Genomic DNA, 72089 nt, shown 5'->3' with positions numbered 1-72089 from the left:
GATTAAGAAACAGCACTTTGTACTGAAGAATTGTAACAGAAAACAGATGGAATCAGTCTTCAGTGAAGTAAGAATATGCTGTACAGGCAAGATGCAACTGGATTGAGTCACATGACATTATTCTAACACCCACAATCCTTTTTTATGAGGCTTCAGCTGAATGATATAATTTTGGAGTTTCAGAGCAAATAAAATAAAAATATCCAGAAGATATACAACATTAATGAGTGCTCATTAATGGTGTATATCTTCTGGATATTTTTAAGTTCAGTGTTGTTGAATACTTTGTCTTTCTACATCACGGCCTTAGTTTCTGTGATACTGTAATTTTCTATAATAACTTTATAGCAGTACAGGAATTCTGAATTTCTACAGTGCATTCTGAGACATCATTTTCTCCTAGCACTAGGTTCAAATAGAACAATTTACTCTGTAAACCGCATAGTCAGTAACAACAAAATCCTGCCTATATCCAGCCCATAAAACAGAAATTAAAGATTATGAGCCATTTGTACAAAGAACATTTATTATACAGTTCTTCTTGCAAATGGAAAAGTTAAGTAAAATGAACCAGCAGGTCTTGCTCAACAAGACCTTTCAGCAGATGTCTAATTTAAAGCATCTGAGAAATTCCAAAATCAAAGCACCTCATTGTACACATAAGTATTTTGATGAATCTTCTGCAGTAGTGGGTATGAAGTAAATGAAGAATGCCATGGCAACAGTAACTCAGAAAACTTTCTGAGGAAGGGGGAATTCACAGCACTTTTCCACATTTAATGCAGATCTTCATATTCATTCTGCAAGAAATTGACTAAGTATTTTAATTAGGATATTCATGCATAGTGTTCCCCAACAGTCCTGAAGTCTTACTGTGAAAACAGCAGGTCATAATCATTCCATGGACTTCATGCATTAGATATAAAGCAAGAGAATAAAGACATTGATTTTTCTAAGTAAGTACACAGGGTACATCAGCTGACCAGTAGCTGTCATATTAATAGATTTTTAAGCCTCAAGCTTGCCGTCAGTTATAAGAAGTAATAACATGGACTGTTAATTGGAAATTTGCAAAATCTGTGAAGGCAAGATGCGCAGTGTATCTCTTAATGGTGGCTAAAAGAGCACTGTGCTCTTGTATCATTGCTATAATTTTGTGTATGTGTGTGTGGGAATAGAAAGATACTTAGCTCCTACATTTGTTCACTACAACATTCTTACTACTCTTGAAGTCAGTAACAGGTACATTTACTTTGCTGTCCTTCAGTACAAGCCCAGAAGAATAAAAAGCTTTTCTTTGATATGTATTGCTGGTGATCCACTGCACGTAAATAATCTAAAGAGTTATAATATTCCCTCTGTAATAAGTGGAGATGGATGAGAAAAGTCAGTCTATCTCTATATAAGTCACATTGTTGCCAAGAGGTCAGGTTTGGAATGGACTTCTAGGAGCAGGCTCACCTACAGTAAATCGCACAAGATCATGTCTAGATGGGTTTTGAACGTCTCCAGAGAAGGAGACTACACTCTCTGGGTAGCCTGTTCCAGTGCTCTGTTACCTTTACAGTAAGTAATTTTTTCCTTACGTTTAAATTAAACCTCCTATACTCCAGCTTCTGCCTATTGTCCCTTGTCCTTTCATATAAGTGCCTCATGTCTTCCATCTGTTCCTGTACACTGACTTTTGAAGACTAGATGACTACCTAAAAATAAATAAATAAATTTTAGGCCTACGCAAAACATGCAGACATCATATTTGGGCATTGCTTTGGTCATTGCTCAGCTTTCATAATGGTATTGTCATGCCTGTGCAGACTACATCCTTGGATGACACAGGGATTTTTGTGCCCAAATTAAAGTTCACAAATAAGTATAAAGTTTATAGAGATTTGTGGCAGTTTCTTATTTGGTAACAGTATTTTTGTTGGTATTTATTTCATATATATGCAAGTAGATTTGTGCTCAGATGAGCTATTGGTTAGACAAATCTGATTGAAACAAACATGAATGCATTAAAAAATACACAATAAGGACCATGATGTATAATTTTGTCTTTACTAACAAATAAACCTGTATGAAACGAGATGCTATTTATCTGTCACAATGTCTTTACTTTTTGGGCTTCTTTCACTTCATCCAATGCGTTTTTTTTCAAGATCTTTATATTTTCTCTTGCAGCAATTGCTCACACAATTTTATAAGAAATACAGGTGAAAAGGTGTTAATTTGCTAACAACGAAATGTGGAGTTCAAATCAGAATTACATCAGAATTACATTCTGGTGAAATTAACACTGAAATAGTAGACAATATTATGAAATTAACATATATATTAAAAAAAAAAAGGAAGAAAGGAAGGAAGGAAGGAAGGAAGGAAGGAAGGAAGGAAGGAAGGAAGGAAGGAAGGAAGGAAGGAAGGAAGGAAGGAAGGAAGGAAGGAAGGAAGGAAGGAAGGAAGGAAGGAAGGAAGGAAGGAAGGAGAAGAAAGAAAGAAAGAAAGAAAGAAAGAAAGAAAGAAAGAAAGAAAGAAAGAAAGAAAGAAAGAAAGAAAGAAAGAAAGAAAGAAAGAAAGAAAGAAAGAAAGAAAGAAAGAAAGAAAGAAAGAAAGAAAGAAAGAAAGAAAGAAAGAAAGAAAGAAAGGAAAGAAAGAAAGAAAGAAAGAAAGTAACATTTAGTTCAACTAAACCCAGACCTGCAGAGATCTGTACACCTGGTTCCTTTCTGACATATGGGAATCCTTTGACTATCCATGTGAGTTGAGTATGAATATGAGTAGCTATTTATTGCCTCAGAGCCTTAAAGAGTGCCTTTGTTCAATACTTACAAGTGCTGTTCACCCCTCAGTGGGTCTGGCACCACTTAAATCTTCAAAATATGTCTCAAATGCTGTATAGAGCTAGGCAGTATTTTACAAGAGAAGAGCTGAAATTTGGCTTTTTTCTTGCATTTCCAGACAGAATTATTTACCCCATATTCCATAAAACAGGTCTTTCCATGCCATTTCCATTTTCACTGGGGCTGGATTTTCATCTGAAGTCCCCTCCACCAGCTCCTGGTACAAAAGCTAATTTCTCTATAGTATTGAGACTGCACTAGATAGATCTTTTAAAAATGAAATACAGACATTCAATTAGTCAAATGTTGCCCCTCACCATAAAACAGGTAGGTGACTTGGAAAAATGCCTGCTTGTATGTATTACCATGGGTCTTGTCTTGAAAAATATGGGGATTTTTTATTTATTTTAAGAACTGTACCAGTGATCAGCATTTCTCTTTTCACAAAGTGCTTTCACCAGGTACCAAGATGTGGGACATTTGTCTCTCTTAGGCAAAAGCTCTCCTTGCCAAAAAATGTTTGACAGTACTTATATAAATGTTTAACATAGTCTGCATTCTAAGACAGGAGACATGAATTGTAATTAATTTGTATCAGGGATTAAGTTTACAAACACAGGCAGATCTGTTAATCACACTTCTGGCTACTGTGTTACTGTCTGGCTGCAGTAACAACATCATTCAATAGAGAAACAGATATACAAGGCAAAGTTGTCCCAAATCACAGAAGTCAGACACATGTATGTTTTGATCATAATATGAAAATAACTCTTTTTGGCAAGTGTCTCTCCAAATGTATATTCCTGAAATTTTACATATGCAGATGGTCTCCCCAAAAGTCACACCAAGTGATAACTGAGTCTGATGGAACTTCTGGAATCCAGTCAGACACTGCTTAAACTAGATTTGCTGTTGCATAAAGGACACATGATTTGTGTTTGCAGAACTGGCATCTCTGTAGGGACATAACTGTTATTTTTAAATAAAGTTTATTTTCTCCATGGAATCTTAATTTGGAAACACTCACTAAAGTTACAGCTCCTGTGTGGAACCCAGTAAACTATATTTAAGTCTTAAAACAACACAGAAAATTGAGAATGTGCCTGATCCAGCAAAACATATTTTTGAGGACTGGATAATTGCAGTCTGTTTCCACTGAGGAGAATATGGTTAAGAGCTCTCCACTAGGTCTAATAGGAATCTCTACCCAATTCATTGCAGGTCTGAGCTGCAGCACCAGCTTGACCCTATCAAGCTTCCAGAACCCAAATGAGGCACCTAAACCCAAAGCATATTGTCCATAATGCTTGTCTATCCAAAGAAGATAACCATCCAATTTTATGTATGCTGATATTCCCCCTCCATTCACTTTACAATGACTATATCAGTATCTTAGGCACATCAATTAGATGTGTAGAGTTGTATAGGATGAAAAAGTGTGTATGTAAATAATTTCATGCAAAGCACTCTTACATATTTGCTCTTCCTTTTCTGATTCCTCCTTCTCCACCATGTATTTCAAAATGCCAAAAATGTGCTTTAATGACGGATAAGTTAAATCTTAAATCTGATATTAGAATTATCACACTAACAAAAAACGATACGACTGTTCCACAAGTTTTGTGATATTTATTTCACATGCTTCAGTGAGCATATTAAAATCTTCTCTGTATACCAGTCTGGAGAGAACAAAAAAATTGCTTCTGAAAAAGACAAAAAAAGGAGACTGTAATCAGTGTCTTAAAAATTCCTTTCTGCAAACCTGGCTTTACAATCTCACATCAACAAAGAATGGAAAAAAATACAGGCATCATTTTAAAATCTGCTGCTTAATTTGGGTGTGGATCACCACTCATGCTAACAGCTAGGCTGATAAGAGTAAATACATGAGAATTGCCTATTCAACATTTGTATGCTGCAAACATGAAATATAGCATATATTTGAATGATGCATTATTCTATCCTTCAGGTTAATTTATCTCTACAAAAACAGCAAAGTAAAATTAATAAGACATCCAGACCCAATCCTGCAAATATTATTTTCATGGCATTTAACTGAACTCATACAATTTAATCAAGACATGAAAACAGAAGTACTTGACAAACAAGTGATACTAAGAACAGGTATATGTAAGTCTGAAAACTGAAACACTGTGTGTTGGCAAAGTCAAGCATGGTACTTTCACTAAGTACATTTGTGAGTATATGCCAGATTACATCACAAAAGCACATAGATTTTCCAGTCTGAACACTATTAAAAACAACAAAAATATCCGTGATAGGTGATATATGATAGTTAATGAGCTCCATTCTCAAAGCACAAATGAAAGAGTATCAAAATAAAAAGCAATCAATCTTCTAGACATCCAGCAAATGCAATGACTTTTAAAAATGTGACTTCATTCTTATTTTTGTTCATATCTCATTGGTACTGTATATAAAACTAGAAAGCTAGTTTCCAAAATAATTTACATAGACCGTGGTTCATTTGCTGAAGTAAAGACTGATATATTCTCTAAGGGATATATTAAGGATCTCTGGAAACACTGGAGCTGTTGGTTAGCACTTCAGCATTGAACTACAACTTAAGCACTCATGCAACTATTCATACCTAGTCACTTACTTTTATACATTATGTAAGCTAAGTAGACATATTTTCAATGCATCAGCTTCAGAAAAGAACAAGTTCTACAGCTGATGCATTGTTATTTTCTCTGTCAAGCAGATGTCATTCCATAAGCCTATCCTAATCCTCTAGTCAGGCAAGAAATGGATTTTTCTTTTTTAAAACAGCCTTAGACATTGTAGCTTAAGGGTAAAAGTGTCAGAATTATATTATTTTCAATATATTCTCAAGCATTTCAGAACAGGTATGAAATAAGTTACAGTTCCCTAAAGGTAAGGATGTACATCAAGAATGTTTACTAAATAATGGCCCAAAACTATACTATGAAACATCCAAAAATACACTCTCAGCTGGTATAAATTTTGTAAATCATATATTAAAAAAGGACTGAAGTCTTTCTTGCTCAGGAAAAAAAAAAAAAAAAAAGCATAGTAGTAAGTCACAAAATGCTGCACTAGTTGGCTGTTGATATTGAATCATAAAATGGTTTGGGTCTGGAGAGACCTTAAAGATCATCTAGTTTCAACCCCCCTGCATGAGCAGGGACACCTCCCCCTAACCAGGTTGCTCAAAGCCCCATCCAACTGGGCCTTCAACACTTCCAGGAAGGGGGCATCCACAACTTCCCTGGGCAACCTGTGCCAGTGTCTCACCACCCTCACAGTAAAGAATTTCATCCTAATGTCTAACCTAAATCTACCCTCTTCCAGTTTAAAGCCATTACCCCTTGTCTAATCACTACATGGCCTTCCCTCCCCAGCTTTCCTGCAGGCCCCTTCAGGTACTGGAAGGCCACTATAAACTCGCCGGGGACCCTCCACTTCTCGAGGCTGGACAATCCTGACTTTTCTGGACTGCCTTCACAGGAGAGATGCTCCAGCCCTCTAATTATCTTTGGGGCTCTCCTCTGGACTTGCACTAGCAACTCTATGTCCTTTCTCTGTTGGGGGCTCCAGAACTGGACACAATACTCTAGGTGAGGTCTCATGAGAGTGGAGTGGAGGGGGAAGTACCACCTTCCCCGATTTGCTCGTCACATTTCTTTTGCTGGTCATGTTTCTTTTGATGCAGCCCAGGGTGTGGTTGGCTTTCTGGGCTGCAAACACACATTGCCATCTCATGTTGAGATTTTCACCAACCAACAACCCTAAGTCCTTGAATGTGTCTGCAGTAACTTGTGCACATCTGAGATGTTACCATAAACGCACCACAAACTGGCTCCAAATTCTTAGGCTGTGTGTTTTCCCTCTTATTCTTAACATAACTTTCTGATAAGGTTATGGAAAAAAGTAATTCCCAATAGAAGTAAGGGTAAGTGGAAGAAAGATTGCTGTGGTGAACATAGCATGGAAGGAACATAGATCAGTCACTGGGAAGGTTTGAAAGGTGGGGGTTAGTATGCAAAAAAAACAATCAATTTCAGAAATGCAATCAGAAACATTGAACATTAAACACGGATAAAATTATTGTCAGAAGTTACCTGTATGAGATTTTGTCAAAGGCCTGTGTATTCTTTTATCAGTTAAGGGAGTTATATACCAGCTATGACATAATTCCATCAGTAATCATTTAGAGCACAGAAGAGTACATCCAGTGACAGCAAACACTAGTGAAAATAGCACATATTAAGTTGTTCTAGGTCAATGTTCAGTAGTCACTTTCTTAGTAAACAGGCAATTCACATGAAGTAATTTTCTTTATTACTTGGCTTACTCCCTGATTGACTACTAACTTGTAAGTCATATTTAAAGCAATCTGACCTAAAGCTGTATTTTTCTCTTGCAGATGTTTTTAGAATATTTCAGTGAAGTTGAGAAAATCAACTGCGGTCTTGCTTTTTATCCTGGTAAAAAGGAGAGGGGAAAAAAGCAATCTGTTTAACCAGAAAGGGAATATATATATAGTAATACAAGTTTCTTGAATAAAAGCTGATTTCACTAGTCTTGATGCCAGACATAAAGCCTATTTTTTATCAGTCAAAATTGTTAATCCTGCCTCCCTCTGATAGTATTTTCACTTTTCAGTACAGCACTGTGCTCATCCCATCTGTATACCTTAGCAAAAACAGTTCTTGCAGAGAGGAATCAACAGACAAAAAATACCACAGATAGTTTAGAATATGTCATGGAGCTGCTTGGTTCAAATTATGAAACCCATCTTTTGTGGATTAGAACATCTGAGACAGTGAGCCAAAGGCATTAAGTATCTTGTCCTTCCTGCAACAAAATGTCTTCTACTAGATGAAACACTGAATTTCAGTGATTGCAAGTGGTGATGCTAGCCACGTCTAAAAAAGGGAAGTGATGAAGCCAGAAACTTTCTTTGTAAACCTATGAGGAAAGAGTGATACAAACTGCTTTAAACATTATTTTCCTTAATAAAGAGAACAAAGATAACAAGAAATTGATCAGACTAAGAAGGCATCCTGGGCTATGAGCACTGATGAAATCCAAAAACTTGAAGGAGTGAAGCTGGGATGTTGTATTAAAGGTAGTTCTCCACCGGTACCCATGTTTCTGTCTTTGGCAAGAAATTCCTTTGCTAAACCTCCCCATTTGACATATTGTCTCCAAATGGTTTAAACTGAAAGCCACAGGTAGATGAACACTAACAGCATTTTTACAAGCTTATGTACAGCTTACATGTCACATCTGAAGCTCTGATCTTGGGTAGCAAGACAGCAAGCATGGTGTGATAGAACAATACCAACATCCCCAAATTCTCCAAACCATAGCTCTTCACTGTGTGTTCATTGTGTGTCCTTGTGCACAGATAACCTTTCCACCCAGGTGAACCTTTCTGTCTCAATCACAAGAACAAGTTTTTGGTGTGTGCATGCACAGCCCCCTGTATCCTTTGCAGCAGATGAGGCATCCAGAGTAACACTTGTGTGTCAGACATTGCCTGATCCTTCACTGGTGAAGGCTGTTAACGTGCTGAGCACCCAGGAATAGACACACTGGAATGTGGTGCAATTATACAGAAAGTCTTTTTGTACTGTAATAAATCCAGTGCTGTGAGGGACCAGCTCTCAGGACCCGCACTTTCGGGAAGTGGTGTAGAAACCCCATTGTAACCATCGAACCAAGTTGCATTTGCATGCTATAACGGCCTCCCTGAGAGGATGGAGAAAATGATGATGGCCTGCAGCCTGCATACACAATGGTGGAGGGGCAGAGGGGGTGGAGGTCCACTCCAGCTTCTCAGTCTTATGACTCAATCACACTTACTCATCCTTGCGAAACAAGAAAAGTAGGTCTATAAAACAGGGGGCTGCAATGGTGGGGAGCCTCACTGACACCAACTCTTCTCCATTACCTGGCCCAACACTGAATCCAGGGCTGGTGATTTTCTATCTTTCTAACATTTCTTCTTCTGTTCTCTCTTTCTCTTCCTCCCTCAAATCATTAGGTAATTTAAGTGCTAACCACATTTTTTCCTCAGTTCATGCAGCTTGAACATATATGTATTGTGACTTGTATCATGACTTCTAATCAGCCTGTATGATTGTGCAGCCTGAGATAATAATTGAAGTATCAGTATTCCTTCTATAGCTTTAATTAAATTTATGATGTAAGTAAAGACCTTGAATGTTGTTTCACCTTAAACCAATCAAAGAGTATTGGACGGTTGAGCATTTCCTCAGACCATGACATTTTAATCACTCTCCTTGGAAGGGCCAGGTCTGAGACTATGGTTGGATCCTGCCACACCTAGGCTCATCTCTGAGAAGGAGTTTAGAAAGCAAGGGGTCCAATCTGAATCCCCCAGAATCCCCCCCTACCTCAGTTGCAACAAATCTTAAGATTAAAGATAGTAGATTCCTAGTATCTCTTAGTATCATCTATTTACATCCCTTCTCCAAAAGGATCTGGGGTCTCTTCATAACATCCTGAATCCTCTAACATTTTCCTGCTTCATCTACTCACTGTCCAGTGAGACAGAATCCATGGTCCATTGTTGCTCAAATTGCATCCTCCCTGACCCTCTGCATCCTTTTAAATTTTTGTTGTGTGGGTTTGCTTGTTTGCTGCTTTGCTTGGAGATGAAAAGACACAAGGGGAATGGGAGGAGGCAGAGCCGAAAGTTGCTGTATAAGCAGTTGTCATGTTTCAGAGCAGTGAAACTAGGTAAGGACAGGAAAAACAGGGAACAAGGTTGCCTGATCAGGGCCTATAGGAAGGATACCACTGCTGTGAAACCACTTCCCTACACTGAGACAAGAGCTGCTGTTCTGGATCCTTCCCACCAGAGACCTTTTATCCCGTGCTGAGTCTTTTGGCAGAAATGCTTTATTCAGTCAGAGATCATGCTTTTTCTGTTTTCCAATGGACTGCCAAGATCCCAGGACCTGCACTCTTGTCCTGCAGTGTCCTCACAGCCAGATCTCTGCTCTCCTCAAGTAACATCACCTGTGCTCACTCAAAGTGCATAGACCCTAGTCCATGTATCCTTACCCTCTGTGCAACTTTTGCCTCCCCACTCTGCCTGACTTGATGCTGGATACTCAGTACCCCTTGATCCACCATCCTTGTCCCAGCTCTCTTCCACCCCTGCAAAAAATTTCTATACTAAGAAAGAAAGCAGCTGCCAGCAAAAGTCAAAACCTAACAGGAGCTGAACGGAAACAAGCCAACAAAATGGTTCATACAAAAGCATGACTGCACCCTGAGAAAGCCAACATGGCCCATAATTTGTAAAGACATGAACAAGAGAAAGACTGGGGGTGAGTGTACCATTATGGCTTAGAACTCTTAAAATTATGAGCTGGGAAGAAGAGGGAAGGCCAACGTGCTAAGGATGAGAGAACAAACTGGCACAGAGTAGTTGTGGTGGATGCCGGTTACAGCATGGCTGATCAAGAAAAGGAAGAAGAGGCCTTCTTCAGACAACTTAATACAGGGGAAGGCACAGTGTCTGCGGTTCTGGAGAAAACATGAAATGCCCAAACATTAATTTAGTCCAGAGCCTGTGTCCTGCAAGCCCTTTTTAGGCATCTACATTAGAGCACTGTGCTCTGTAGAAGGAAGTCTCTTTTCCAGGTGAAGCTGGCTTTTCCTGCCCACTCATCCATACTGGCTGGCCTGGAAAAAAGTGTTTTCTCCCAGGTGAGAAGTCTTACTGCCCGATGGAGTGTACTTGATTCCTGACAGCAAACCTGCTACAGCATGGGCTCCTCTCTCTACGGGGTGATAGGCCCTGCCAGGAGCCTAAGAAACCTCAAGCTAGGAAACACATAATCACTGATCACAGAGTGGTCAGGTTTGGAAGGGAACTCTGGAGATCATCTAGTCCAACCCTACTGCTAAAGCAGGATCACCTACAATAGATCACACAGGAACCTGTTCAGATGAGTTTTGAATGCCTCCAGAGAAGACTCCACAAGCTCTCTGGTCAGCCTGTTCCAGTGCTCTGTTACCTTTATGGTAATGAAGTTTTTCCTTATGTTATGTTGAACCTCCTACACTCCAGTTTGTGCACATTGCGCTTTGTCCTGTCATTGAACACTGCTGAAAAGAGACAGGACCCATTCTCCTGACATCTGCCCTTTAGATATTTATAAACTTTTATGAGATCCCCCCTCAGTCTCCTCTTCTTCAGGCTGAAGAGCCGCAGCTCTCTCAGCCTTTCCTCATAGGGCAACACTCCATTCCTCTAATAATCTTTGTGGCCCCATGCTGGACTTTATGAAATGGGGACCCCAAAATTGGACACAGTTCTCCAGATGTGGCCTCAACAGGGCAGAATATAGGGGGAGGATAACCTTCTTTGACCTATGGTCATATTCTTCTTAATGCACCCCAGGATGCTATTGGCCTTCTTGGCCACAAGGGCACATTGTTGATTCCTGATCAGCCTGCTGTCCACCAGAACCCTAAGGTCCTTTTCCCCAGAGCAGCTCTCCAGCAGGTGAGTCCCTAACCTGTATTGGTACATGAGGTTGTTCCTCCCCTCCACTTGGCTGTGGATATTGTCTATCTAGACCTCCAAAAGCATTTGACACGGTTCCCCACAGAACTGTCATTAAAAAAATGGCTGCTCATGACCTGGATGAGCTCACGATCTGTTGGATCAAGTACTGGCTGGACAGTCGGGCTGAAAGAGTGGTGGTCAATGGAGTCAAATCCAGCTAGCAGCCGGTCACAAGTGGTGTTCCTCAGAGCTCAGTGTTGGGACTATTTCTGTTTAACAACTTTATTGATGATTTTGATAAGGACATAGAGTGTATTATCAGTAAGTTTGCAGATGACACCAAGCTAGGCGGGAGTGTTGATCTGCATGAGGATAGGGAGGCTCTACAGAGAGACTTGGATAGATTAGATCATTGGGCTAACTTAATGGTATGAGCTTCAACAAGGCCAAGTGCCAGGTCCTGCACTTGAGTCACAACAACCCCATGCAACACTACAGGCATATTAGAAATAGTGGCTTGTATTAGAAATAGTGTGACCAGAAGAAGTAGAGAGGTGATTGCCCCCTGTACTCAGCACTGGGGAGGCCACACCTGGAGTATTGCATCCAGTTTTGGGCACCTCACTTCAAGAGAGATATTGAGGTGCTGGAGTGAGTACAGAGAAGGGCAATAAAGCTGGTGAAGGGCCTAGAGAATTTTATGAAGAATGCTGGAAGGAGCTGGGAATATTTATTTTGAGGAAGAGGAAGCTGAGGGGAGACCTCATCAGTCTCTACAACTACCTGAAAAGTCATTGTAGAGAGGCTGCTGCTGGTCTCTTCCCACAGGTAATTAGTGACAGAATAAGAGGGAATGGCTTCAAGCTGCAACAGGGTAGGTTTAGATTGGATATTAGGAAAATTTTTTTCACAGAGTGTTTAGACACTGGAATAGGCTGCCCAGGGAGGTGGTTCAGTCACCATCCCTGGATGTGTTTAAGGGTCATTTGGCTGTGGTGTTGGTGGATCTGGTTTAGGGGAGAACTTTGTAGAGTAGGGATGATGGTTGGATTCAGTGATCCCAAGGGATCACTGAAGCCTTTGTCTCGTTTCTAAACCATCATGATGGAATATCCCTGTTAATACTATCAGATAGTTCATGAACTCTTCACTTCTGAAACACTCATGATGGATCTTCAGTTACTATTTTCATTTCTCAGTTCTTTTGGCTTGTGGGGTTGATGCTGCTGATACTTTTGTCATTGTTCTCAGTATTCTTATTGCAATTAATAAAACGAGCTTTTGCTACAGGAAAGAAATTCTGTGATCAAAAATTCTCTAAAAGAATATTAACTCCGCTGATTACTGAGAGCATGTGAGCTATAGATGTGTCTAAGGATTAAGAGGAAGGCAATGGTGCTTGACTTCCCTGATTCATTCAGTGACAGATGTTAGGTCAAGGAGGAGTGGGCATTAGAAATAAGCATTTATTTATTCATTCCACAGTCTCCTGCAGCAAAAAACTACAGTAGTGACAGTGTTCACCCACACTGAATGGCTTAGAAATGCCAATTTATGCTTAAAAAAACCCTGATTGTTCTGTTAACATGGAAACCTTTCACAGCAAAATCAAGGAAAAAATTGTCTATCTCCAGGGGCTTACTGGCTACACAGTATGACACATACAATAGCACATTACCACAAGTTTTTCCAACCTGAAGGTCGAGCTGGCAGATATTTTTTTCAGAACTGCAAGTCTAGGACTCACGCTGACCCTTTTCAGAGAGCTGACTGTGGTCCAGTGTATTAGAATTCTCTATAAATAAAACCAGCATTTCTCGGCAAAGAGGTGTATTTCCACACAAATGCACGTTACATCTATTTGAATGACCCTGCCACTTCTCCAGTCTCTTCTTGGCATTAAAATTGCCACAGGTGTCACAAATAAAATTGCATCAGTGCAAGGTCAACTATAATTCCCTTACTCATCGGTGCCTGCAGAGCCAGGGAAGGATGGTCACATGGCTTTAGCATTCAGTAGCTCCTTTCCTTTGTATATTTTGGCATAACTAAGTTCTACTGTGCCACTGTAAACTTTTATGATCTTGTTGGGGGGTGGGTGGCAGGAGTGGGGAGAAGGGTGCAATGTAGAGAAAGTCTTTCTACCACAATATTCTTTTCCTATTTTCTTTTTCTTTTTTTCATTTTCCTTTTTTCTTTTTCTTTTTTTCCCTAACATATTTTTAAGACATAAACATATGTTTGGCAGAGAGAAAGTTCTTAAAATCTTACATCTCGGCACTTGCGGGAACCTTTCGTTGGCTGGCCAGCCTTGACTTCACCCTCATCCCAAGCCCACCACAGGGAGGCCATGGGGTTCCCTCTGGCAGGCCTGGGATGAGGAGCTACAGGAGGATGGCTGGTGGTCACTAGGCACTGCTGGCTGCTAGCTCTGGGAATGGTGCTGGTGATAGCATGGCACAAGAGCTGTGAGTGCTCTCATGGCCTACACTATAGATCTGAGACATGCACAGCCAGCCAAATCCAATCTGCTGCTTCCAACAGTCAGGGGAAAATTGTAATTATTTATACTACCTATAAGCTATGATATAGGTGACAACAACTCACTGCAATCTTCTCCTTTGCTCTTGAGTTCCACCTCTTCTCTGTTGTCCTTCACCAGCCATGAATGGTAGTGGTGCTCCAGTGGAGGTCTGCCTCATAAGGCAGGATTGTTCCAAAAGGATAATCTGCTGGGGTGATATGAATGTGTTCCCAAGGAACAAATTTTATTTACCACTTTTAAATCCTATTTTTCCTGGGATCATCAAAATCAGGAACTTGATGTCCCCCAACAGGGAAGTGCCCATCTTTAAATATGTCATCATGAGTGTGATTTCTTACAGAATATCACTACATTTAAGTCCAGGCAACATCCCTTTGTATACCTAATTAGTTCTTTCATTATTCTTGAAGGGCAGATACAATGGCTGTCCCCTGTTAGTTATGTAGCTTTATGCTACAACAAAATTCTGCCATTCGCTCTATAGTTTTACGTATTCATTATTCCATTGTTTGCTCTGTAGCTTTTTGTATTCATTAAAGGTCTGTGAAACGTTATCAAAATGTCAAGCACCTTGCGGCTCTGATTCACATCTACTCAGCATTCAGGAATTAGCTCTAGCAAACCTTCTGTGAACTTTTAATTGCAGCTGGTACAAACTTTGCTCTCTCCCTGCCTGTCTACAAATATCTTTTGATGCTGTTCTGTGAAGCATTTGAAATCTGAATCTTTTCTTTCTGTAGAAAATCAACACTGTTCTTTCCATTTCCCTGACTGGCTGAAAGTGCTGTCAGTGACCTGGAGGATTAATTAGAAACTAAGGAACTACTTAATTTGTATGACTAAAGAAAGACAATCCAAGCTCTATCTCTAATGGAAAAAAAGTTACAAAAAATTAAAATTTTAAAAACTAATTTATCTCAGCCCTCCTTTCCACATTAACTAGACCTATGAACTAGAAGAGGTTTATTTCCAATTTAATCTCTCAGTAAGCCCACATTGCAGTCTGTGTAGTGTGACAGCATGGCCATGAATGGTCCACCTCTTCGATCACCAGTCTAAACAATGTCCCTGAGTTGGTTTGCAATAGCCCTAACCCTGGACCATGTCTGACCACAGCATACAAGCAACAGGGTGCTACCGAGTGTAACTACGTGACACAACAGCATTGGTGTGTGTGTGTGTGTGCGAAATCCCATGTCTCTCATCCCTTCACATGGCTTTTTCTTTTCAACCACAGTGTATCCCATCAGCTACATTTGTCTTTTGCGAGTAAAAAATACCTGATTTGGACTCAGTTGACATTTCTTTGCTGTCCAGCTCCCGTCTCCCTCCGATACCCTTGCTATAGCACCAGTGCACAGCAGAAACTCAAGAAGTGTGCTTTTCTCAGGTAGATAGCTATGTCACTGTACCCTCCATCTTTGAACAGTCCATTGCTCTCATACCTCTTATGTACAAAGTATTCATATTAGTGATTGGTTTCATAAATCCACAAGCATTTCACTCCTTTTGGCCATGACTGTAGGAGCTCTGTGACTTGCAGACATGACTCCTCAGAGCTTTGACTCACAATCTCTAATGTTTCATCTGTGGAGACCTAAGAGATTACTAGATCCAGATGTCTTTCCATCCTTCTGCTACTGCTTAGCCACTGCATATCACAGGCTAACAATTTATCTTAAATCACCAACAGGTTTGTTTCATGTTGATAGAGCAGTCTATGAAGTATGGCAGCTAAGAGAGGACCTTCTTCCCTTTCGCTTCCAGGAAGAACAGAACACAGAGAACTGAACAGGGGACAGAGAAGGGTGACACTTTAAATTGATGGAACATGAATCTTATGAAGGTGGTAACTCAGTCTTCAGTTTAAAAATGTATCTGATTGGCTTGCTAGCAGGGCTGCATCCTGTCAACTTATACTGCCTGAAAACCCTCTTCTTTCTTCACATTTATCTACTTTGCAATATATATTTCTACTCTTACTTTTTTCATTAAAAACATCTTCTGCAATACGTCTAAAATCCTCTTTAGCATTTTTTCACTTGAGTTTCAGTGCTGCCTGTGACTTCAGTGGGTTTCTGAGAACATGTTCAGACATGTCAATGATTTGACAATGAAAGCTAACCTTCGGTGGTTCAGCATTTGCAAACGTGTGCATTCCTATGTCAGATTGAATTTACTGCAGAAATAATGTATAAAATTTGTCCCTAATAAAATTAACCAAAAACTTAGCCATTCATTTCAATGAATCAGAGTATCACCCTTAACTTCTACATATAATTTCCCTTAGAAATAGAGAGAAGACTTATGAATTTGGTCTTTCTAGTCCCTCATCTATGGTTTCTAGGTCTGTTTCCTAAATCACTTTCATCCAGCTACCTAGCACGTAGATACTTTCTCTAAGGGTTGAATTATTGTTTTACTGATGACTTAATGACTTGGCTCTGATACTGCTTTCTGACCAAAACTAGGTGTACTACTGTCCTTGAAAGAACTGTCTAAAGGAAGTAAGGTTGCAGTGGCATGAGTGTTGCCACTTGGGATCCTGTTCTTCAGTTTAAATCCTGCCTCACCAAGCTGGCCAGCCTGCTGCGAAAAAATCCCTTGGTTCTTCTAAACAGGTGGATCTCATCCCTCCATAGCAGGCCATGGTGATTAAAGGATGTCCCATTGTCATAAAAGCCAAAACACTCACAATCATATCAGCTACAAAGCCAGAAGGTGATCTGCATTACACCTGTTTCTGGCTGCACCCTTTCCTCTAACTGGTAAAATGTAAGGAAAGGTAACTTGAGCCCAAATACTTTTTGATTGCACCTCCAAAGCTTTACAGTCTTCCTTGAATCTGCCCAAGTTTTGGCTTGCAGTGCCATTCATGCCCACATGAAAAAGTAGCAATGGATGGTAGTCTATGCCCTTGATAAGCTGTAGCACCCTCTCAGCAACCTCACAGACCTTGTGTCCCTTAAGACTACCATGACCCCTCTCATGATCCCCTGTAAGGCCAGCAGATGGGCACCTCAGTGCCCCTCAGTAGAAAGTCACCCACTACAAAACCTCACAGAATCCTAGAATTTTAACAGTTGGAAAAGACCTCTAAGATCACCTAGTCCAACTATCCACCCGGAGGTGGGGGGAGGAAACAACACAACCCATGCAAACAAACAACAACAAAAACCCTCAGCCACATGCCCCACAAAAACAACAACAACCCACAAAAAATCCCACTAGAGGATGCCCTGAAGTGTCATATCTAACACTATGTCCAGATGGAGACCTGTGACAAGTGGTGTTCCCCAAGGGTTGGTACTTGGACTGGTGCTATTTAACATCTTTGTTGGTGACATGGACAGTGGAACTGAACGTATCCTCAGCAAGTTTGCCAATGATACCAAACTGTGTGGTAAGGTTGACACACTGAAGGGACGGGATGCCATCCAGAGGGATCTTGACAGGCTTGAGAGGTGGGCTCGTGCAAACTGCATGAAGTTCAACCAGCCCAAGTGCAAGGTTCTGCACCTGGGTTGGGGCAATCCCAAGCACAAACAGAGGCTGGTTTGAGAATAGATCGAAAGCAGTCAGAAGGAGAAGAACTTGGGGGTGATGGTGGACAAGAAGCTCAACATGAGCCAGCAACATGCACCCTCAGCCCAGAAAGCCAATCGTGTCCCGGGCTGTATCAAAAGAAGCGTGGCCAGCAGGTCAAGGGAGGTGATTCTCTCCCTTCACTCGGCACTCGTGAGATCCTCCCTGGAACACTGTGTCGAATTCTGCAGTCCCCAAAATAAGAAGGACATGGATTGCCTGGAGCAAGTCCAGAGGAAGGCCCTAAAGATGATTCAAAAGCTGGAGCACCTCTCCCATGAGGACAGGCTGAGAGAGTTGGGGCTGTTCAGTCTGGAGAAGAGAAGGCTCCAGGGAGACCTCATAGCAACCTTCCAGTATATGAAGGGGGCCTACAGGAATGCTGGGGATGGACTTTTTACAAGAGCTTGTAGTGAGAGGACAGGGGGTAATGAATTAAAACTGGAAGGGGGTAGATTTATGTTAGACATTAGGATGAAATTCTTTACTGTGAGGGTGGTGAGACACTGGCACAGGTTGCCCAGCGACATTGTGGAAGCCCCATCCCTGAAAGTGTTCAAGGCCAGTTTGGATGGGGCCCTGAGCAACCTGATCTAGTAGGAGGTGTCTCTGCCCATGCAGGGGGGGTTAAACTAGATGATCTTTAAGGTCCCTTCCAACTCAAACCATTCTATAATTCTATGATTCTCTGATTCTTGAATATCTCCAGGTATGGTGACTCTACCACCTTCCTGGGCTGCCTGGTGCAGTGCCTAACTACTCTTTCAGTAAATAAATTCTTCCCAATGTCTATTCTAAACCTCCCCTGGTGCAACTTCAGGCCATTTCCTCTAGTCCTATTGTTATCCACTTGGGAGAAGAGGCCAACATCTGCCTCACCACAACCTCCTTTCTGGTAGTTATCTATCTCCATCTCAGCCTCTCCAATAACTGCACACCCTTTTAACCGGTTCTTGCAAATTGGCCACCTAACACAACAGATCATCAACCTGTGCATATCTTTTGTAGTACTTACCTTTTCTCCAGAAGAAGAGTATGGGACTTGTTGCAATCTATCATCCGTACTGGAGTCTCCTTCCTTACCTTTTCTGCTTAAGTGAACGTGTCATTTTAAAAACACCAGTTTTGGCTCATAGGGGAGTGTCACCATTATGGCAGAGACCTCTGGAGCTGGTAGGGTCACTATGCCCTTACTCTGTTTCCAGTGCTCCTGGTCTCTTGCCATCCCTGGGCAGTTTTTCATAGGTGTGTGGGGTGGCCACAGTTGCTGTGGCACCACCCAGGTCTCCTCAGTGGCTCCTGCCAGAGAAAAAACCCTGTGCAGTGAGAACTGCTGCTCCACTGCAGGTTGGGCCTGCACTGGAGGAACTCCCCTCTGTGACTTAACACAGGGTTTCCATGATGAAATCTGTAGAAGATAGTGCAGTAGAGGACACTGCAGTCTTTGAGAAAAGAAGTGGCCTCCCTGTAGAGAGGAAGCTCAAAGCTACACATCCAACTGCTTGTCAAGTATCTTGATACTATAAATTTGTGAGCTACACCTAGTTAGCAGAAATTATGGTAGGCAAGATGCCTGCTCTCTCAGAATCATGGAATCACAGAATTGTCATGGTTGGAAAAGATCTCTTAAAATCACTGAGTCCAACCGCCCAAGAAGTGGCTTACATGGATCCTAGCTGTGTCTGGTGGTCAAGACTAAAATTGTGTTTGTGAAGCTAATATCCAGCTCTGCTTTGAGAAGCTATGAAGAGTGACCTCTAATAAATAATTTACTGCAAAATAGCACACAGCACTGCTCCTGTACTGGAAAATATTCTTCAAAACTGTAAGTCATTTTCCACTTCACAAGAGCACTGAGTCAGCCTCTTGTTTCTCAAATGCAATGGGAATACAGAGACTAAAGGTCTAATTACATAGTTTATCTTTCTGTGTATGAATCTATTTTCTTTTTGTTAGCATGCAAGTAGAAATTTAAATTTAAGTTTGAGGATCATCATACCTAGTTAAAACAAAAATCTCTCTGCAGTCAAGACTGCTATTTTGAAAAGAACTCACATGTAAAGCATTCAGTGTGAAATCCAAGCCTTGGCAAGTCTCCTATTGGTCTCATTTATTTCAGATATAGAAAAACACTTTTCAGTGAGGAAGTGAACTGGAAATCTAACTTAATGAATAAAAGCCTTAAATATTCTTCCTACAAGATTTTCTTTTTGTATTTCAGATTTTAGACTGATTTTTTTTCCTTCTCCAAAGAGTTATATTTATTTCATGTGGCACTTTCTTCAAAACTAGCTTCTGATATTGGAAAGAATTTTCCTGCAGACATTTCAAGTTCTAACCTGATTAACTCAGTCCTTTTTGATTGCCTACAGATATGTGACCCATTCCAATTAACTACTATAGATGATAAAAATAATCATCTTATTATCTAGCAGTCACAGCTACAACAGTACCCTCATTTGGTATGCTACAAGAAATTCTTGAAGAAATGAGAAACTTTAAAGAAGTTTTAATCATATACAAATTATCGGAAATATTATATTAATTTCCAGGTCTACAAAGTCTCTTTTATAGCTAAATGTTATAATGCCTGAGCACCTGATCTCCTAGAAAGGAGGCTAGACTATGCAAAGGAAATGTGCTGCTGTATTTCATAGTTATCAGCAAAAAAGTCTAGAACAAAAAGAAACCCCATGCAGCTGTAATTAGACACAGTCAGCCAAATGAGATTGGTTTTGACCAACCATGTGACATCTAAATGCATGGAAAGTCCCTGTGTTGTTTCTGGTACCATTAGAAACAATGGAAAGGCAGTCGTTTGTATGTGATAAATTTCTACAAAACACATTTTTAAATTATAAAATAAATTTGTCAGACATTAAAGTAAAGTTCTTAAAGTATTTCCATTTAAAGTGGGGGATGGTTTGGAAAAGGAGGTAGATATATCCTCTCCATCAGACAGGGGGAAAGCTACAAAGTCTATGTCAGGCAGCATGTGTCCCTCTCAGACAGTGAAGTTTGGTCTATTTCAGGATCAGCTACAAAAAGAATTGGACTATGGAAAATTCTGGAAGTGTCCTAGCCTTTTTATTGTTATCTTTAGAATGAGCCAGTTCTCAATGTTTTTCTTTTACAAATTGAAAATGGGAGAAGGTGAAGAAAGGTTTAAAAGATGTCAAGCACTTTGGAAACTAAGATAAATCATTTTAGTTTGACTACACAACAAAAAAACATTGCCACAGACTAGAAATATCAACTGTTCTCAAAACCTTTTGTGCATCAGAAAAAAAGGATGTGTTAGAAAGCCAGGGTAATGCCCCTGAGTTGGGAGATAGTATCTATCAAAGAGCTCTCTCAGTGCTGCTGGAGAATTGTTGCCTGTTTACTGGAAGCAGATGCTTGTCTAAAAATACAGGAGGTCATAAAGGAGATGCTTTTCAAAGTTCTTCAGCTATTCACTTGTTTTTTCCCCTTCTATATCTAAGTTGAAAATGCCTATTTTTGTTTGGCTTTTGGGAATTGTAATTCTAATCATGTTAAGTATCAAGATGCCAACAAGCATTCTTCAAAAAAGCAGATACCAAATCAAATATCCTCTAAGGAAAACTGTTTGACATTTGTGGCATTTAAACACTATTCTTAAATGTATTCAAGGAATGTGGAGACAAGTGAGTTCTCTTAGTCAAAGGAAGTAAGAAGTCACAGAAGCACAGGTTGTACAGGATAGTGCAGGGATGCTCAATATCTCACACAACGTGTCTTACGTTGCTGACCATGACATTTTGCACTGGTGAAAAATGATGGACTATCTTCCTTTTTTCTTTCCTCTTAATCATTAATAGCAGAGAACATGGTCACCTAAGAGTGCTAGTCTTTTGCATAGGCTAAGGTCAATGCTGTTTTTGACTTTTTACAGATCTTCTGGAGTAACCTGTAATGAGATAAATCAGAATTTAGATGTATATCTGTAGTTGCTACAGCCATACTTTACACCAACAGTGTAATACTTAAAATCATTGCATTTTTAGAAGTTTTCTGAAAAGTCTAATCTTCTCAAGCCATATGAGTACAACAGGAGTCTGTGGCAGATGTGTTTTGTGACTAAGTAGAGTTTGAGAGCAGTGAATTCTGCCCTGTGTGCAGAGACAGTGAAGGAGGCAGTTCTGTGACTGAGGTCTGAAAGTATTTACAGCACTGTAATTTTGAAAATGGTACATGGAAACTTTCAAATGTCTTGGCCAAGAACATGTTCTATGACTGCTGGATCACCTTAGATAAATAACTCTTGCTTGACAGGCTCAGGAGCTCAATCCATTGCTGTGAACTCTAAGAAGAAATATCAAAGATTCATGTAGATGTTTCATCTATTTAATAACACTGAAGTACTACTGATTCTTGTCTTCAGCTGTGTCCTGTTGATGGCCATCTTTAACCCCTTTCTTTGGCATTCCTGAAAAATAGACATGTATTTAGCAAGCTCTTCATATTAAATCTGAATGCACTTGTTTATAAGGAAAAATAATTGCATTAAAAGAGTCTGTTCTAACTAGGTTTCATAACATACATAACATTTATCACATTAAGCATTGTCAATAGTAATTATTTTGTTTTGGTAATAAAAACAGCTTTTCTGTGTTAACATTCATTCGTCAGTCTCAGCTCAAAAACATCAAGTCTATATGTGGGATATACCTCTCTTGTAGTTGTTTTGTTTTTCTTTTTGTTTTTTTTTTTATGGCAGCATGATAGAATTTCTGTCTTTAATAAACCAAAATGAACCTTATTGCAGAAAAAAGCTATTTAGATGGATGTTTTTACAGCCATTCAATTTTGACTTGTTAGTAGACACATAATTTATTTGGTATTTTGCCAGAATTTAAAGCACCATACAAATGAAAAAGGAGTATTTTTCTTTCATTATGTATGTATAGTCCAAGTCACAGTCCTTGCTATTGTTTTGGTTTCGAGCTGCACTAGGTCATGTTCCAGTGATAGCAGATGCAGTAAGAAAAATCTACGGCACAGTATCACATGAATTACCTGCAAAGATATTTCAGATGTCTCTGCGGACACACTGGAACCAAATAGCCACTGATATTCATTGTTTTTCTAAGGCATGTGTTTAAAGCCATAACTGTCTCATGGATCAATACTTCAGAGCAACAAGGAAAAGGAGGAAGGTATTTTAATGATGAGACCCAAAATCAATTGCTTTTCTGTCCGCCTTGATCTATATCAGGAAGATTGATTGAGATGCTCCAAGATGTTAACAGAATATCTTGGAACAGAAATCAAAGCCAAAATAAAACACTAATGTAACAAGATTTTGAAATGGAAAGATGGCAATGTCATTACTGATTGTAATATTAAAGTAAGGGAAGACCTTTAATTTTAGCTTCGTTTATGTTTGAGCTTTCATTCATAGTGCACTTTTAGTGCTTGCTCAGCTGGACTTATTTAGCTATGTAACTAAATTAAAATAGTTATATCTCCATAATTTCAAAGGGAAAAAAAAAAACACACAACAACAACAAACAAAACCAACAACTCTAAATTAGTTGTAGAATTTAGTTTGGATTTGCAGTGATATAGGAGGAAATGAGATTCAATTTGTAGATTATGGCACCTAATGCAGGAATCTTGAAGAAGACTTTCAGACCTATGTTGAGCAAGGTGTGTAGGCAGTCATTGCACCAAGGAGACAGATATGCTGAGAGTTTAGATGACGGTGTGTGAGCATAAAAATTAGATGTCTAAATTCTAGCCAGGCTGTTTTACTTAAATTATTAATCTGAAAGCTGAAAAGTGATAGCTTGAGGCAGTTCTGCAAAAAGTGTCTATTCATTTAAGGAGAGGTAAATAAAAGTTGCATAAGATTCTTGCGTCAATCTGTGCGAGACTGAAATAATTTTTGGTTGTTGTGAGATTTGCTTACTTCATTTTTTTCAATGACAAAAAAAAGTAATTAACAGAGCTTGAGTATTGATGGAAAGACTGGCTTTCAGGCTATATATCAGGCTTTCAGACTACAGCTGATTGAAAAACTATAGACATTAGTATCCATCTATAGCAATGAGCTGAATGTGTTTGGGACCATTCTCCATACTACTAAATTATCTTACCTTTTAAGTAGCTCATCTTCTTTCCTGCCTAATGACAATAGTATCCAGCCCACGCTAATCACTCAATAGGATCCAGGAGATGTTTGGAGTCAGTGCTAGCTGATTTCTTACAACTTAGCTTTATAAACTAGTCACTTCAGGGTTTAGGATTATCTCTTTGTAATTTTAGTTTATTACTATATATACATTTTATATGTTTCTCTAGCAACATATTTGTGGCAATATATAAAATCATGAATGTTCCTAAGACATGGTTTAAGATATGTACTTGGATATAACAAAAGAAGCACACCAATAAATCTTTCAGATACTCTTTAAAGAAAAAGAGCAAGATTGAGACCCAATCTAGATATACAAGATTAAATGTTGCAGAGGTATGTTCTTGAGGGTCAAAGCTATGTAGAGACGAGTACTGTCAAGACAGTAGCACAAAAGGGAGGGATCAGTGCTTTGAAGGAAAGATCTTGCAAACTATCAGTGTCCAGTTACTTCAGCAAAGACAGTATAACACTGTTATAATCCATTTGTCTCCATAAACCTAAATTTATGAGAATTAGAAGAGAAGATGCCAAAAATGTGGGTAACTTTGAACTGAATTTACCTCTTAAAAGGTCCTGTCATTTCAGGAAATTATAGCATTTTTACATTGCTTGTTTTTCTACCCTTGCATGTCTCCTCATTTGATTCTTTCAGATTTTTTTAAAGTTTATTAATACCTTATTTCCCAAGTTGTACTAATTTGGAATGACAACATACATACCGATGTCTATTTCTGCTCTTCCTATTTGCACCTCTGCAGGAATCTGAGCATGGTCTGAATACTACGGGGAGTATCTTTCAAAGAATCAGGATAAGAAAGGGACCTCTGGAGGTCATCTCATCCACACTCCCTGCTCAAGCAGGGCCACGTATACACAATTGCCCACGACCATGTCTAGGTGGCTTTTAAATATCTCCATGGAGGGAGACTCAACAGTCTCCCTAGGAAACCTGTGGCAGTGCTCTGTCACCTTCACAGTAAAAAAGTGTTTCCTGATTTTGAGAGGGAACCTCCTGTTCTTCAATTTGTGTCTACTATATGGAGCCCTTAGCACAGGAGAGACATTGATCTGTGGGAAATGGTCCAGAGAAGGGCCATGAAAGTCATCAAAGGGCTGGAGCTCCTCTGCTAGGAAGACAGGCTAAGAGAGTTGAGGCTATTCAGCCTGGAGAAGATAAGGCTGTGAGGAGACCTTGTAACGGCCTTCCAGTACCTGAAAGGAGCGTACAGGAAAGCTTGGGAGAAAAATTTTACCAGAGAGTCTAGTGACAGAGCAAGCAGTAATTGTTTTAAACTGAAAGAGAGTATATTTAAGTTATATATGAGGAAGAAATTCTTCACTGTGAGGGCAGGAAGGCACTGGTATATGTTGCCCGGGGAGGTGCTCAAGGCCAGATTGGGTAGGGCTTTGTGCAGCCTGGTCTGGTGTGTGGTGTCCCTGCTCATAGCAGGGAGGTTGGAACTAGATGATCTTTAAGGTCCCTTCCAACTTTACCCATTCTATGATTCTATGATTCTATGATTCTATGCTTCTATGCTTCTATGATTCTATGATTCTATGATTCTATGATTCTGTATCTGGTCCTGTCACTGGAGATCACTGAAAAGAGTCTGTCTGCATTGTCTTTACACATGCCCTTCAGTTTTTTATACATACTGACTTGATATCCCCTTGAGCCTTCTCTTCCACAGGCTGAATAGTCCCAGTTCTCTCTGCCCTTCCTCATGCATGAGATCCTCCAGTCCCTTAATCATCCTTGTGGACTTCGGTTGAACTCTTTCCAGTGGCACTTTGTTCACCTCTCTCTCTCTTTCCTGTACAGAACTGGACACAGTACTCCAGGGGTGGTCTCACAGAACTGAATAAAGGGAAAGGAACCCCTGCCTTGACCTGTTGTTTACACTTTGTCTAATGCAGCTGAGGACACCACTTGGCTTCATTGCCACAAGGACACAATGATGGTTGACATTCAATCTGGTGTCCACCAGGACCCCCAGGTCCTGTTCTTCCAAGATACTTTCCCTCTGGGTGGTCCCCGGCACATATCAGTGCACATGTGGTTCTTCCCTAAGTGCAGGATTTTGCATTTTGCTTTGTTGAATTTCATTATGTTCTGGGCAGCCCAATTCTCCATCCTGTCAAGGTCCCTCCGGATAGCAATACAAACTTCTGGCATATCAGCCACTCCTCCCAATTCAGTGATGTCTGCAAACTTGCTGAGAATACATGCTTCCCCATCATCCAGATCACTAATGAATCCTTGGGGTACATCACTAGTCACTGGCCTCCAAATAGACTTTGCCACAGTTCTTCACCCTCTGGGGTCAGCTACTCAGCCAGTTATTAACCCACCTCATTGTCTGCTCATCCATCCATGACTTGCCCTTGGAAAAGCCATGCTGACTATTTCTGATGATTTTCTAATTTTGGAAGTAGTTTCCAGAATTACCTTCCTAAGAATTGAGATGTGGATGACCTGTCTGTAGTTCTCTGGATCCTATTTCTTGCCCTTCTTGATGATGAGGGTGACATTTGCCTTCCTCCTGTCCTCAGGAACTTTTCTCGGCTGCCATAATCAATTGGATTACTGAGAATGGCCTTGTGGTCATTAGCCAGCTGCACCAGTACTTGTGGGTGCAACCCATCATGGCCCATGGACTTATAAGCATACCCACTTGCTAAAGTATTTTCTGTCCTGATCCTCTTCCACCAAGGGTACAGCTTTTCTTTTTCCAGAGTCCCCTTGGTCTCTGGAACTTGAGATTCCTGAAAGCAAGTTGTGTTAGTAAAGACAAAGAAGTAGTGAAGCTAGTAAAGTAGAAGCCAGTGAAGAGGGAAAGAGCAAATTCAGTACTTCGATCTTTCTCATGTCCTATGCAGCCAGGCCTGCAACTTTGTTGAGAAACGAGCCCACATTTCCCCCAGTCTTCCTTTTGTCATCTATGTTTTCTAGATTTCTTAATTCCAAATGCTGAAGGCTCCATCTATGGGTCCTGTGCAGGATCATAAATGTCTTCTTAGGAAAAGGTTACAATGCAATAATGTAGCTGGGGATAATGCTATTGACAGCTGTCTCTGAATATGAAACTGCCAGCTGTGGGCTCAACCCTGGAGTCCTGTTTCCTGTTTTGTGACTGCAAGTGCCAAATCCTGCTACCTCAGGCTCATGATATCCTGTACAAGGATAAATTTTTGTGTTGCAAGTGGTTCCTTGTCTTGCTCTCTGAGTGCAAGGGCAACCTGACAGATCTGTGGATGTTGTGGGAGTATCTGGCAATGAATGATAAATGGCCTTACCTTAAAACACAGAGGTCCTAGTCTGACTTTCCTGAAATTGCTCTACCATGAGAGTCAGCACCCCAACAGATGGTGGCAGGTTTAGTGAAGGATCAGAATGGTGGGCTTAAAGGGCAAGTTTGCAGGTGCTGGGTGGCAGGTCCTGGACGTGTCTATCACAGAGATGGCTCCTTGGGTGTCTACCCTAGATTATGGAAGGCTGTTGGCTACAAGACATGTAGTTCGAAGGGATTACCCACAACCTGTGGTTGATGAGCAGTGCAGGATTGGAAAGAATAGCAGGAGAGGAACAGAAAAGGGAATGTTTCAAAGCATTTTGCTTTTGTAAGCCTGGCCTGCTGTGAGACTGGTAACGTCAGTACACAGGTTGTTATAAACTTGTTTTTTTACCAGAATTTATTAGAATAATACAAATAAATAAATAAATAAATAAATAATAAAGAAAACACATAATGATAGTTGTAGTTCTGGTCAATGCTGGATTCTTCCAGTGAGCTTGGTTTGGTAGTTGGAGAAACAGCAGTCTGTTAAAACTCTAGTACCTAATCAGTGTACTCAGTGTGACATTGGTTACTAATAACTTGAACACAGAAGCCTCTGTGGAGTCCAGGTCCTCAGGAGAAATAAATTGTTCTGGCAACACTGACTTGATTGGATATGACAGTTTGTATTAGCTAAGAACATCCTTGATACATACGTTGGTAATGTATATGGCACTGCTTGCAAAAATAATTTGCTAGACTGAGGTGTTATTTGTCACATAATGTGTAATACAGTTTTCTTTTTAAAGTAATAAAAAAGTAAATTAAATTCTACAGAGTGGAATGGAATACAGGCCTTATATTAGCAAGAAAACAATTCTTAATAACTTGTTAACTCATATAGTAGGTCTAGTTCAAAAAATCTATATTGTGTCAATGCTACCCATTAATTTGGCCAATGCTTAAAAAGCAAAAATGTTGATTTATGCCCACATAAGTTCCTTTTTATTCATTTATTTATTTATTTAATATGGAAAAGAAAAACCTATTCATATGTTCCAATTGATAAAACTAATGACATTTACTAGGAAAAGTTTGTTTCTAGTTTTTAATGTTGGAACTCGACAAAAAAGTGATTTATCTTGGTTTTAAGAGTATTGTATATGGAGACATTTGTTACTGTGAAGATGTGCTTCAGGAGTTTTCTATCAAGAAATGATTTAATAGTCTGCCTCCAAATCCCCCTGTTCTGAGTTCCTTAAAATTGTAGAATTTATATCTTGTTCCCCTTGTAAAGCAATAGTGAAAAATTACTGTTATAAGAGTTGGAAAGGTTGCAAAAACCTGTTGAGTTATGGGTCTCTTAAAACTGAACTTCAAGTTAATTTCTAAAGAGTTTTTAAAGAGTCTAAAGAGTTTTATGAACTGATTTTAAAAAACTATTGGTATTACAGCTATTGATATTAAAATTAACTATTAAATTGAAGGTCATGATAACTACGAAATTTATTTTCCTTGAAAAAAAAGTCTATTCCAAATAAGTATATGACAACAAAAATGCCTAAAAATTACCATTGTGTCTTAATTATGCATAGTGTCTCCTTATTTCCATGATGCAGTCTTCAGCCTTTCTTCCACAATACCCCAAAATTTACATTCCATGATCATGTTCTGCTCTGATACAATGTCATCACAGTGGAAAAAGGATAAATAAAACTGACTTTGGAATAAAAATTCCTTGTGACATAAGCATATGGAAATCCCTGCTAATATGATGTTTGACCATTTAACTCTTCAAAACTCAACTGCACAAATAAGTCTTGAAACATAATAGGGTTTATTTCTATATTTTTTATTTTTATTTTTTAGAAATAGTAATTGTTAAAATGTTACATAGAAGGTGAAGATTTCATTTAGATTTCAAAACAATAAAGCCAGGTTTAACCATTAGAATCTCAGCATTTTCAGAAATCTCTTGGCTAGTACCTTAGAATTCTTTCCAGAAAAATCTTATTTCCCACATTAATTATATCTTGCCAGCTTTGTGAACAAAGGACAACTTATGTGCTAAGTTTTATCCACAGTTGCAGAGAAATGTACACAACAAGGAAACTCCTCTACCATTTTTTGTTTTGGTTTGTTTTTTAAACAAACAAACAAACAAACAAACACCTATTCTTGTTAAGACTAAAAGCACATTTTGGGAATACCTGACATCTTGGAATGGTTTCAACATTTTCCTCCAGTGCAGAATGGTTTGTGAGAAACATTCTCCGAAGGGCAGGTATGAGAATACCTGGCACATCTACACAGGAGTCTCAGCTTTACTGTACATACGGCTGCATGTTCAGAAGTGCAGTACAGATGGGCCCCAGTGTGCATTGGCCAGACCTCTAGCCATCTGCCCTCAAAGTGGTATCCCCAGAGATGTGTGCAACAGGAAATCTGCAGGGGTGGAAGTGGCTAGAGTACCTCTTAAGCTCTTTTCAAAAGACAATTATGATTTTGGAACAGCCTAAATTCAACGGCAAAGAACAATGAGATCAACATGGAAGTGGGGGGGCCTATGTTTGGGAATGTACCAGATTTTGGTCTGCTGCTATCTAGCTCAAGAACATCATAGATATTGCCTTAGTTTCAGGTACTTCAGCACATTTGAGTTTTAGATTGAAGGCAAATGCTGTTTTCATAACTTTAATGAGAGGTAGACATACAGGTGACAAACTTGCCGTGTGTAGATTTCTCTTTGCTTCACAAAAAAACTTGGTCTGCAGAAAGTGTTACACATCTATACACTAATTACTCTTAGACTTGCAACAAATATTTTTATTTTTCTTTTAAATGCACATTTGAATCATGGCCTGCTGTCCTAACATATTAAGAACAAAATTTTTGTGGCATAGCATTCCACTAACCTTTCTGTGAAATATAATGTGCTCATTTTTACATTCTCAACAAAAATCTGTCAAAATGGAAATTTCAGCAGTGTTCCAGAAGGCCATCTTTCATCCTAGAACAAGCACATATGAACACCTGCTCTTCCGTATTGGAAAAGTCTCAGAGGCAAGAAAAAAGGCTCTCATGTGAATCCAAGGATTACTCAGCAATGCCTGCTGCTTTCTTGAACAAACACATTAGTCTGTTGCTTAAAACAGATGCAGGTCACGTTCTCTGGGCCAACAAGCACAGACAAGACTGTTGAATTGCCATCTGTGCTTAATCTGTCACTAAAGAGCAAACAAGGGTGTTCTAGCCTTCCAAAGGAAATGCTGACTGGTAGGAACATGTGCTTCATTAGACAGCCCTCCAGCCACAGGGCTTTCTTCAGTTCTGCTTTCTGTTTGATCGCTTTCTTAATTCCTTCTCCAAGGCAGTTAGCTTTATTCTGACATGTTACAAGGCTGCTCATCTTATTTGGTATCTTTGGTTCTCTTTTTGTTCTTTTAAAAAGATTTTAAAAAATATTTCTAGTCTTGAGATAAAAAGGCATTCATCACATAATCCTAATATTTAAAACATTTCTTCTTGGTAAAATGGTTATCTAAACAGGAATCTGCCTCAGTAAACCCCCACTCTGAGCACTGAATAAATTTTATCTATACAATATTTTTAAATAATAAAGGGATTTATAGGCAATTAATGTAAAAATTAGATGCTTATTTGGACAAGAAAGCTATCTTAATCAGTGTAGGCATGTATTTAAAAGATTAAGTTCTAAAAAAGAAAAAAAAAATCCCCTTTATTTTTTTTTCAGCATATTACATCAGCTTTCTGGACATGTCTGTTCTAATTAGCCATCTTCTTGTTAAAGAAATGCTGGTTTTTTAAAACAAGATTTAATAAAGTACATGCTTAAGGATGTAAAAATGCACAAGTACTTTCAACTACTTTATTTTAATATATTATCTACAGGTTTTTTTAGAGACAATTCACACTGGAGCATGTTTTCAGGAGAAATGTTCTGCCAAAACCATTAGCTTGCCAGTGGGTTTTTAAATCCTCTTTTCTACACTAGAGATACTTCTGTGGATTAAAAGCAGATTTTACCCTGCCAAAATACATCTTTTATCTGAATCTCTCCTACGTATACACTAATTCATGCAGCTCCCTCTATCTTATTGCCCATCACCAAAGAAAGGATGTAATTTCACAAACCATGTTTTATGATTCAGCTACTGTAGCAACTAGAAAAACATATTAAATTACTTTCTCTCTAGAGGCAAGACATCTCTTTGAAAATTAGGGAGGGCAGCAGAGAAAGTTGTTAAAAACAAGTTTAAGATCAATCTCCTTGGATTTTAAATAATGTGGATGAGATGTATTACTTGTATGAACTGATAAGAATCCCACTGATTTAAATGACATTCTTATTAATATAGCCTGAGAGTTAAGATTGATGTGTTTTGAGTTATTGTAATTTATCTAACAAACTACTTCCCAACCTGCTGTCATGGGCTCGATGGTGGGGACAGGTAGAGACAATAAAACAGGCAGTTTATGTTCCCAGGCAAAGGTCCTCCCAGTGGAGCCACTGAAATAGCAGGAAAATAATTTTGTTGCATCTGCCATTCTGCTGAAAATCTACAGTAAACTGGACAATTTTCTAGCCTTTAAAAAGTCTGCAGGAGCTTGATTACCTACAAAAGAAGCAAAATTATGAAGAGAAAGATTTCTAAGGAGAACAGATAGGCTTGTTCAGCTCTGCATTGTACATAAAGACCTCATACATCTTTTGTAACCTCGCAAGTTTTCTGGCCAAGCACCATTTTTTTCTGAAACTTACTGTTATATTTCAATATGTCTCTGTCGCCTCAGACAATTGATTATAAATAGGTTTTCTTCTACATTTAGGAGCAGATACATCCCTAGCCTGTACTTTGCTGAGCTAAAAAGGAGAAGATTTAGCCTTAGAATGGCAATTCTTCCTTTTGTGTGCAGCTTTGCCAAATTCAGTGGCATACTCCATCAACTGTAGGCACCTCTATAAATGTATCTCTATTTTTTTTCAGCCTATGGACATAAAATCCTCATCGTCCTTCATCTTCAGGATAGTTTTGTGCTTTTGAGCTCGATTCTGTAGAGGCAAAGACATTAAACAATCCAAATGTGTATTTTTTTAAGTCTTTAAAATATTGTTAGAGTGGTTTTTATGCATTCTTTGTGATATATCCAGAACACATGGCAGTGTAATATAATGGTCATTTTGAGCAGTTTTTTTTGGGATGTAAGATGCACCTTGATCCTGGTCTTAACATTGAGAGATAATTCAGTTTGCCCAGTTTCCTGCTAACATTAATGAAAATTTATTTGGAAACAAACCCAAATTATATTCCCTTTTGCTTTTAGCAGAATCTCCCCTGTCACTGTTGTTAAACAATGACAGTTTGTCAGTGTGATCCTGAACTCTTTGCTTCATTTTTTGACAAACTGTAATTCCAAGCACAAAAGTGCTTTATTGGACTCTCTGACTAGGTCTCCACACTAGAGCTGAGCAGATGGAAAGCTACTTCTATTACTCCCACCAGCAGTGAGATTCAGGTGGTTGATGCTTTTCACTTCCCAGGAAATTTTACTGGCTTAAATTTTTTCTCCTCCCACTCCCAAACCCTCAGTTTTGGGGCTGCAACCAGGTTTTCTGTTTTTCAGTCCTTGCTTCTTAGTGATGATGAAAAATACTCCTCACCCCAAGTAAGAGCTGGGATGACCCTAAGATATACAAGACACTTGTTTGCAGTGTGCATCCAGAGCTTTCTGAACAGTTTGAATAGATTGGACATGCTGACATATCTAGTAATATCATCATTTAACCTGTAGAAAAATCAAAGTTCCAAATACTTTAGCAACTCACTTATTGTCATTCAGCAGGCCAACTACTGGTGGACATGACTCCAGTCAGTTGAGGACAGGTCTAGTGGAAGCCCATGGAAAGGGGGATGGAACTATATGTTCTTAAAGGTTACTTCCAACCCTGTGATTCTATGAAAACTCAGGTTTTAAATGGCTGTGGGCATGCTGTTCATGCTTTCCTGAACTACTTTTGTCACTCACATATTGAACTATTAGGACTATTAAACTATTTAGGACTTGTCCTAAGAGGACAGTCCCTTACATGCCAAAATAATGTAGTGCCTTAGTCATTTATTAGGGAAACTGAAAGGGTATCTTTAAGTTGTGATTTGGTCCTTTCAGGCTACTGCACTTGTTGCAAAAAGCTCTGCTGAACAGGGAAGGGTTTCAGAGCAAGGAATGAAAACTTGGATCTAAAAAAACCCCTAAAATCCAAAATAAAGCTTTTTTTCTGGAGATGGCCTACCACTTTCTTTGCGACAAACAGCGCTTAAACAATGTTGAAATGCCTCGACTTCCCTGCTTTGCAGCTTTCTGAACTCACAGCCCTCGTTGCGTTGCTAGAAAAGAGGCTCCTCCGAGCTGGAAGGAAGGGGCAGGGAGGGGCGGTGCTGCCGCAGCTGGGAGCGGGAGCAGGAGCAGGAGCAGGAGCAGCAGCACCAGCCGCCTCCTTCCCAGCGCCACCTCCGCATCCCACCGCCCGCTTCCCCTCCCGCCGCCGCCTTCCCCAGCACGCAGCGCCGCCGGCGGCGAGCGGGGAACGCGGCGGGGGACGGGGATGCCCGGGAGCAGAGCGGCGTGGGTCGGGGCGGCCGGGGGCTGTGAGGGGGGCTGTGAGGGGGCTGTGAGGGGGGCTGTGAGAGGGGCTGTGTCTGTCTGGGAGCGCGGCGGGGCAGGCGGCGGCGCCGCCACCAGCAGGCCCTGCTGGGTACCCCCCTGCGTGGGAATCGGGCACAGCTCCGTGGCAAAATGTAGGGGCCTGGAAAGGAGGGTGTTTGTTCATATACAGAGGAAGAATCAGTAATTACTTAGGGATTTCCATCCAGATTTTTCACATTCGGGAAGATTTTAAAAGCTAGGTAGATAATTTAAGGGCCAGTTCACATCTTGGAGTAAGTGGTACAGTAGTGGGATCTCAAATTTGTCATAGCTAAGTATCACAGCCTGGCCGACCCTGTGACTGAAATCATTGTCACTGAAGGGTCTGTACCATTTGTTCTTGTCTATATGACCAAAATTTTCCATGGACATCTTAAGCAGTGGATACGTACTGTATCCTGCTAGTGTCTCCCTAATGCATGCATTAGTCTGAAAAAATGTTGCACCAATTCAAGCTGTGTGTTGCCTCAGAAATCATTATTAGCTCTCAGGGCTAAAATTAGCTATGCTATGTAAATGGAGCATGGAGCTGAGCTCAGTGTGACCCAGAGAATGTTTCTTGCACTTGCATTTGTCCTTCCTCTTGTGTCTGGACTCATGTAGATGTCTGAAGTTAGGTGGGAAGATTCCCATCTCAGGTTAGAGATGAAAACTTGGGCACAGACCAAAGCTATTTTATTCCATCTGTTGTACTGTTGCATTCTTCAGAATGTTTTTATTCAGGTGTAATTTCATGGGGGAACAACTACTTCACGTGTTCAGTTTTTGTTGGTACTTCACTCATTTGTAATTTTAAGCAGTCTTATAATCAGTGGTGATTCTCATTATAATACTCTGTTTCTAGATGTTTGTAACTGCGAAGTTTAGCGTGGGACCGAAATTTTCTGTGTTGGATATATCCTTCAGTTTAACTTTTGGAAAACTTTTAATCAAATTTGTTTAGCCATTTCTGAGAGCAAGACTATGAAAAGGTTTTATTTCCCTGTTAAAAATCCTTATGGTCCTTCTTTTTCAACTAGGAACTTGATACTGAACTGAAGAATGGTTTTTGGTTTAGGGCCTACCTCTTCTGTCGGGCGTGAAAAAAGAAATAATACACTACTTTTGAATCTTTAAATAAGTGCAGTTTAGTTAACGACTACAGGAGACTTGCAAAGGTATTGCAGTCTGACTGTGAGGATTCTACCTGCTCTGAGCACACATGTGCTAGCCATGTGGGTACACACATGGTGGAAGGGGTTCAAAAGGACTTGGGTAGGTCTGCTTTAGTGCAGGATGAATTTGGACTGGAGTCTAAATGCAGAGTGGGAAGCTTGCTTCTGTGCTGTGTGACCTTGTGCTTCTATTGAGTAATGTAGAGGGAGAAAATATTTAATTTTAACCTAGAGGATAGAGAGGGTGGATCAGACAAGAAAAGGAATGATATATGGATTTGAACAAAGACTCTGAAGCTGTATCTGTTTTAGTAGAAAAATGGCCTTCTTTGGCCTTGAACCAACTGACACAGCATAGTTTATTTCTAAATAGCTCAAATCCCTTCCAACTCAAAACAAGATGGCCACATCCAGACTTCTGGCTTTGTGTGGTATCCAACCCATGCTAACTCCAGGTATTGCCTGGAAGAACACGAGTTCATTCTGGCCAAAAGTATGCCAGAGCCCATGTTAATGGTACAGAGAGCTGCACAACAGTCCCTTGGGCATTTTAGATTTCTAGTGTTGATGAATGCTTATGGTGTGAGTCAGATGGATACAGGGAAAATGTTCAGCTGCTCAGTCTGGAAATATTAGAAAAGACTGAGGAAGGGGTCTAAATAAGAAAGGGGAAACCAGGAAAGAGCTGGCTTTAGAAAAGGTGCTTACCAGAAATGAAGACTTCCTGGATGGGAAACTAGGATCACAAGGTAATTTAATTGCAGTCTTTGTAAACAACTATATAATTTTAAAATACTGTATACTAATCTCCTAAACATGTGTCAAAGCAAGGTACCCAAATCTCTATTCTGATGTAGCAGTAACAGCAGTTGGCACAGAATGGTAATCGATCTAGTGCCTTGCAGTACCAGATTAGATTTCATGGATTTTGAGGGATGTTATCATTTTGTATTTTTGTAATTATAGTGATCCATAATAGAACAACAATATGTGGATGTCTCATTTGAAAGAAAAATTAATAATAAAATAATAGACATTGGATTTTTTTTTTAAGCATATCCTTAACACTGCCGCTTATTAAATTTATGTGGCTTAATTTGGAAACAATTACAAGTACTGCTTAATGTTTACATTTGAGATGTGTATTCTAAGCCACACCTTCCATTTAAAGTATAGTTCTGCAGGAATTTTACTGCTTTTCAAAAATTTCGTTCATGATCACTAGGAAGGTAAATCCACAGTCTCTCTGGGCAGTCTGTCTCAGTGTTTTGTCACTCTCACTGAGATGGTCAGTGTTTCTCAACTTTGAATAGAATTGCTTGCATTTCAATTTGTGCCCATTGCTTTTTGTCCATTCACTGGCCACCACTGAGAAGTGTTGGACTCTGTCTTCTTTACTGCCATCATTAGGCACTTATACACATTCATAACGTCCTCCCCAGCCTTCTCTTCTCCAAGTTGAACAGTCCCAGCTCTCTCAGCAACTTGTCATGTGTCAGATGTGCCAATCCCTTAACCATCTTCCTGACCCTTCACTGGACTCTCTCCATTACATCCATGTCTCCAGACCTAGATTAGTTTGACTTTCTCTCAAAAGCTGTTTTAGATCAAAGTAACATGAAAGTGGAATAAGAATGAATGCATCCCAGAGCTTCTATGTAGAAGGCTCTCTCAATAGTCCTGTTTTCTTTAGCAGTTTTCTCAAATGGCATGAAGGGTCCTTTGGATGTCTATCATCATGCCCAACACAGAATAGTTAACTTGTCACAGTGAGTAATTCAAGACCCAACAGAAGCAACACAACTTCAGGAGTCACTGTGATATCAGAACTGTAGGATAAACTGTGAAGGAGAGACATGGTGCTTAGCTGAGTTATCTCTGATGATATAGTAGCCTTACTCAAGAGTTACCTAGCTGTCACTCTGAACCTGTCATAACCTATGTGGTCATAGCTATTTCTTATCAATACATCTATTACCAACACTGTCGTAGAGACAGCATGTGCTTATTTTCTTTGAATCTTTGTAGTGTAACCATATTATAAGAGATTCTCCAAGTTTCTGAAGCTGAGGATAATACTGTTCTGGCACCATTTCATAGCTCAGTAATTTAAATACTTACCTAGCATTCAAGAGATGAATGCTCGTTCTTCAGTGTGACCTTAATCTATTCTCTTGGCTCTATATGTCTTTGTAGTACCATAAATTGCACAGTGGAGCACAGATACTAATCCAGATAACCTTATCTCTCAAGGTAATTCTAAACTAAGGGTTGCAAGGCTGTTCTCAGATTATTTTTGTTCACTGTTTGCATGTGATAGCTAAAATGAAACACTAATCACTCTAATCTCTTGTCTCTGGTACATGAGACCATGGTAAGGAAGAGAGACCATCTTGCTGTGCTGCTTTTATGATACACTCCCAGGGAGTAGGAGCAAAAGGTCATAACTAGTTCTGTCAGTGTCACACTCAGTAAATGGAGAATAGGACTTTGTTTTCCAGCACCATTATCAGGAAACAAGAAACAGGAAAAAAAGCCTTGCAACTTCATTAATGTATAATAGATACTGGCAGGTGTGTGGAATGCTATTAATGGTGTTCATGGCAGTACCCTTTTGGCCTCAATTTACTAACCTGAGTGTATACTTAAGTATGTATAGGAAAAATATTAGTGATTGAGATTTTTATGTAATGAGCTTTTTTAATGGAACTGTCAACACTAGGCTGATTTTATGTTCCTTCTGATGTCATTACAAATATTTATTCAGACAGAGTTCACAATAAATTCATGTTTTAGGAAGTGTATGATTTGGGAGGCATTATGAAAGGTTATTTGGGAAGCTTAAGAAATGTTATTCTTATACATAAATAATTCACATTCATATTCTGTTAATGTGCCATGTCTTTGAAAGTATTTATACATCAGCTTGAATTATTAGATATTGGTTGTCTGGAGAGCATATCTTAAATATAAAATGCAGTTTGATAAACAAGGTTAATTCAGATGTCACCATAAAGTTAGTGTTGCTTCATCCTCTTAGCTGCGAGAGCACTTTAGAGCCAAATATTTCTCTGGATTAGCCCACCTTAAAAAAAAAAAAAAAAAAGGGAAAAGGGGAAAAAAAATAGATTATATTTTCTCTCAGCTGATGTTTTTCATTGTGAGTTCCCTATGACTGGCTCTTACCCTCTTGGGACACTATTATAGATGGTCCCTTTAGCAGAATTTGTCCAGGCTTTTTACTGTTATAAGAACATCTTCCATTTTCTAACTTTTTTCATTTCTTGTATCTACACCACTAAATTAAAAACAGCATTTACTTAACAACTGTAATTTCTTTTGTCAGAAGATGAAACTGTTAAAAATGCAATAATCTTCTTTTCCCTAAAAGCATTTTAAGCGGAAATTCAATATTTAAACCATGCTCTGCTATATTATTGAGCAGTACCACAGAGCTGCTATTCCCAGTTTTATCACAGAAGCAGATGAAATGCACAAAACAATCAGATATTCAAAATTTAGGCTTTAAAGCTTTATTGCTACATTACAAGCACTTCTGAAAGATTTTTTAATATATATATATAATGGCAGAAGTAGTTCTGAAGAAAGACATTTCACCTTAATAACTGAACTCATATTCAGAATCTTTTAAAACTGTTTCCTGCATGGCAGCATCTGAACAATACAGTGTCAGTGGTTCATTATTGAAGTCAAGAAGATGATGCACAACTTGTAGATTATTAATGGAGAAAAGGTGCTGTAAAAAGTTCAAACTAGTTCAGTAACGTAGCAAAATTCTAAAAATTTTATACTAACTGGTGTGTGGCATTCTCATCTATCCTAGTACATTAACAAGGACAGGGCTGATCAAAAGTTAAAGCATGATCTTGAGGGCATCTTCCTAATACCTCTTAAAGAATGACAGCCTGGAGCATCGACCACCTCTCTAGAAAGCCTGTCCCAGTGTTTGACCTCACTCTTGATGAAGAATTGTTTCTTAATGGCAACAAACACAGCTTTACCAAGTCGTGCCTGTGAAATTTTGTGACTTTTTACGATGGGGTCAAAGCATTGGTGGACAAAGGGAAAGCAACCGATGTCTACCTGGACCTGTGCAAAGCATTTGAGAATGTCCTGCACAACATCCTAGTCTCTACATTGGAAAGATACGGATTTGATGGATAAACCACTTGGTGTATAAGGAACTGGGTAGATGGTTGCACTCAGAATTGTGATCAACAGCTCAGTGTCCAAATGGAGACAAGTGACGAGTGGTGTTCCTCAGGGGACAGTAATGGTATCAGTGCTGCTTAAGATCTTTGTCAGTAATATGGACAGTGGAATTGAGTGAACCCTCAACAAGTCTGCTGACAACATGAAGCTGTGTGGTGTAGTCAGCAAACTGGAGGGAAGGGAGGCTGTCCAGAGAGACCTTGACAGGCTTCAGAAGTGGGCCCATGCAAACTGTATGAAGTTCAACAAGGCCAAGTCCAAGGTCCTGCATCTGGGTTGGGGCAATTCCAAGCACAGTTACAGGCTCGGTGGAGAATGAATTGAGAACCTTGAGGAGAAGGACTTGGGAGTGTTGATTGATTAGAAGCTTAACATGAGCTGGCACTGTGCTCTTGCAGCCCAGAGAGTGAACCATATCCTGGGCTGCATCAAAAGAAGCATGGCCAGCAGGTTGAGGGAGGTATGTATTTTCCTCTGCTCTCATGAGACCCCACCTCGACTACTGCATCCAGTTCTGGAACCTCCAACAGAGGAAGGACATGGAGCCGCTGGAGCAAGTCCAGATGAAGGCCACAAATATGACCAGAGGGCTGGAGCATCTCTGCTATGAAGACAGGCAGAGAGAATCTGGGCTGTTCAGCCTGGAGAAGAGGAGGCTCGGGGGAGACCTTATAGTGGCCTTCCAATACCTCAAGGGCCTACAGGGAAGCTGCAGATGTAATGACAGGACAAATGGTAATGGTTTTAAACTGGAAGAGGGTAGATTTAGGTTAGACATTAGGAAGAAATTCTTTACTGTGAGGGTGGTGAGACACTGGCACAGGTTGCCTAGGGAAGTTGTGGATGCCACCCTTCCTGGAAGTGTTGAAGGCTAGGTTGGATGGGGCTTTGAGCAATCTGGTCTGCTGGGAGGAATCCCTGCTCATGTCAGGGGGGATTGGGACTAGGTCATCCTTAAGGTCCCTTCCAACCCAAACCATTCTATGATTACGTCAAGTATGAACCCCTCCTGGTGCAACTTGGACCTATTCCTATGTGTCCTGTCACCGGATAGCTGGGAGAAGAGATCAGCATATCCCTTCTCCACATCCCCTTTTCAGGAAGCTGCAGAGAGCCATGAGGTCACCCCTCAGCCTCCTTTTCTCCAAACGAGACAAGCCTAGAGTCCTTAGCCACTGCTCATAGAATGTTCTTCTAGCCCTTTCACCAGCTTTGCGGCTCCCCTCTGGACACATTTGAGTTACTTGAACATCCGTATGAAATTATGGGGCCCATAACTGGCCCCACTATTCTGCTAGTCCTATTCAGTGTATGGGAATCACTAGGCAATAGGCAGCAGGATTGGAAGTGTAGACATATTTATTTAGGGAGCTGAATGCCAAGAGCCTGCCTCCTCTTAGTGGTTGATGATTTTAAAAGTCAAATGCTTTCCATCTACTGTCACTCCACTGTGTGTTTCACAGTAGATATTATCTTGGCACTTCTACTCTTGGTGGGCAATCTCTGTCCTCTCCTCCTCCTCCTCCTCCTCTTCTGCAGATGTGAGTTCATCCTTCTGGGCCATGGAAGGGAGAGAGTCCACAAGCAGGAAGTCCTCAGCTGCAGTACTATAGTTACAGCTTCCTCCAGAGATCACTGCTACTGATTCCTCTTCATTTCTCCACGTGTACTGATCCTGGGCCCTGGTGTGGTGAGGTGTGCACATCCCTGGCAGGCAGTACCCTGCCATGTTCATGGGGCGGAGGCGCCTGCTTGCCTCTTGCAGTATCTCCTCTGGCACCTGTGAGATCTTGGCCCAGCAGCGCTTCTTCACATTCCACAGCAGCCCTTCATCTTGACCACTGCTGCTCTGCCCACCTGCTTGGTCTTGATGGAGGGGGTCAGTGCGTCGCTGTTGTTGCCTCCTCCTCCAGTCATGACTCCGCCAGCGTGCCTCCCTGCGCTGCTCACGTGTTCCATGCACAGGAGACCTGCGCCGGCCACGCTGGCCACTCTTCCTCCTGAAACCACTAGAGGAAGGTGCACAGGGGTACTGCTCTGCGAGGTCCTGTCTCCCCTGTTGCCCTAGCTTATTCTCTTTGTTAAAATACTTCTTTTTCATGCGCTGCTGTTTTTTTCTGAGCCAGGCAGCCCCATTGAACTCCTGGAGCAAGTGGAGCAGGTCCTCTGCCCGCACCTGCCGCTGCTGCTGCACTAGGCTGTTGTCACTGCCCTCATCTTGCCGTGCCTCTTCTTGCTGCCTAGGATTGATTGTGGCTGGTGGTGTGGCTCGGCTGGGTTCTCTATGCCAGAAGTGGTCTTCTCTCCTGCTAGGGTCTGGCTCGGCAACAGAGGCAGCATCTCCGTCCCCATCGGGGTTGTTTGGCTGGAAGCTCTGGGAGAAAGGCGGTGTCCACGCCATGCTGACACCCTGCTGTCCCACGAAGGGTCTTCGCCTGGGGTGGTCTGGGGATAAAGTGACAGACTGCCTTGCCACTCTGCCTGGTGGAACCAGAGGGACACGTTTGTGACATGGGGGTGATGACTGGGACAAGGGCACCAGCTTTTGTGACCTCATCCTCAGACAGCAGGCGGGGGGGGGGAAGGAGGAGGGGGGTTGCAGCAGGACAGAGTGCATCTGTGCCTTCCTTCAGCGTAAGCTGAGGCTCCAGACCAGGTACAGCTTTAAGGTTAGTCAGTCCTAATTTTTGCCAGCCTCAAAGCACCTTGTAAAAAATGAGTCAACATTATTACAACAGTGTGGCAGAAGAAGTGGAGAGACTAAGTAGCTTTCACAAGCTTGCACAGAAATTCAGCACCCGCAAAAAGCCTTTCTCACTCTCCTGATTCAAAATCCTGCATCCAGTCCTTAACATCACCTGTTGAAGTTAATTTCTGTCATTTTAATGTGAAAGGTAGGAAGAGGAATAGCAGGTCTATCACAAGAGTAATTTTCTGGACATAGTATATTTACATCACACCAAATGCTATTTGTTGCATCTCTTTTTTAGACTTCTTGGGATAAAAATAGATAGATAAATAGATAAATAGATAAGAAGATAGATAGATAAAGATTTTATGTTATGGTAAGACAAAAAGCTTTATAAAAGACTGCTAAGTTGAAGACAGGTGTTATATAATATACTTGTTGATGGAAAACCAGATGGTGTGTCCTCATTCTTACCACACAAAGTTAAGGGTGGGGTTTTTTTTGTGGCTGTGTTTGTCTTGGTGGAAATGCAAAAGTCTCGCGTAGCTAAGAAGAAGTGGGGATTTTTATTTTTTTAGCCCCATTCTCAATCCACTGATACTTGTCAGATCAGGCTTATGGTTTGTAGTAAGTGATGCAAATCCACACTTACACCAGAATCTGTGTCCATCTTTTGCTGAAAGATGTCACCATGGATTCTGAATTTTTATACTTAATGATTAGAGTATCTATAATATTAACCTGTATAGTATTACACCCTCAGACATAAGGTTTTCTGATGGCATTTCTAATATATCTAAGTAGAAAATAAGAAAAACAGATTTTTTTTTAAAATAGAAAATGTTTGTTTGCACTATTCCTTAAAAAAAATGATTTTTTTTTATTTTTCTAGGCTTACATATATATAAAAAAATAAACACAAACCAAAACCAAATAAAAAACCACCAACCCAAACAAACAACAGCAACAAAAAAACACACAAAAATCCCCTACCACAACAAAAAAACCACAAAAAAAGCATACAAAAAATCCACATAATGTTCCTTTGATTTTTTCTTATGAGTCTCCCATTTCTTCAGCTTTCATTAAACATGAAAGGAAAATAATGGGCATAGGATGAAGTTTACTAAATATAAAAGACGGGTCACATCTGCCCTTAAGGTTAGGCGTTGGTATATTATCAAGTGTTACCGCGTATCAACACACGATGGCAGTAGTAGCCCATGAAATGATTATGTGATTATGCAGATTAGTAAAAAGTCTCTCTTGCACCACTTTTTGTAGAGATAGCTAAAGGCTTTGCTTATGAATCTTGACAGTCACCGAGCTCAGCTCCACAGAGGAATGTTTTTTTTTTTAAAAAAAAAAAAAGAGGAAGGTTAATAGTCTTTGTTAAATTAAGGTGGCCCTAACTGTTATTCTTTATACAGTTTGTAATTTCAAACTAGCAGGAGCTGCAGTTGTTTTGGTTATGTTGTATGGCACTAAGGTCCTGCAATGTGGAAGACATCAGGCATCTAAATTGGTGTCCCACTCTGCAGCCAGCGAGTCAAACATTGCAGGTGTTTTCTGTAGGCACCCAAATCCTGTGTTAGAAGAGTAGAATAGAACACAAGTATCAAGGGACAAGGAGAAGAAACTTAATTCAGTGAAGCAAAGCCAATGTCCTCAAGTAGGGATTGGCTACAGAAAAGCTGGAAATTACCATTTGTTTGGGTTTGGGTTTTTAATTATTATTATTATTATTAAAATTATTATTTGGTTCTTTATTCTAAATAGCCTTTCCAGGTTCTTGTCCCAATATTGAGTAGTTGGCAAAGAGAACTATCTGCAACACTTTTTGTTTGATCCTCAGGTACTTAAACTCTGCCCACAAAGGATTTATATACTTTTCAGTCTGGGAGGGTAGAGAATTTAAATTAAAGTGGTACACCTGTCCTCCTGTGTTGAAAATGTACCCCTTTGTATCCCATTAATGAATTTTGAAGCAATTATTTGATGTTAGGGAGGTCTAGGTCTGGGTTTGCTCCTAAAAATTCTGCCTGATTCAGTTGCTGGGAGAAGTGTTTGCATTTTAAAATTCAGAGAAATAAGATTGTCTTCTTCTATTATGTCCTTCTGGCTTTCTTACTTTTTCAAACTCACCTACCAGGGCACTCACCCTTTTACCTACGATGAGGTTTCTATTTTGTTGCCTGAAATTCAGGCTAACCTCCCTTCTTTTCAATAAATGAGAACCTCAAATCTCATATACAGTGCTCTTGAAATAATTATTCATATAAACATGGTTTTTAAATGCAACCAAATAAGAGTGAGGATACTGTTCGTGTAGATGTCAACAATATGAATGGTGAGAGGTGGCGGAGTCAGTCACAGAGAACAGAAAATATTTTTGCATTAACATCTATTCACAGTGTAAAGAGGATAACAACTGATATTCTGTGTATAATGAATAAAATTGAAAATATAGTGAGTCTGCTTGGCCTTGTGAGCTTGGACCAGGCTATTGTCTTTATTAAATTTGTTTGTTTTCCTTAGGAAGCAGAGGCTTACAGTATGAGTACAGTTCTGACATAGTCTCTAATGCTTAGTTTTTTTTCCATTACACATTTTTTTCAAGGCTCTTATATATTCCATATGTGTTTTTTGCTAAAATCAGTCGGGTTCATCCATGTTCACTTTGTCAAAGCCGAGCGAAGGTAACTTGAGCAGAAAATTTCTAAATTCTTTTATCTCACAAAAGTCAGTGGAAAATAACAGCTACACTGCTGCTTATGGCCTTGATAATATTCCCTAGGGGTCTTCACAGTCATTGGAAACAGAAGTCAATAAGAAAAGAGTTGTCCAGTTTCTGCATCTCCAGCACTCTTTTTATTTCTAGTGTATGCCAGGCATGACATTTCTGATCAAAAGACACATTGTAGGAGTTTTTGTCTGCTTCTCCTTCTTTTGGTGACATTTCACATTGACTTTTTGCATGGATCACATGTTCAGAGCTGCAGAAGTAAAAATATTTCTTTTCCCTAACACAGGTGTAATCTTGGCGTGTATTTGAATGGGGAAAGTTTGGATTGCTTGACAGACAAGCAAAGGCTTAGATTTCAGTGCTGTTGCAGGGCACTCAACTGCAGGGGAAGAGAAGCCAAGGCTCAGGCAGAGAATAATAGCATATACTTTGAAGGTAAAATGTAAAGGTAACATTCCTTTCATGCAGATACTTTCCAAATATATGAAAGTGTGTCTACCTGACAACTTGTCTTGTTTAGGAAAAGAGTATGTTCTTATATGCCACTAGTGTTTCCTGAGATTTGGGATTTTTTTCTACCTTCTTCTACTGTTTTATACCTTCTCTTTCTAAAGATTACAAGTAACAGCAAAAAAGGAAGATAAATTTGGCAGAGAATCTGAGTTTGAGCTATTGACAGAACACATTCAGAACTAGCAAACCACTTTTCCTTATGTGCAGTTCTGTGCATAACCTTATCGTCATCGAGCATTACAAAACATTACATAAAGTGAATCAGTATGATTCATTGTAAGCTGTCTTAGATCAGTATAAGCCAGACATCAGAGAAATTCTTGCTAATTGCAACCACACTACTATCCATACTTGAGCTAGCAAAGTCATTTCTGTTGATCTTCCTGATTCTGTTGTAGCATGAAAAATAGCAGAGCAGGTAGCCACACGCACTCTTCACGCTGAGCACCTTTCCCAGACCTCTGAAGAATGGATTTTGGCAGCGAGCTTCAGGAGTTCTCTTTACATGAAGCAGGTCTGCACCTGAGCATCACAACTGAGTTCCATGAGACTTAATCTGATTTGTAGTGTGGAACAAGGGCTGAAGTTCAGAGAATCCACACAAAAAGAATATATACACAGAAACTGTGACCTCCTTGGCTAGATTACCACAACTGGTTAAAGTCTGCATTAGATTAGTATAAACTCACTACTATAAAAGGGATGGAGCTCTGGTCTGTGGTTTTGGAATTTTTTCCCAAAGCGGTTTAGAAATACTATATTCCATTTAGTATTTCTTGATTTCTGCAGTACAGTAGTTGATTATTTTCAACTACAGAAATTTCTACTTTTTTTTTTTTGGCAACATGCAGACATCCTCATTGTCCTTGATCTAAGACTAGACAGATGCGGTATCGGCAACAAATCCCTCACCGTGGCATGGTGCTTCGTCTTTGCACAAGAGCTCAGGGACTCAGTCAACCTACTGCGAAAGGGGCTTAAGTGCGCTCCCTCCTGGTCAATGCTTGAATGTGCTTCACTGCTCTATGAAGAGCTGTTGATGGCAAGGGGGGTGAGGTGTGAATGAGAGAAATTGCAAGAATCTCTTTAGCATAAAAATAAATGCAACTAGAGTATGTTTTCTGGGATTTGCTGCCACTCTCCCTCAGCTTTTCAACAAGACAGGAGAGAACAAGAATTACCTCTTTGCTCTCAACTCTGCTTTCTTCCTCTCATGTTTCATCATAGAATCATAGAATCATAGAACTATTCAAGTTGGAACAGACCCTGGGGATCACCGAGTCCAATCATCATCCCTACTCTACAAAGTTCTTCCCTAAACCAGATCCACCAACACCACATCCAAATGACCCTTAAACACATCCAGGGATGGTGACTCAGGCACCTCCCTGGGCAGCCTATTCCAGTGTCTAAACACTCTTTCTGTGATTTTTTTTTTCCTAATGTCCAGTCTAAACCTACCTTGTTGCAGCTTGAAGCCATTCGCTCTTGTTCTGTTGCTAATTACCTGTGGGAAGAAACCAGCACCAGCCTCTCTACAATGACTTTTCAGGTAGTTGTAGAGACTGATGAGGTCTCCCCTCAGCTTCCTCTTCCTCAAAATAAACATTCGCAGCTCCTTAAAGCATTTCTCAAAAGATTTTTTTTCTCTAGGCCCTTCACCAGCTTCATTGCCCTCCTCTGTATTCACTCCAGCACCTCAATATCTCTCTTGAAGTGAGGTGCCCAAAACTGGATGCAATACTCCAGGTGTGGCCTCCCCAGTGCTGAGTACAGGGGGCAATCACCTCTCTACTTCTTCTGGTCACACTATTTCTAATACAAGCCCCATGTCATGTTGCCCCATATCATGTCACCCCGTATCCTGTCCTTACCTCATCTCGCCTCCTTTCTCCCAGCTCCATCCCCTACTCAGTTCCTAGGAGTGCTTCGGTAGCACAGTTCCCTCCATTTCATTATACCCTGTAGCCCTTTGAAGGCTATTTATCCATGTTCTTGCCCTTGATAGGCAAGTCAGTCATTCAAACCTAGGAGTTGTTTTGCTTACACCTCCATTTGCTGGAGAGGAAAAAGATTCACAATCAGGGTGTGAAGTAACCAGTAGAAGTGGACATTCATGCATATATTTTATAGGTAATGAAACACAGCTGGGTACAAAAATGTCTGTGTTCTGTAGGATTTTAATATTCATATTAATTAGATTACAATCAAATTATGCAATAGAGTGATTTGTTTGTTTGGAGTTTTTTTTTTTTTTTTTTAAACTGTTTTCTGACCGTTTCCTTAGTTTATGATATACTATTAACTGCAGTTATGGCCAGTTCTGAGAACTTCTACTTACCTCCTAGACATTGGGAAAACACTTTATTTGAGCTGGAGTTTAAGGCAATGTCTTGTCTAAGAAGTTCTATTTGGAAGTCTTTGGAGATAAATTTCTACTTCAATACTAGGATTCTTTTCGAAATAACCTTGCCTGCATGGCCATATATATGAGAGCTCTGAAAGATGTTCTAATATTGCAGGCTTTATATTAGTCAGAGTTCTGTATGTCAGGGCAAAGTCTGTGTACTCAGGACATGAGAGCACAGACATTGAAACCCAACCCAGAGTCATGGTTGTTTTTCACAGTGTGCCCAAAGCCTGCCTAAAGCTTCTGTCTGAACATAGGCTATGCCCAAGCAATGCAGATGCACCAGAAGTGACGGTGGGTGCGAGTTCTGGCTGGGATTTAGAAAGCAATGCACATGGTTCCTAAGAAATCATAACCTCCTGGAGACAGTGACCACAATCAATGAACACACTGACGGAGACAGAGATTTCAAAGAAGACAGCATCCCAATGGAACAAATAATGGCTTTTGGCCTCGATATTAGTTTTCATTTGATTGACAGAACAATATAAAACTGGGTATTTATATACTGACAGGACAAGGAAGCTGAGTCCCAAAGGTAGAACAAAGTGGCTAAAGAATAAAGCACTGTAGATTCTGAGTATTTAAGGATGTATTGCACATCATTCCTTTGACTGCTAAACACAATCCCATAGGTTCAGATTTTAGGCCTTAAACAAAGACTAGCTTGAAAAGTTGTTTTTTTTAAATAATCACTGACCTTTTAGTTACTACTAGAGAAAAGAGAACTGGAAGGCAGAAGAAATATTGTTTCAGCTCTAAGATGTCTCAGATCTGAGACCAACTTGTCTTTGGAAGGAAATGCTAAAATTAAGATGGATGTTGTTATAGGTTTTGTTCTGTTTAAGTGTCTAAAAACAAATATAATTATTTTTAACAGAAGTGAATAGTCCAGCTATTATGCTTTCTGTTTTATTTGTTTGGGTTTTTTTGCTCATGTAGGTTTCAAGTAAGACTGCCAAATTATAAAGATGTGGTCATAAAGACATAGGCATTTTAGCTTGCTGTATTTCTTCAATTCTGACGTTTTACGAACATGCTGTCTTGTCTGTGTTTTCCCAGTGTGTTCTCTTCTACAAAGCTGCAAGGAGGGTGAAGAATGTCTTCTCTCCTGTCAGTTTCCATTGCTTGGCCTGACAGAAATTTAGCAAGTCAGTTTCACTTGTGCTTTAAATGAGCATATATGTGAATTTAGATGAAATGGAACTTTGATATTAAACAAGTATCAACTTGTGTAAGCAGGAGGATTTGTTATGTTTTACAGTGTTTTTTTTATTTTTAACTGAAGTCTTTAATCAAACCTGTTTAATGAAGATGTGCAAGGGTTATTTGCTGCTTGTCACTAAAGAACAGAATAAACAAGTACCTATGTTGTATGTAGTAGATCTTTTCTGGGAGCTTTCTCCCTAGAAAAAAATGTATTAAAGCTGCCCCACAAAAGGAGAAGAGTTGTTTAACTTATACAAAGGGAGAGAATTTCCTAATTTCTTTGACTGGTATGTCTCTTAAACAGTAAAGCAGAAAAGATCAGTTAGATACTTTCAAATAATTGGAAACAAAGCCATGGCTTCCCAAGGATATCTGTGACTCGGGTCTCTGAATTCTGGTCTCTTATTATATTGAAGTGCAATATTTTGTATGACTGTGGAAGTATGCCAAGGGGATATTTTTCCACTTCCAATGCAGAATAAAGTTCAGTATTTCTCAAATAAGCTATTTTACATGAGTTTTTTATTAGCCAGACAATCTGACAGGCAAATTTATAAAAGCTTTGGGTCTCATCAGCATTACAAAAACAAGTTACTACTGCAAAGATATAAATAAATATTTTATGTACTCTTCTTGGGGTAATTTGATACAAGTCTAATCTCTGTATTTAATTATTAATTCAAGGAAACATTTTGTTTGCTAAAGAAAACATGCCTTTTGGAATACTGCTAGTACTTTTCCGCAATGAAGGGGCATTTAAGGAAAGAAGTAGAATAATGTATGTGACTGAGAGAAAAATATTTAAAGACACGAAAAGGGGATGAATATTCAATTATGTACACATATTTTATTTACTATGCTGTAGCAAAGTTTTATTATATAAAATTATTTAACCTTGAATTCATACACTAGATCTGAATAATTAATCATAAAATTTCACATTTACATTTAACATTTATTGCCCCCAGTTTTTGTAGTACAATATTTTTCTTGATATCACTATACAACTTACAGCTGGGTAGATAATGAAGTTGATGTTTAGTCTTTCATATTATTTTTGTATCTCAGTAAACAATTTCATTATTAGTAGAAATATTTCCCAAATTAATGAGATTTGAAAAAATGCATCTTGCTTAGTTTAGCAGTGACCTAATAATGTGTCTTTAGAGGTTCTTACAGCATACAACAGTATTGGCTTCTGTCAAAGATTAGATGAGGTTACCAACTGGCAAACGGGGTAGACACATATATGCATAAGGTGTTTTGCTCAGGTTGATGGGATTACCATCCAGTCTGATGTCTTCAAGAGCCCTGCGTACATAAGTAAAATCTTTCATTCTGCAGAAAGTGTCTTCATGCATTTCTTGAATGTTGTTGTTCTATTTAAAAAAAAAAAAAAAGAAGAAGAAAAAAGAGTCAGAATAGTTGTTTGGAAGTAATTTTTTACTCTTTGAAGAAAAGTTTATGGATGTATTTTCAGTACCAAGAGAGATGCTTGTTTGAACGCAAGGAACCAGATTGTGGCTGCAAGTTGTCAATAGTGCCAAGAAGGGGAAAATTTCTTGGCCAGTGCAAGGCTTCAAAACTGAGTAACTCAAACCATGTAGCAGAAACAGGCTTTGCAGGCAGGGCCTGGTAGAAGTATAGAGCATTTTTGTTTCCGGGATCAAAATCAAGAGCCATATTAAAACAAATTGGAACCAGCATAGGCCAGTCCAAATATCATAGAATCATAATTATCAACCTGACAGCTTCTTAATTCACCTCAACCTGCAAAGGCACAAATCTGCAATTTGATCTGTGACAAATTTGTTTCCTCTGGTCCCCCTCACAGGAGTTTAATTCACATGTGTATATGTACAGGGAAAATTGCATGGTTTAGTTTTTATTCCTTAGGTGTGAATTCCTCTTACATACTTTACCTTCAATGAACTTCTGCTCTTTAAGTGAACAATTTTCAACTACTAATTGCTAGACTACAATAGAGTTAGAAATTGAGACTAAAAAGGTCATCTCCTAAAGCAAGAGCTGTTTGAAAGTTCTTCCCTTCTCCATTCCCTTGGTAGCAAGAAACTGATGAAAATCCAGCTCACTAGCTTTGGCCTGTAGCACATAGCACTGAATTATTTACTGGCATGAGGAGGTGAAAAAAAATATTCAGCTTGCAGACAGAATATTTGTAGAAATTTATTTATTGAAAGACGGAAGTCAAAATATGTACAGTACACCAGGACTCTTATTTAAAAGGTTTTTTTTGCTGTATTATGTAATAAACATCTTATGGTAATCAAAACTGGGCATTAGTACAAGAGGAGATAAAGGGAAAGAAGCAGAGATAGAAAAGGTTAAAACAAAGAAGTTTGAAAGGTAAAATCAAATACAAAAAAATAGTTATACAGAAAGATGATGGATGGGATGTTCCAACACCATAAAATGGAAAAGTCTGGCTGAATAAATCTTAGCAACTAGAAATGATATTTATTAGGAGAAAGAAATGCACTGGTATAGAAACAACCAATATGTAAAGTACCTTCCTTTGGGTATCTAAAAGCATTCCTGTTGTAATATTTGTATGAGCAGTTGTGAGGGATTTCTGGCTTTGAGTGTCTAAGACTAATGTTGCTCTTGACAGCTGTGAACCTAACTTTAATCTGTACTAACAATAAATTTAGATATTTATGTTTGAAAAATATGGTATTACAAATTCAAGTAATTAATGCTTAGCTGAGCTAAATTTTACTTCTTTCAAATACTGTATTCAGTAGTCAATTGTGTGTTTCCAATTGTTTGTTTAGTTAAGTAACTACACTTTTGGATAAAGAGAAGAAAAAAAAAACCATATTAGTTACCCTTTCCAGATTTATTTACTGTTTGAACATGATATTTAGAGTCATTACTTTTGTAGCCTACCTGAAGATGAAGAGCTTGGAGGCTTTCAGGAAGTGGCAATGGAATGTGATCCAAGTTATTGTCAGTGATGTAAAGATGTTGCAGTTCATGCAGATCCTAAAAAATGAAGAAAAAAGGTAGGGGAAAATTACAGAAGTTTTTGAAAATCTGTATCAAGTAAGTTTTAAATCTATCACTGCAATAAGGACCACTGGATACTTACACATTTTGTTTCAACATGGTATGTCTGAAAAGGCAGAAATTCAGACACTCATGAACTTCCATTTGCATAGGCTGAGAAACGCTACTGTTAAAGATGAGGTGTTTGGATTAAAATAACAGAAAAAAAAAATTGAAGTGTCTGAAGACATAATAATTAGAGATGTAATGTCTATGCTATTGTTCTAAAGAAAAAATGCTGCCTTACTCAGTCATTACACTGAAGGGCTTCCTATTCTGTCTGATTTCTTGCTTTTGTGTCAAATTTATGCAATTTTGTAGAAGTGTATTGGTGCTGAAGCAGCTTATTACTGCATAAGAAATGTCTGAGCTAAAAATAAATTGCTCATTCCATTTCAGATAGTAGATAATTTTCATCCTTGACTTAGTGGAAGAAGCAGCTTCATCTGGTAATTATAACAATAGTAAGATATAAACTTGGTATAGGTGAGTAAGGGTCAGTAGCATACTCTTTGCACCCTTTCTACACACACAAGTTCTGATGGTATTGAGGTACTTCTTTGAGTGCAGTGTCCTAGTTTAATTCCTACTGACAAAACTCCGAGATATCAGGGTGAATATTCTTGGCAAATACAGAAGATAACACTGAGACTCCTTCATGGCTAAAATCAGGAAAGTGCAGAAGAAAAGAATGTTAGGCCAGAGTCTCAATTTGGGGAACTGTTTTTTGCTAATCATTCCCATTCCAAACACCTGCTAGGATAAAATATCTGATTCAGTAACTGTTGTTGATTGCTTCATTAGGAAGTTTTCTTCCAAAGGAGAAATTCAGAGATGGCTGGTTACAACTGTCTTCTTAGATGAAACTGAATAGGGCATATGAGCCAGGTCTAACATATGAAGCTAGCCTATATTCTATAATGACTTCAGCTTTCAAATTCAATTAGTAGCATTACATTGTTGCTTCTCCCCAGCAATATTCTCAAATATCCTCAAATGAGGAAGGAAAGTCACTCAGAGGTTGCAATTTCCCTGCTTTTCAAGGTGCCTGGGAGTATATATGTTTTATGAATACTCTAGGAAGTGCACATGTAGATACATGGCAGCATAAGTTGGAAGCAGTGGCATCCATACCTTGCCTTTCCCTCTTGCCCACTTGTAAGGGAACAAGCAGCTTTCTGGAGTCTTGCTAGTCACATGAGTAGTTGATTCACAGATACAAACATAGTGTGCCATTGCAGGTCTTATGTGGGTCTTGGTAATGAAGAATAATAAGGTTTCTCACACCCAGTTGATAGTGCTCATACATCTAGCCCCATCTTTATAGATTGCCCAGCACAGTCATTGTGCTTATCATCTTAATGGCTTTACTACAGTAGAGGGCCACTTAGGATGCTCTTGTGACCACATCCTTTGGAGAGAAGAAGATTTTTTCCCACCAAACCCAGACTTACTTTAAATGCCTCATTACGTATTCCCTTGCGACCCAGCCTGTTCTTACTAACATCGATGAATGTTAAGGTAGATGGTAGCTCAGGGAGTTGCCTTATCCTATTGTCACGGAGCACCAGCTCCTCCAGTTGGGGCAATCTACGAAAGGCATCTTCATGGATCTCTGATATAAAGTTTGCAGTCAAATCAATCCTCTTTAAATTGTCTGGCAGAGAAATAAGATACAAAAAGCATGTAAGAAAATATTTCCTGAAAGTTTTTAAAAAGAAAAGTTGAAGTGTCTTGAATCAGCTCTATTCCTGACCCATTATGTGACAGCTATATAAAAAAATAATCTTTATTTGAACAGTTCTCCTAAGAATGGGGACATCCACTTCCTTCTCATCCTATCTAGAATTGCCTATGTTATTCTTCATGCATCTTTCAGTGAAAGATTTTAAATATAAGGTTTTAAAATTTGTGTTCTGGGTATCTTTTGAGTTGTTACCTTTTGGATAAATAACATTTTAAGGGAAACAAACATACAATGTGCCACCTTATTCCACATGGTTCTTTATTTTCAATGTTCTCCTACATGTAAAAAAAAGTGATATATTGATTTTTTCTAAAATGCACTTAAACACTTTTTACAATCAAAAAGAGAAAACGAAACTTATTTTTGGCAAAAAGAACAATGTCTAAATATCAGTGCATTATTATGCATTTATTTTAAATGCATTATTCTGTAACTTACTTGTTTTCCACCTAGAATGTTTTTAATATTCTTTTTAAGATTGTTTATTTTATTCTTTTACGAGCATTATTTTTTGGCCTAAATAAGCTTCCTCTGTTCTTAGTATTCATTCCCTTAGATTTTTTTATATACCAGTTGTGTTCCTTCCCAACCTTCATCTTGGTTTGAGCAAGCCAAACCATTATAGTTTTTTCATTAAAGGATCTTTGGTTTCCTCTGAATTATTTTAGTAGCCTTTTTTGGCACTGATTCCACACTTCTCATAATGAAGTCAATAAACATTAGCTATGTAAAATTAAATCTAAAACAGAAACCAAGGTATGACTTGATATTCAGGCTGGTGAATGTATGGCAGTCAATCTCCCTAAACAGGATAGGCTTAATACTTCCTGAAAAATCAGGTGTCTTTAAGAATCTAAAGTAGGAAATGGGAAAATATAAGCTCCCTGAATCACCATTTTGGCCAGTTTTAAGCCACAAGTGGTTTGGGGTTAGCAGTTTTTATTTACTGAACATTTTCCTAGATAATTCTAGAGTAAACTATTGAGCATACACTTTGAAGGTAAAATGTAGAGTTCCTTTCAGACAAATAATTTCCAAATATATGAAAGTGTGTCTACCTGACAACTTGTCTTGTTTAGGAAAAGAGTATGTTCTTATATGCCACAAGTTTTTCCTGAGATTTGGAATTTTTTTTCTACCTTTCTAAAGCTGATTACAAATAACAGAAAAAAAGATAGATAAAGGTTATTTCTAATAATTCAAAAAATTGCCAGAGAATCTGAGTTTTAGTGTTCACATTCAGAACTAGCAAACACTTTTCCATATGTGCAGTTCTGTGCATAACCTTACCATCATCAAGCATTACGAAACATTACAGAAAATGAATCACACTGTCTTACATCAGTATAAGCCAGACATCAAAGAAATTATTGCTAATTGCAACTTCCATACTTAAGTTAGCAAAGTCATTTCTGTTGATCTTCCTGATCCTGTTGTAGCGTGAATAGAAATATGTGGTTTTCTTGGGCAATGGTGGAACAGCATCAAGTTCATGATCATCACAGTAGACTGTGGTCCCCAGGCATGTACACAAAAGGCAAGTGGGAAGACCTGTCAAATAATTTAAAATGAAACAGTTAATTGCAAAAAAAAGAAAAACACAAAACAAAACAAAATCAAAACACAAACCTGAAACAAAACAAAATAAAAGGTAAATTACAATTAAATGCTCACCAAAACACACAGTGATAAGATTTTGTTGATGATAAAGTTCACTACTGTGCTGTTTTGAACACCACATCATATCATTGCAACTACAAAGTTACAAAATTCTGCTTAAAAACTTCTTTTCTGTGTGTGCCTACTAGAAGGTCATTTAACTTACTTTCTGATACAGTGTTTCTCAGACTGTAAGAACAGTAAATTAGATGACAGCCAAAGATCAATCTGCCCTTAGCTAACTAGTGTGCACTTCCATCTAGATGGAGTAATAACAGCTGAGGACTGAAACTTGTTATTATTTCTGAAGTTTGGTTCTGTAAATAGTACTTCTAAATAATTTTAAAATAAATCAGTGTTTACCTACAGAGCTATGGAGAAGTACCTAATTTTCCGTTGCATATTCTTTAACTACATTTTTTTTACTCAGAAATTTGGCAAGACAAATTTCTTTATCAGCTTGAGTTAGAGTATCTTGAAGACCATGTGAATAAAATATTTGGTTACCACCAGAAGTTAAGGAAAATCAAATCCTTTCATCTCCATCATTAAACTGCATCAATTGTAGCTGCAGGATGATTTGCCTTATTCTGTGCCAGTTACCAACAGATAACAGTAAATAACTGAAAGGCAGGCTACATATGTTGTGTCTTTTCAGGCAAGATTACAGAATCAGTGATCAGAGTACTCTTTTATTTGAGATCTCTAGTTGCCCATACGAGAGTAACAAAACTGGCAAGATGAGACCCTTTTTATAATTTCCTAGCTTCTTCCACAAGCAGTTTTAAATTAGCTAAAGGGAGCAAGTCTGACACAGGGAAAAAATGAATTGTCACATCTCGAACTATTCCAGCAAATCTAGGCCTAAAGGAATGTAAAGTTCAGGATTGCTGGCATGTTTTCAAAATATTGCAACATAGTACAGGAAAACAGTTTCCCCTTCTGTCTTATTTTTGCTCTTGGAGGAGTAGTATTTGTCACCTCTGGCTGGTGTAGACTGAAAAAGGACAGAGGTATGGGAAGAATTCAAAAATATATCAACAAGAAAAATGAACTTGACTCGCTGTTCCTGACCCTTGCAGTCTTCTATCCAGTACCAAGCCAAGAACAGCAGCAACATCTGACAGGAAAATATGTTGCTGAAAAAAAACCAAACAACAAACCCACAATGAAAATCTGATTTGATATGTTACAATTGTGAGCCTGCCATGCATATCTTTATTTGATGCACTATTTGATTTGCATTCAGTGCTCAAAAACGTTCACATCTACAGAATTCATAATATGTAATATTTATGTGAAATGTTGTGTAACATTCTGCAGCTTTCAAAATTGAAGGAAACCGTATGGAGTTTTTTCAGAACTCTCTTGGGAGCTTCTCATTTCTATTTTTATTTCTTTTGACATCAGCCTATTTTTTTTTGCCTGGTCAAGGGTCACTAGTAATGTGTATAAAAACAAGACTAAGAATGATTAATTTCTTGTAACTGAATACACAATTTTGGAAGCTTGAAACTTTTTTTTTTTTCTGTTTTAATTTAATTTGTCTTCTTTGATACTCAGTTACAGGGTTAGGCATAGTAAAAAATAGGCTTTTCCTGTTGTATGTTGATCTGTATATTGATCACGATATGACACAAAGGCCCATCACAGCAATGGATAACCAGTGAGCTTCAACTAAAAGAGATTAGAGTAGCTGCTAACAAATACCAACTAGTGGTATCATAATGTGTTGGAGAGGGATAGATTATATTTTACAATTTTAATTCCTCTGTGAGATGTAGAATGTTCTTATTTCACTATAGTCACTAGCTTACTAGTCAGAAGAACAGAAAATCAACTTAATTCAAAATTAGTTTGATTTCCTTGAATTTCTTAGTTTCTAGTTTTCATGGTCAAAACCTGCTCAACATTCTCATTATATTTTGGATGAACACATTTATTGAAAAAAATGTAACTAATAATTATAAAATAAAGGTACTTGGCAGAGATATAGAAATCTAAGTCAATAAAAAGTACTGGTAGCATTTGCCAGCCATTAGCAAATTTTCTGAATGTTGTAAGCATTTAAGTGTTAATAAAATACTGTTTGAAAAAAGTCTTCATTCAGTATTCATAGTAAAATAGTGTAGAAACATTTTGACTAGGCACCTTTTTGACTTCAGAGCATTAAAATAGGCATGGTATACCTCTCTGCAGTGAGAGGCACAGAAATTATGTACCTCCTCTTCAGTAAGACAGGTAGACATTCATAAGCAAACAAAGAGGGCTCACTGAAACTCAGAGCTACACATGCAAAACTAGTTTCTCTTTCCTACAAACCGTCTTGAGTTTGGGGCCCAAGAACCCCAGACCCCTGTGCTGAAGACCCATCAATTAGTTTTGGTGTTGATGCTTCCTCTTCAGGTTCTTCTGTCAATGGTGCAGAAGAATAACTCTCTTGAATTATAGAAGGTAGTGCTGTCCCAATCTCTGTCTAGGAAAAATTAAGAGGGAACAGGAAATGTTACTGTTTACTTCCACTTACAGCTGCTTCTCTTCCAGTTATTCATATTCTCCCGCTAGAGGTCATATATGTTCTGATGTTTAGTGCCTGAGCTTCCTTTTATCTGGCACCTATAATGATGTGTAAAAAATTCATGAAACTCCAACTTACTTATTCACTTTTATCTCAGTGTTTTAAATGTTTTGTTGTATGTGCATATGCATGCACACTGCCTCTACATCATTAGCAAGAATATGTACTAAAAAAATGCTTTTTCCACCTCTATTTCAAGTTAAATTAGATTTGTGATAAAAAAAAATAAATATATATTCTGTGTGACCAATGAAAATTTGCTGTGAAGCATCAAAAGAGATGCAAGTCATTTGACCATAAAATTGTAAGTTATACCAGCATAAATCCAAACCAAATGTAGCTGTGCAGGCTCTGTTGTAAGAACACTAGTTATTTTTAAAAGTCTTATTATCTAAGAATTCTGCAGTCTAAGTTCACATGCTACTTGTGAATATGTTGGCAGAGGTTTTGTAATTTTTTTTCAGAATATTTGAATAACAGAAGGGTTGGTTTAGATTCATTCATCCATGGATGCATTAAGTATTATGAAAAATTAAGTATATAAATAAAAAAATGTTAGTTAAAATCCTGATTTAGAAAAATCCTACAAATTTGGCAGATCCTTTTGTGGATGTATGAGCCTTATTTTTTCTTTTCCACTCAACATAATTAGTCAAACCAGTGAAATTTACTGAGTTATATATTCTGTTGATTTGGCTATATGACAACTTCAGGATAAAAATAGAGATGTAACAATTTTCTTGCATCATATAACCCCTCATAAAAAGAGTTGTGCAGACTTGCCAGACTTATTGCAATGGGGCCTGCATTTGCAAAGAAACAAAGTGGTTTACTGTAATCACCTGAACTGTGAGAATCCACTGTAGTTGTCTGACCTTTGCAAGTTACTTTGCAACTATGTCTTGATTTCCACATGTGTAATAATATTGTTTATCTACCCCAGTACATCCTTTACAGCCTTCTACCACAACACTACCATAAAACTATTGAATCCTGAGTTTCTCACCTGATCAAACATATGTTCTGAGATCAGCCCCCATCTACTGATGGCTTTGCTATCTTCATGGAGAACCAGCTGTTGAAATCAATCACACTAGTGCTCATAAATTCTAGTTGTAAAAGACAAATAAAACTAGATTGCATCCAGACTGGACAAGTGGTTGGGATTTTTAAATTAGGCTTTCCATGTACACCATATGAGTTAAATGAACTAACACACCTGAGATCTAGATCCCAAGCATGATCAAAGAGTTTGCTATATTCTAATCTCTGAAACTTTTAGCTTAACTATATAATGTTCAGCAAATAGAATAATTTTTGTCTTATTATTTCTGGATAGGAAAGATTTTAATTTTGTGAAATACCTATATCAATTTGTATTTGTGTTTGTGTGTGTGTATATATATATATAAATATAAAGTACAATTATTGAAGAAAATGTTCTCATGTCAAAATAGCAATATTAAACAGTATGATCCTGGACTGCCTGTGAACATCTAAAAGCTCATCTAAACCCCAATTTTTGCGCAGAAATAATTTGGATTAATATATAGAGTAGCCATAGGTTCAAATATTTTGCATCAATTAGTTTCACTCAAGACAGAGAATATGAAAACAATGGAAAACCAGGAAGCAGTCTGAACCTCACAGACTCAGATTTTGAGTGAGCACACTTCAGCTTCTCTGTATATTATTTAGTTGTATTCCAATAAGCCATATATCCTATTACTACATAGAGTTTAGGGATAAAAATGCCCTGATACAGTTACTAGCACCATAACTTTGCAAAACGTATGTTGATCAAGTGCACAAAATGAACTTCAGCTGAACTATGACTGACTAACCTGTTGGTGTATGTAAGAGTAAGAATGTACCTCATTGCTTTGTGCAGACAAATACACAATGTTCCCATCTGCAGCACTGACAGTAATACAGTTTAACCAGGAAAGGACTTGGGGACAAATCAAAAGAAGACTTTGGGAACAAAGGAAATGGGACAGATGTTCTCCGAAGGGAGAAAGCCTAGAGGGAGAGATGCATTCCAGACTTTTATTGACTCAAGGTAGTAATGCATTAAAGTGCTTGCACATGATGTCTCCTTCTTCACCAGCTTTGTGGAAATCAAATAGGAGTTCCTGTCATCTTTAGACCAAAATCTGGAGATTCTGAGACCTATCAACAGCTTTGTCTGCATCTTTTGTGGCAGTTCTACTCAATAATATTCTGGAGAGAAGTGTTTTCAAGATAGAGTTTGTAAGTAGGGTTCAGACCTAAAATAACATTCCTTTCACTTGTCATAGGATTTAGGTCATCTGCACTGACTGCCAAGTCTCTGAATATTTGGGGACATACTTTATGGAACTTACTAGCTTGGGATTTGTGATTTGCGTTATTCTTTCTCAGGTGTTCTTAGTTGATTAATCACTGTAGCTGTTGGGTCCCAAAGCAGAGGTAGTGACTTCCAGTCATTTTGTTTCTAGCCTGTTGTTGCTTTCTTATTACAGGATGTTACCTAGTTTTGCAGATGCACAGTTGAAAGCCTCCCAATAGTTTCCTTGCCACTGTGCTAAATCTGTGTTCTAGAGAAACTGTTCCAGGCAGTTAGAGTTATCTATTCAGTCACATGCACCAGTTGTGACTGTCATAAAAAATACCAGTTATTACAGTGATGTTGCCATTTTTTTTGCTACTAACAGTAGGAGTTCACTGATACATGTGTATTACTTACCAGGCCCAGAGCATGAGCAGTATCTTCTTGCTTTACATAGCTTGGACTTGAACCAGTAACCTGAAGGTAAAGGTCTGTTTCCCATTATTGGTCATCTGATCCATGCAGCTTTCTATCTTTTACATATTTGATAAATCACGCAAGATTCTAACAAGACAAAGATGTTTCTTGGACTATATACTGTACAGAATGATCTTTCATCTTCCAGATGTTCGTTTATTTTTTGGCATCATGCACTTTACTAAGAAATTGAAACAGAAATTATTCTATATAACTTTAATGATAATATTCTCCATAGGGGTAGGGGGGTTGTATTTCCTTTGGGACCCTAAATAATACTTTTTACAAAAAAACAGGAAGAATGGTGTAAAGTAATGAAATAGAGCATGTCTTTCTTTGCCAATAGTCCCAAGTCTTCAAATCATAATCAGCCTTCCAAGTCAGATTTAATACATGGCATAGGAAAACACTGAAAGAAAATCACAACTATATGGCTCGATAGTTATTCTGCTCTGTCTTTGGAATCAATCAAGAGGTATAGAGAATGCCAGTGCAGAATATTAGCCACAGAGCATGCTATGAGCAGAGTAATACCTTTCTTAAGACTACATGGAGTGTCTTTTTTTCCTCCCTCCTGTATTTATCCGATGTGACTACATTAACAAATGAAACTGTTTAATGTGAATGACCAATTTCTAAGCATTTTCAGACCATGTAGTTCCAAAAGCCAAGAGCACAAAATCTGAACAAAATGCTGTTCCCCAGGTCTCAGAGTTGGGGCCAGTTCTTTTTAATATCTTTATCAATAATCTGGATGAGGGGATTGAGTGCACGCTCAGCAAATTTGCAGATGATACTAAGTAGGGAGGGAGTGTTGATCTGACTGAGGGTAAGCAGGCTCTATTGCAGGACCTGGACAGGCTGGAGGTATGGGCTAAGCCAATTGTATGAGATTTAACAAGGCGACATATTGGGTCCCACACTTGGGTCACAACAGCCCCATGCAATGCTGCAGGTTTGGGGAGGAATGGCTGGAAAGTTGCCCAGAGAAAAAGGACCTGGGGATGTTGATTGACAGTTGGCTGAACATGAGCCAGCAGCGTGCCCATGTGGCCAAGGCAGCCAACAGTATCCTGGTTTGTACCAGAAATAGTGTGGCCAGCAGGACAAGTGAAGTGATTGTGCCCCTGCACTTGGCACTGGTGAGGCTACACCTCAAGTACTGTGTGCAGTTCTGGGCCCCCCAGCACAAGAAAGACATTGAGGTGCTGGGGTGAGTCCAGAGAAGGGCAACAAAGCTGGTGAAGGGTCTGGAAGTGCAAGTCATATGTGGAGCAGCTGAGGGAACTAGGTTGTTTAGGCTGGGAAAAAGAAGGTTGAGAGGAGACCTTATCACGCTCTAGAACTGCCTGAAAGGAGGTTGGTCTCTTCTCCCAAGTAACAAGTGTTAGGACAAGAGGTTGTATACTAGAAAAAAAAAAAAAAATTCACTGAAAGGGTAATTAAACACTGAAATAGGCTGCCCAGAGAGGTGGTTGAGTCTCCAACCCTGAAAGTGTTTCAGAGACGTGTAGATGTGATGCTTGGGAACATATGTTCAAGCATTTACTTGGTACAGTTAGGTTAATGGTTGGTAGAGTTAGGTTATGCTTGGACTTGATGATCTTAAAGGTCTTTTCCAACCAGAATGATTCTGTCTGATTCTGTGACATAAATGAACAATTAAATATAATTTATAAAAATCAACTTGTAACTTCAGACATCCATAGGTTAGGCATCTAGTCTGTGCTAGCATCCTTTCACATTCAGCAAAGAATGAAAAAAAAATTCTGAAAAGCAGCTCCAGCCACTGACCACAGAGACTGCTTTTGGGTTGGGCTTTTTAGGTAACTATCCCTCACCATTTCTTGGAAAGGCAGCAAGACAAGTAAAAAGGTTTTTAAGATTAGAAATCTCTCAGTGAAAAAAGAAAAGTAAGATGAAAGAGTATCTGTGGGTTAGGGGTCAGTAGGAGTGAAACAGAATATAAATGTAGATGAGTAACCCATATGAGGATTATGGACCCACAAAATCTATCTAAAGTAACAAAATACAGAAAATAAGTAGATTTTGGGGTAAACAGCAAAGCTGGAAGCCACCAGTTGCCACATTTTAATTCTGAGGTGGTTTAATTCCTGTGGCAGATGTTTTGTCTATTGTTTTATGTCTACATCTTTTAGGATCAAAGTTCATATATTACATGCAGTAAGTTTAAATCTACAGAAGTATCTGAAGTGTGTCCTTTTTCAGTGCTTCTTTTCCTTCAAAAGGCATACTAAAAAACCCCAAACAAGCACAACAGAAGTCCAGAATTTAAAAAGAGACATTATAAACTTGAAGGGACAGTTGTATCACACACTGACCCATCAAAAGGAACTAGTTCCCCCACAACTGTTCTGAAACTGCTGAAGGCTTAAAAGAAAATGTCTAATTATGGTAGAGGTTTTGGCTTGTTTTCCTTTCCAAAAGTGGCTCATACTTGTTTCTTCTTAAATTTTGCACTTAAGGTCTTCTTTTCTCCTATTGTTCTATCTTAAAAATAAGTAGATCTGGGAGCCATTTCATGTTAATGCAATAGCTACTTAGATTGCAAACTCTGCAGCTCAGATAAATGAGCTACATAAATAAGTTGTGTGGAGTAATTAGTGAAATAAATTTCACTGAGATCCTGGAGAATGAGAAGGTGATATCTGTTTACAAAATGCCTAAGTACATTGATTTTTCCTGTTCACACTCATTCTCTCAGACTCTAATCACTTCCATGTTTACATCCACATACAGAAATGTGTATGCCCAAGTAGTCTGGCCAGGATCACCTGTGTTCAGCACAGAAGACAAGGAACAGAAGTTACTGAGTCCTTTTAGTGACTCTGGGCTTTTTGACAAGCATTGAAAACTAACTTTTGGACAGGATCTATGTCCTTTAAGATCCACTGGCTGTTATGGGGCAGTCTTTTTTCTCAGAGACTTGGATATTTCAGCACCCATGAATATTACACATAGTTGCTGCCTGTTGCCTTCTTTTCCTCATTGGGAATATGATTTCATAATGGCTCAGATACTCTGGTCATTCGGGTGATCTCCAACTTTGCCTGGCTGTGTATTTCTACTCTGTGGCTTGGATCAACTGGGACTCTTGTGGAAATCTTAATTAAATAGCTGGGACTAGTTTTCAGCCCTTTTGTGCTTTATAATAGTGCAAAGAGCCCTGTTCTGATTTCTAAAAGTGGCATATATCTCTCTGAAATTTTATGTCTTGTAAAACTTCAGCAGTGTTTCAAAGAAAAGCATCTGCTTTAGGCTAATTTCAATATTGCATAGCCCTCAAAGCAGATTGTCAGATATAAAATTTGTCATTTCAAAGACAGTGCTGGAATGAGACTTTGACTTAAGAGCTGCCTCAGTTGGTTTTCAGAGCTCACTGTAAATGAGGGTTCAAATTTTCCAGTGTATTTTGTCATGCAGTCCAGGCAGACCGGGCACTGCTGGAGCTGAACAAGCTTTTGCCCAGTTCACCAGCCTGGCATTATTTTTCTAAATGTACTGCTATTGCTTTGAATCCAAACTACAACCAAACAGTCTTAGAAACACTAAGAAAAAGGATTAGATTAGCTCCACTTAACTTCAGCCATTGAATTTAAATGTCCTATTTAGTAGCTTAGCCTGCTTACACTCCTGATGCAAACAGTGGCGGAATAACCACTTCCTGAGGGTGGTTCATCACACATATGCAGTGAATCAACTTTCTGAAGTTCCTGTCCATCTTCCTGTGGCTGTAAAGCAGACCATATCAAGAAAACTGTACTTTTTACCAGTCATGTGGTGTCAGATCTGCTCTGCCTCTTATTTCTACGACTTACAGTGCAATGACATTTCATCCAATTTGATTCAATCCAGTACATGCATGTAGCCTGCAGTGATACATAGTGCTCACAAGCTGGTATATCTCCAGAACTAGAGAATTTTCTAATAGTTTAGGTTTGTCTTCACAGTGTGGGCTGTTATGCTATGTATGTGTAAGATCAGTTAACATTAGTGAAAGGTCCAGGTGCAAGGAAGAAAGTGCTGAGGACAGGGGCATGGGTGTGATGCATTTCCTCCTCCTGGAGAGACACTCTGCATCATAACAATAGGCATTGCTACAAAACTCTAAAAATAAGGAACTCCTATATAAAAAAAAGGAATAATAATATGGAAATATATTTTTTTCTGCACATTAATTGTTTGTACTTCCTAATTTTTCTTGAACATGTGGTCTGAACTCTATGTCCAGCTGCAGCAATTTTATTCACACCTATTATTTCCCCTTCTAGTAATAACACTTAAGTCAGAAGTGAAAGTTGAAAAGCAGAAATTGGAAGCTTGTGCAAGCCTAGATCTGTAAAGAAAGCCAGAGTCAATACAACTCTGGAGAAATAACATTACAAGTAAATTTTCAATCCCAGATTTCCATGATGTCACAATAGGGTTGTGCTGCTATGAAATGTGTACAATTACTGTGGTACCTTTCTTTAAAAAAACCCCACAACAACCACCAACCAAACCAACCAACCAACCAACCAACAAAACCCCAGTATGCTAATACTGGTGCACAGTCCACCAAGTTTTTAAGCACCTAACAAGATACTAGCTTGCACTGAGGAACCTAGGGAAAAAATTCAGTCAAGATTTACTTGACTAATTCAGGTGTCTGATACATACCGTGCAGCTAAGGATTAAGACAGAAATTTTACTGGGCCTTTGCTGTTGTACATGTTCCAAAGAACTTACTGAGCTATCTGTCTCACACTTGAGTCTATTTTTGTATGGAATGATGCATTCCTGCACTTAAGTAATTGAGAGAACACATCTGCTAATCTTGCACACTTGTTCTACCCTATTTAAGCTAAGATGAAAACAAAGGTGTTGGTTCTCCATTAATCCAAGAAGCAAAATATTTGAGAGATAAGATGTTAGCTGGAGGAGACTGGCTCCCCAAAAACCTGTGTTCCAGAAGGCATCCTAACCACCGAATGGAAGCCAGAGGCAAGTTTGGATGAGATGTTGAAACAAAGCCAGAAAACATTCAGAGGCAAAACTCATGGCAGAAGGATAACAAGCCAAAGGAAACCTGATTATTTAGCCTAATGTGAAAAGAACTGAGACATGGGACCTTTTCAAAGGATTAATGTCCCATGTATTAAAAAATCATTACACAGGAACAAAGATAAAAATTACTTAGAGCAGAACCACAACACTCCCCTCTGTGAGCTGTTTATAAAACCACTCTCTGGATTCTGTTTGATTTTCTCTAAAATTATTCTTGCCTTAAGTTCTTTTTAAATGGGATAGAAATGTGCATGCTATTTAGCATAAGAGTGTTCAGAAAAAAATACATAGCCATGGGTACAGTTTTGGCTACTGATGAGCATTTGTGGCTCAACATCAAGACTGTCTCTCCAGCCCTCCTGCCTCCCCAAGGCTGTTAGGCTCGGGGTGGGCAAGAGGTGAGAGGGGACATAGTTAGGACAACTGACCCAAGGAATATTCCATACCACATGGCCTCATGCTCAGCAATAAAACCTAAGAGACAGGAGGCAGGGGGATGGGTTTTGTTTTTTCTTCATTAAACTGTCTTTCTCTCAACTCACAGGTTTTAATCTTACTTTAATCTTAATTAATCTCCTGTCTCTCTGAGAAGGGGGAGTGAAAAGACATCTTGATGCACACCTGGCAGCCAGCCAAGTCCAAGCTGTCACAATAAATATCCTAAGAGAATGATTCACACTTTTCTTGGAGGATGATTTTTTGGATGCAATGCCTAGTTTTAGCCTTAAACAATAAGTGGAAGGAATCCCTCCCTAATTACCTCAATGGCTTTCTTCACTTTGGTGGTTACACATTGAATGAGTGATTACAGTACCCAATAGGTACTGGGAAGTATGTCCTTCTGGAAAGGACATACTGACATAGGCACTTCTGTTTAATTCCTTAAGATGCACAGGTGCCTAATTCCCACTGAAATAATCAAGAGCAACACACAGAATGCATCTGAAGTCCTAGAACCAGTCACCTTGACCTGCTGAAAATCAGTTGGAAGAACAATCTTGGAAAAGTTTGCATTTCTCCAATGAGTCTAAAACTGTGTTAAATAGGATGATATATATTTGCACATAACTGGATTTTAAAATCATATGCTGAAGACAGCAACAACAAAAAATACTATTTTATTTTTTCTCCACTATTTCAGAAGCCTAAAGACATGATTCAGAGTTCTCTAAAAGGAAACACAGGCCTTAAATCAGGTCCTAAAGAGTCCTATACAGATCCAGGCTGGATCTAATGAAGACCTGCTTTTTGTCTGAGTCTCTGTGGTATTGCTTGCTCATCATTTAAGCTATTAATAATAAAAACTAACCTGTGACCTTGCTTAAATACTGGGTTTTACACAGAGACATTTGTGTAGTTCGCATCTTTATAATACCAAGATTCTAGAGAGCAAAGTAATAAAAACAATAAACTGAAGTAACATGGATAATATTCAGTGTCTAAAAGATAACTTGCAAGACTGACATATGTGTCTATAAAAGCTGCTAGATTTCTACAGCACTAACCACTCTGAGCTCTCCTGGGTTTAGGGAAATAACTAATGCTTAGGTTTCTTTTGGGCAGTACATAGTAAGAGGATTGAAAGAAAAAAAAGCCCTTGGCTAAACATCTAGGAAAAAAAGGCTCTCACAGGGAGGTCCATCCATATGCAAAGTAACATTCCTTCCAACAGCTATGATGGATGACCTTCACTTGATGAATTTTAAGAAGGTTGTCTAAAGAGCTCAGTAATGGGAGAAATTCCTGCTCTGAAAAATAAGTTTATGTGGCAGAAGGAAAAGACTTTTTGGACTCTGCATATTCCATACTTACCTGAGGAAAGCAATTTGTGATAGGACCTGTTGTATCTTTTCTTGTTGTCCTGAATTACTTTCCAGTTGGAAAAGAACCACAGAAGCCTTACCTTGTCTTTATCCTTCACGCAGAAAATTGGAAAGGGGCAACCCTACACTTCAGTGTTGTAGGATCTCAGAGAGAGACCACAGCACAAGAGTTCCACCTACCACTCAATGCATTGCTAAGAAATCTACTGTTTGAATGTGAAAATCTCAGTGGTGAGGCACATGCAAAGTAGCCTTTCCCATAGACTTTTTGGAACATAACAGAGGAAGGCCATGATGATCAGAGAGCCAGAGCACCTCTTCTGTGAAGACAGGCTGAGAGTTGGGGTTGTTCAGCCTGGAGAGAGAAGGCTCTGGGAACACCACATAGTGGTCTTCCAGTACCTGAAGGGGGTACAGGAAAGCTGGGGAGGGACTTTTTACAAGGGCTTGTAGCAAAAGTATAAGAGGTAATGGATCAAAAATAAAGAGGAGAGATTTAGGTTAGACATTAGGAAGAAATCTGGAACAGGTTGCCCAGGGAAGTTGTGGCTGCCCCCTCCCTGGAGGTGCTCAAGATCAGATTGCATGGGGCTTTGAGCAACCTGGTCTGGTAGGAGGTGTCCCTGACCATGAAGGGGGAATGGAAATAGGTGATCTCTGTGGTCCTTTCCAAACAAAACCATTCTATGATTTATGATTTCTGGGAAGGAAAATTGTTTCTGTAGAACTGATAAAGGCTTTGTTTTTAAGAACAACGAAGGGCAGGAGCTGAGACTTACTAGTCAACGTGAAATAGAAGAGCAAAGTATCCAACAACTCAAAGTGGGGATGTGTTTATGAGGGAAGAAAGCTCAGGCGATGTGTATGTAAAGAGCTTTGATTCTGCATGGCTCAGGAAGTCAGGCTAATGGCAAAGTAATTTCTTTAGAGCAAGGTTCCTCTCAGTCCTTCTTAGTTTGTTTTGGTTTTTTTTTTCCCTCTGAGCTGCAAGGTTCTAATCTTAGTGCATATTCTAAGATGATTTTTGCCTTTTCAGTTCTCCATTTTTTGGGATACATTTATTCTAAAATTGTCTGTGTCCTTTGATTTCAAGTCTGCTATCCAATTTTGATCTCACCTTGATGAAAGACTAGTTCCTGTCCCTCCTGCTGCAATCATGAATCACTCAAGGGAATATATTTTCATGAATTATGAACTGTTATATGAAAAGGTATTAAAATATTATGTGTAAAGTGAAAAAAAATAAAAGTATTACTATTTAAATGTTAATTTTTTCACTCAACTTCTATTGCACTCAGTTCTGAGTCATACAGTGCATATATCAGCTTCAGGGAAGTTGTGCCCATGTCTAAGAAGCAGAGTGACATTAAAATTAATGTAGCCTTTTAGTAATATAAAGAAATACAGGAGCAGAAGAAGGTCTTTAAGTCAACAGATTGAGTCCCTTGCTTGTACAGGTAATACATTTTATGTACTTTCAACACTTTTTCTTCAGCAATCTTTCTTACTTTCCTGTTTTTTAATTCAATTCATTTCCTTTTTTACTTTTACTTCCTGCTGCTGACTTTCCTAATAGAAACTGAAATCACTAGCATTTATAACCTGAAATACTTGTATTTAGCATATCTATTACTATGAGAAATAAACTCAGGAATCAACATTTTACAAGTTCATTTAATGGGGAATGTTGAATGTTCTGTCTCAGCTGTCTCCATGCCTCATCCAGACAAATAAAACACAAGGACAATCTCCAACAGAATTTGTGGTAATGCAAGAAGACCTGACGGAGGCATGGTAGCTTTCACCCGCTCTCAAAGATCACCACCAAAAGCAAATTATCAGGAAATGTTTTGACCACATTTGCAGATTAGGGAAAATGTGGATTAAATGCAGATTGTTATTAGCACAGGAAACAGTTGATCAACCAAAGGCAACAGCAAACATTTGAGTAGATTTGTCTGCTGAATGTTTTCACAACAAACAAAAACTGATCAGCAGACACTGCATTTATGCACTTGGGAAAGATAAAATAAATGAAGTTTTGATTACCTCTAATTGAGCAGACTGCTCATTTTCATCATAGACAAATGGGTGAGGCAGTTCACCAAGTGGTATGTCATAGAACTCAGAATCATAAATTATGGTATCAGTGATAGGTGCAGCTCCAACAGACTTGAAAATCAAAAATCCCAGAAAAATATTTACAAAGGTCTGCATTCTGATTTCTTTTCTAAAAGAGAAGAAGTGGATTAAATATGAGTAATCTGGTAAAAGCAGATTATTTCTTAAATTTCAATCTCACAAATACAATACGTAAATGTATGCAATAATGCATCTGATGGATAACTCCTATTTATTCATGATGATTCAATGGTTTATTCTGTTCCCTTTCATGAAGAGTCTCTGGATCTGAGAATTTCTGCAGACTGCTTTGGCCATAACAACATTAAGATAATCTAGTAAAGACCTATTGGGTCTTACTGACCTCAATGAGAAAGTACCTGAAAAGGTGAAAGGAAGATACATGTTCATCTTTTTCCCTTCATCTAACGTCACCTATTTCCACAGCACTATTAGAAAAGAACTTTTGAGAAACGAGCCAAAAGCTAAATTATTATATTATTTGTTTCCATCACAATAAATCATATTTTGAAATGTACAATATAATTTTGTCTTTCTCTGCCACCATTCAAAAAAATAAATTAGAACTCTAGGACCTCTTCCTTATTGGCTCTGGATAAACATAGTCAAAACGCTTTTCACCCAGCTATTGTTTTGCCAGAATATAATTTTAACTGGTTGAATGGTGTGGCATATTTGTACCATCTTCTACAAAGGTCCGGGGAACAAAATAAATAGTAGCCTGTGTCCTCTATAGCTCTGTAAGTGACAGTGCTCTTGCATTGCTTCATTATTCATTCAACAGGATTTTTGACTTAGTGAGAAATGGTAGCACAGCGCAGTCACCTGTTCTCTTTGGAGGTCAGAATTGTAACACTGAATTATCACCCACTTTAAAATTCTGCATTTTAGAAAAATAGTAGGAAATTTATGCTAGGCTTGAATATTAGTGTTTATGCATTCCCTATTCTTTGTAAGTGATGTATTCGTTATTATCATATAAGATGCCTGACACAAGGCTTTATTCAGCACTCGTTAGTTACACCTTGATTTAGCTACAGCTCCCACTAATTTAACCAAAAGTACAGACAGTGATAACGAGCAGTGCATAAGTCTATTAAATTGTACTCCTGCTGTGATTCCACAGTACACGTACTGATGTATTTAATTTTTAAACAGTAGCTACTTAAAATAGATTAAGTATAAGAAATGCATGAGATGTTTTTTTGAATGTGTGTGCTGAGCAACAAGCTGAATTTTAGCTTCATGAAAAGAGCTCTTTATGAAGCTGGTTTAGGCATGAGGATATGAAATTCCTCTGGGGATGGTCAGCAACACAAGGCGTTCATTTTTCCTTCATTTGCTCTATTCAAAAAGACTTTTCAGTCACTGCTGGGAGAAGCTTGAATCACTTGGGCTTGTCTTTGAGAAGACTTAGTTGAATTTCACCTTTCAGTATTAGCTTCCAATATTACTAAATGTATTCTGCTCTGTTACCAGAAAATGAAATGAAATTAAAGAAAAATACAACCTATTTTTTATAAGCTTAAGTATACCTGAGCTTGTTTTTTTCTGTCTTTATATTTTCTACTTCTTATTTTTGGCAGGACTATTTTCGGACGTAGTTTCTTTTGCATATCATTCATCCCAAATGATTCAGCTATAAAGGTTGTTATCTATTAACCCAAAATGCAGTATTATGTCTGGTGTCATTTTTCCTCTGAATAAACAGTTCATAAATAAAAAAATGCTCATTATTAAAAATTGTTTTCATTTCACATTGCCTAGAAATAAAAGGGGTTTTTTAAAAGGTATAGGGCTTGTTAACTATTTCATTTTGCATATATACATAGACAAAACCAGCAAATATAATCTCTGTGGAAAAAAAAAAAATTACCAGCGACTATAGTATTTGCACTAACTTGCAGAGTTTGCATGTCTATGTACTTCCCTTATGTGTAATATATTGGAACACACTGTAATGATATTGGCATCTGCAGTAGCTGTAAGATCAAATATTTTGATGAAGATTATGTACTCCTCTCACAGGAAGGAACTGACACATATCCAGGGAAAAATAAATAGTATCCTCAATCTTCAACCTTTGAATCAGTATTATGCACAACGAAATAAAACAAAGACTATAAAAATATTTCCAATGACAAAAATCCAATTTCTAAGAGAGAAGTACCAAAACTTACCTTTAGCTTCCAGTCTCTCAAGTGGGATGAAGTTACTCAGATTGCAGAGGCAGTGGTATTAGACCCCGACCAATGGCAGTGGCATTCTGGGGCTGTGGGAGGTGGTACAGCTTCTACCCTCAACTGAAGACCTCAGCCTAGGAAGTTTCTTGGACTTCAAACACCTTCATATTTGAATTTGCTGAATAGAGTTTTAGCAAGGTTAAACAAAGGTTTATTGTAAGCAAATGGCATTAATTTCACATCACAGCTTTTTACCCTTTCACCTCAAATTTTTTACTGCTCCTACCAATATACCAATAACACTTTCACTTGCATTCTGGAAACAATCTTTTGGGTGTCTTGATAATCTAGAAGTGCACATTTTCCAACATTCAAAACCAAGGCTCAAGCAAATAAGGTTAAATATTAA

The 72089-nt window shown here is 38.8% G+C and overlaps 1 protein-coding gene across 1 annotated transcript; it reads right to left on the bottom strand.

The window, feature by feature from the left end:
• Window positions 1-49832: 49832 nt before the first annotated feature.
• Window positions 49833-71696, bottom strand: EPYC (epiphycan). The gene is made up of 7 exons (XM_051628885.1): window positions 71674-71696; window positions 69405-69585; window positions 57422-57575; window positions 54833-54991; window positions 53148-53350; window positions 51535-51630; window positions 49833-50003 (listed from the first exon to the last, which is right to left on the bottom strand). Exons 2-7 carry the CDS (start codon window positions 69570-69572, stop codon window positions 49833-49835), a joined length of 951 nt encoding a protein of 316 aa, XP_051484845.1. The 5' UTR covers window positions 69573-69585; window positions 71674-71696.
• Window positions 71697-72089: the final 393 nt, after the last annotated feature.

Source organism: Apus apus, chromosome 1, assembly GCF_020740795.1.
Source record: "Apus apus isolate bApuApu2 chromosome 1, bApuApu2.pri.cur, whole genome shotgun sequence".
NCBI lineage: Eukaryota > Metazoa > Chordata > Aves > Apodiformes > Apodidae > Apus > Apus apus.
Note: the sequence above shows the minus strand (reverse complement) of the source record. Positions and strands in the feature narration are given on the sequence as shown.

Bases quoted from the DNA above. Each gene is read 5' to 3' on its own strand.
- EPYC (XM_051628885.1), bottom strand. From the start codon at position 69,572: ATGCAGACCTTTGTAAATATTTTTCTGGGATTTTTGATTTTCAAGTCT. The intron at 54,992-57,421 runs GTTTGTAGGAAA...ATTATTTGACAG, and splicing joins TGGGCCCCAAACTCAAGACG to GTCTTCCCACTTGCCTTTTG. The intron at 51,631-53,147 runs GTAAGTCTGGGT...TTCATTTTTTAG, and splicing joins TACGTAATGAGGCATTTAAA to GATCTGCATGAACTGCAACA.